This window comes from Cryptomeria japonica, chromosome 11 (assembly GCF_030272615.1).
Source record: "Cryptomeria japonica chromosome 11, Sugi_1.0, whole genome shotgun sequence".
NCBI classification, from domain to species: Eukaryota; Viridiplantae; Streptophyta; class Pinopsida; order Cupressales; family Cupressaceae; genus Cryptomeria; species Cryptomeria japonica.
In genome coordinates, this window is record NC_081415.1 from 532,655,194 (window position 1) to 532,727,282 (window position 72,089).

The window sequence follows — 72,089 nt, forward strand, 5'->3', positions numbered from 1 at the left end:
TCAATGGATGATGGACATTACTATCTCCTTCATTTATTCATTCCCTTATTCTCCTCTTCTCACTAATCTTAATATAAATGTATTTGTATGATTACATATGCTTACATATTATTTACATACATACCCTTCATAAATTTCTCACTTACTCATATATGCTCCATTATTCCCTCCTCCTTCAATGGTCTCTTTTCATATTTTATATTATTCTCCCTTTCAAATTTGCTTATAATATATTTTTATATTTATTGTTTGTACTTTACAAATTTTCTCTTAATATTCCTATTTTATCATATTTCATACTTGCAAATATCTCACATAAATTATGCTCAAATGATATCATTCGTCATTATTGATATGTCTTCATTTCTACACTAAATCTACTTCAATTCATATGATCTTTCACTTCGTGGCTTAGTAAACCTTCACATATGGTTCCTACTCTAAATTGAATTATATTGAATTTTGTTTATTACTATTCCTACCATATCTCATCTCATTTTATACCACATCATATACCTCTTCATAAGGGAGGTGACTTCATGAAGGGATACAATTTTTACCAAGGGAGGCATTTATTGGTTAACACTTGTTTTTATCTAAGGCACTACCTTTTGCTTTATGTTAGACCTAAACATAAATTCATCTCCTTTTATACCACATCATATACCTCTTCATAAGGGAGGTGACTTCATTAAGGGATACATTTTTCAGCAAGGGAGGTGTTTATTGGTTAAGACTTCTTTTTATCTTAGGCACTACCTATTACTTTATGTTAGACCTAAACATGAGTGCCAACATGAAACGAGTTGTCTTTTACTTTAAATAATTATCAATCACCCACATAAACTCAATTTTGCCATGATAACAAGTCGTCCAACAATATAGTATTTAGTTTTGCAATGCAAGGTGTCATATTATTTGTAAGTCGACCACCTTCACCAATGATATTGTTTAATCTTTAATTACCACCTTAAATATTTAATAATGTTTGCAAAGGTGTGTATGATTTTCTTTTCCTTTGAATCAACAATTTCTCCATCTTATCTAATATACAAAGTCTTGAATATGATCAATGTATTCTTGTTTCTCAACTTTATGATTTGTATTATCGTGGCAACATCCCTTTGATATCTTTCTTCCATTTCATTCCATACATCACAATCACTCTCACCATAACTATAAATCTGATCTCTTCTTTGACATCAATTCTCCTTTAACATCAACGAAATATTTTTAACAATCTCCCCTTTTGTTATTGATGTCGATATCACATAAAATAACTAGTGAACATAATACTACCTCTTTTTGCATTGCTCTCCCTTTCTATAATACTTCCTCTTGACATCAATCGCATCATTTTTTTATTTCATTTTTATAACTCTCCTTTCATATGAAATATGCATAATTGATTTATTTTTGAATCGTCTTCTCCATGAAACTAAAAGATAATGCAATTTTTAGCTCCCCCTGAATTCATACTTCTCCTCATATACTTAATGATTCCTCTTGTACATGAAATATAGCTTGCACAAGCATAGATTTTTCTTTCTTCTCATTACCTTGTTTTTGCTTCCTCCAAATTTTCATAGTTTTTATTTTATGTTGGAGTATAGTATCCTTCTTACTCTCTTTGGGTTCTACAAGAAATCTACAAAATCATGTTATATGATCACAGTTGTTGTATTTATAGCATATAACATTATAATCCACTAAATGAGCAATTGACTTATATTTTCTACTTATAAAACCCAAAAGAACTTATGTTTTTGTTTCAAACATAACTATATCTTGCACATGTCCTACAATATCTTACTTTATGACCAAAGTGGTTGCATGAAAAGCAATACCCAAAGAAACAATGTTGAAACCTAGTCATACGTGTCTATCTTAGGGGAAAGGACTCTCTAAATTCTCCCTTGTTAACTCTTGTAGAAGTGCTTGTTTTCAATGGAACTTGATTTTTCTTTTTGCTAGTTTCACTTTTGATAGGGATTTTCTAGGGTTTTAGTATAACTCCTTGGCTTTTATTCATTTACCTTCTTAGGTGGCTCTTTGGAATTTTCTTTGTTGTCCTTTTTACTTTCATGTCCAAGGCCAATATTTATGGATGGTGACCTCTTCTCATTTGTAATATAATTTAAGATCTCAACGCTTTTCTCAAATTTGAAACTTGTTTGATTTAGAGGTTGTTTTCTCTAGTTCTTCTCTTAAGGAAACAATTTCAGATTCCAACCTCTCATAATCTTCTTCCTTTTTTTTTCAATTGGTTGCTTACCTCTTTTATAATCCTTTTCCATTCTCCGATTTGAATTTTAAAATTGATGATCATATCCTCCAACTCTGAATGACTTTGTGACATTGCATCCTTAGATTCATAGTACTTTTAAAGCAATAATTTTTTCTTCAAAATATTCTTTATTTCATTTAGAGCACAAATAAGTTCCTCTTCCAAATTTACTTTACCTTCATTTTCATCATATTCTTCTTCTAAATGCATCACTTCTTTTCTTTCACTAACAAAGTTGTCTTCACTTTCCAATATACCACTCCTTTATATTGCCATGTGGGCTTGAGATCTACCTTCTGGTGGTTACACTATTCAAAGGAACCCACTCTTATATGAATTGATGAGCACACACTTATACTGAAAGGGGGTGAATCAATTTAAGACAATTCTTTACTTTTCCAAACTAACAACCACAATAATGTAAATTGTGTAATAATATCCACATAAGATCTAACATTTATTCAACACGAGAACAAATGATTTACATGGAAAACCTTATGGGAGAAAACCACAAAAAAATGTTGCTTATATAAAAAATCCCCTTCAAGTGTCATAGGCACTAACCTATAGGAGACACCAATCCCCACAATTCATAGGCACCAATTGTTAGATTTTGTGAGAAGTGAGAATTGAGATTGGATTTGATGTCGATCATAGATCACATTTAACTCCACTTGACAAATGATCCAAGATAAAAATAGCAGAATGAAGATAGAATCTAAAGAGAAAAAAAAAAATAGAGACAAATCAAGAGAAATTGCAGGTTACTCTTGATACTCTCATCGATCTATCACTAAAATTGTGAAGGTGAGAAGAGAGTGTTGTAATATAGCAAAATAAAGGCATATACATCCAAGAGGTACATTAACTCCTTCCCATAAAAAGGTGGAGTTTTTACCTACGTGGTAAATGTCAAAACATGTGGCATGATATCCTTAGATGGACATAAAAGGAGTTATGAAAGGTGGCACATAAAGCCAAAAAAAGGTGAGAAACTCAAACTACCTTATAACCTACTAAGGTAAGGACCACATAATGGTTAAGAGAGGTGGTACAACAAGCCAAAAGAGGGTGTGTAACTCAACTACCCATGTGTGGGGAAAAGTGACATATGGAGCTGAAGTATTTTGTCATGTGTCCTCATATTAACTACTCTTAATAACTTAAGAAATCTTAAATAATGTGTAGGAAAAAATAAATAACCCCTAACATAAGGAAAATAAAAAACTTACACTAACACCCCCCTTAAGAGTAGCTTGGATGGGTGTAAAGATGGGTCACAACAAATGAAGCCATGCTAGGTACCCATGTACAATGAGAACCCCCCTCCTCCCCTCCCCTCCCCTCCCCTCCCTCACAAAAGAAAAAAGAAAAGCCCTCCATAAGAGAAACAATCCCCCTAAATAGAGACATAAAATGCCCCCCAAGTAGAGAGAGGGAAATGAAGCAAAAGGACTAAGCGTTCTGCCACAATGTGTAGCCAATGGTAGATGCTCAAAATTGGATGTAGAAAATGGTCCATAATCGAACAACATTGCTCCCCTTAGGAAGAATCAAAACCAAAGGTGTATGCAAGATATCTTCTCAATTTTGAAAGGAATGTGTAGGAAGAAATATCAAAATGAATGATATAAACCTCATGAATTAGATATTCACTATTGAAGGTTAATAGAACCCTAGGGAACCTCGAAATGAGTCTAAAAAGTTGTAGCTTTCAAAGTCTTTTGCAACCATAATTACTAATTGAAAAATGACACCTAAATTAATCAAGCAACAAAGTGAAAAAAAGAATTGATTTCTATTAAAAAAATTGTAAAAATTGCCCTCCATAGAACCACCAAACTACAAAACAAAGCTACAATCATATTATGGAGTAAAGTATATTATATGCATTTGAAAAGTTTTTCAAAACTATGAATTAAATAGCAACTTTAAACATCTATTTCTCATCATTATTAATATAATTTATAAAAATGACATTGTATTTTTTTTTTTTAATTCTAATATACTATATATTAAATATATAAATTATTTAATGTACAAAATTGATAAATAAAACTAAGTTATTTTCTTTGCACAAATCAAATTGTACTCTCTTAAAACATGTATAATTTTCTATCCACCACCATTACACCTGTCAATCCAAGTGCTAATACTGATATCTCATAAGAGGGAAAATAATTCATGATGAAAACAAAATTCTTCAGGAAGAAAAAAGAAACCGGATTTTACACACATGTTAGCACTTAAATAACCCCATGGTGTTCAAAATAAATTATCATATCAATTGCCTTTTGAACAACCCATATTAAGCGATTTATACGCCTTGTACGGCACATTGAAAAACGAAAATTTGTTTGCAAGCTAATTTAATAGGTAGATCATAATATTCAGTTGAGCACGAAAGGGTGTAAATGGTTTGAACAGACGCCCTCCCCTTATTAATTTACAAGAATCCAAATAGTTTGAAAATGAATTTTCAAGAGCAGACGAAACCAGATCGTTTCAACATCGATTTTCTTTGAGAGCGGAGACAATCTAAAACCAGAAGAAAAAAACAGCAGAAGAAACCAGATCATTTGAACTTTCGATTTTCTTTGAAAGTGGAAACAATATAAAAAACAGAATAAAATGACCGATACAACATATGACAGGAAAGGAGGGAGAGGTAGAGGAAGAGGGGGTGCGAGAGGAAGAGGCTTCTCACACGCTGAAACTCAACATCACATAAGGGCTCCTATTGGCTGGAAAAATAAACGTGAGCATCGATCTAGTAGCAGTAACAGGAGAACAAGATGCCAATATAATAATAACTATAAGAAAAAAGTACCTCTTACTGCAGAAGAGTTAGATGCAGACCTTGCTAGGTATTTTAACCAATCTCCTGCAATAGAGGAAGGTGAAATAAAGCAAAGCCCCTCAAATGCAGCCGAAGTAACTAGTACTACAAAGAGCCACACAAATGAAAGCCAACAAAAGCAAAATCAAGAGCAAGGGCAAAAACGTGAAGGGAATGAATCATGTGATAAAGATCGACAAAATAGAACTCCTGACTGTGGATCTGACTTATCCGATGACAGCTTTTATGCTCAACTCCAAAATCCCTTTGGTAAAAAAAACTAATCAGAAGCAATAAAATTATATAATTCATCTACCCTTTCTTTATTTTTTGCAGATATAGCTCATTCTACATACTCTTCCAAAACCAAAATAAATTTGATTTGTTATAATATATCTACAATATTAATATTATGAGGAGACCATGAACTGGATTATTGCTAACCATGTCTATTCCTGCTACCCTGGGAAGATTCCGTTGTGTATCAAACCAGCATTCAGCAAAAAGTCTTCGTTTTTCAATCTTCGTATATCTTTAAAATCAGTGTTCTAAGGGGATGCGTCACATGGGTCTAGGTGACATCTGACATTCTGATGTCCCAATGACTTAAGGACTCGGAAGCCCTATCTCCTCTTCATTTGGTGCATAAAAATAATAGGATATCTGTTTTAGTGAAATAAGGAGGATTGTCATTTCAAATTCAGCATAAATATATCAACTTCTAAAATATTCAAGTGCTTTTCAGTTTGTTTAAATCATTTTAAATGTCACCCTCAGCCATCTTCAAAATTTAGAAAAAACAATTATCATCACCAAAACCATGTTTCCACATCCCCATCCTCAAACTTGGAGAAACACTGGTCCAATTATTTTAGATTTCGGTGCCTGCAATTGTGAATTGATTTACTCCTATTCCTATGTAGGTCAATAATTGCCTAATATTTTTTACATTCTTTCTAAGCCCATCTTTGAGAGGCCTAATGATGAAAGCATGCGTTCTCTATAGTAAAGGTCATATGATGGAGTGGGTTAGGGTTTTGTAATTGCTGAACAATCTATAAAAGCAAGCATTAGAGAGTCTTGTATGCCAAATCGCTGTCTTACTTGGATGTGACCTGAAAAAAGAACTTTTACTTTGACACTTGTGATAAATCCTCATTTCTGATAGCAATGTCACTTGTTTTATTAGATATATTACTAGCAAACATATCTTTAGATAGGTATGCTAGTATAGTTTTAGCTTTTTTTTTAAGAGTTCTAAAGTAAAATAAAATAACTCTTAAGTAAATGAAATAACTTAAGACTAATATCTCTCAACATATTTGTATTTATACTAGTAAAAAACATTAGTCAAACCTTACTTATATATTGGGAAGGCCATACTATTCAACTAAATAGAAATTATATATGTATTTTTGTATAATTTCAAATTTCAAATCTTTATTTGGACAGTAGATAATTTATGTGTATGTTTCTTTCTGGAATGAAAATGATTTGTGCTAGAATCCCAACAGACAGACAGCTTTAAATAGAAAATCTCCATTCCTGTCGCCATAGCCCACAACTTGATTCACATTATTTTGCTTTATTGCTTGTGGCTCTCCTCAAAAGGGTTCATGTTCCTGTGCAAGATGGATGGACCCAAGATAATGATGAAATTAATTACATGTTCATATTACAAAAGATGTATACTGAAGATGGCAGAGTCGGGATTACCTCAACGTTTAAGAATATCATGTTTGATCATGCTTCAATATTTGAACACCTCACTATCCAAAATCTTTAATTGTTCCAACTCCTCACCATGAGCAATACCAAGATCAACATAACATAACTGCGGGAAATTCTCTTTAGATTCTACAAGCAAATTAGAGAGACAAGCTTTACAGTTCAGATGATAATCAGAGGCTAACTGAGTGATGTAATAAGAGTATAACCTGGTACTCTGGTTTTCTCAGAGTATGCAGCCCTCTTTTGACAAGCTTTTGCCATCCACTGTTTCCTCTTAGTGCCCTGGCCAATTCTTCTGTGCGCTGCATACCAAAAAATGTAAGCAACTTTCAACATTAAAGACTAAATTCAGTTGTGCACATAGTTCAGATAGAATGCAATAAATGTCATAATTTTGTTGATGAGCTCTGCAAGAAACAAAAATCAAAATTTCTAACCAGCAATGCCAGTTGAAGTAGTTATGTTAATGTGAGTAAAATCACAATCATAAGAGCCATTCGCAATAGTGTGATGATTAGATAGTGGCATTGTTGTTGTAGCCACCAAGGTTCAAACCCCATTATGAATGTGGGTTTGAACCTTCACGTTGAAACTACTGGCATTCATGCCGTTGATTTCATGCCAGTGTTACCCAGAAACGCGTTTCCAGCCTTAAGCAACACATTCCGGAAACGGAAACCGTTTCGGGGACTTGGGGATGGCTGGAAACGTTTCCAAGCCGTCCCCGATCCTCGAAAATTTTCGGAAACCGTCCCGGACACTCAGAAACAGTCAACACTTTTTCCAGGGACCGTTGACCATCCCCGGGACAGCTGGGGACGCCCAAGCCGTCCCCTAACCATCCCTGGGATGGATAGCTGTTTCCGGCGGTAGGGACAATTAAAAAACAATTTTTTTTATAAAAGATATTTTTCAGTTTTCAGACGCTGCCATTAAAATTTTTTATTAAAGAAAGCAATTAATTTTTTTTTAAGAAAATCCCTGATCGCAGCGAATAATATAGCCATCCACTGTTCCGGGAAAAAAAAAAACATCCTGGAAACCCGTTTCCCCATCCCCCCGTCCTGGAAACTCGGGGTAACATAGCTTCATGCTCCAAACCCTCACTGGGTCAGTGCATTTGCTGGCTTTGTGCCCCTGCTGGGCTACTTAACTCACAGATTTGGACCATGTGTTAATATTGTGCATTCATGTCGGGGATGATGTCCCCTGTTTGTGACCTCGCCTGGCTCAGGCCAGGCCAAAAATTCTCATGTTACCAATCAAAACCAACCACAAAATCATAAGTAGTGAGCTTTCATATTTTTCAACTTGCGTATCTTCTGTTGCAATAATGTTTGTATGCATTCCTTTACAATCAATTACCAAATCAATCAACATTTCTTCCTGAGTACCCAGTTTTTTACGGAACATTTACATAGCTCAGTTGCATCTTTCCTCTGCTCAACAAAATCCATAAATGAAAGGAATCTAGGATTTCTTAGTTCGAGGAATACTTTACAGTCCTGTAATTTGTTCCATATTAAGGCCACGTTTGTTTTGCAATAATTGATTCTCATTTCTTAAAGGTCAATTTCCTTGCTAACTGGTGCAAATTTTTGGAAGAAGAAAACATATTCGCATCTTGGTGTTGATCACTAAGTGGTAATGTCTTTGCACTCATTAAAAATAATCTTCTTAGGAGATGTCTCTAATATTATGTAGGATAGATCACCTCGGATGATGATGATAGTACAAGATCTAGATTGATAGACACCACATCATTTCCATGTAAAGGTTGACTGAATAAAACTTCACCCAATTTTAGGTGCATTATGTCATAGAGCACTTCATACTGAAACAACTTGATTGCATGTGGGAGGTGGCATCATTACCTAACACATATATCTCTAATTTGAAAAACCAACAAATCATATATGGCTGAGGGTGAGAACTCATTGAAAAATTCAACCACATGCACAAAAAATTAGCTGCATCTTATACTAATACTCATAGCCATCATCCACAATGAAGTGCATTGAAATTTGCTTCACTGATTGTTCTAAGTGGAAGAGAGACCATACCTTCTCCAACTCTGAGGGACAAGGTTGTGTCATGGCAGTAACAGTGTACATATTGGCCTCAATGATTTTCTTGTACTTGTCCAGCATGGGGTTCCAATGTTGGGGTCAACATTAGATCCAGAATGTTGGGGTATGCACCTCAGCTGATAGTACCTATCTGAACACATTACTTCTGCAAGTGTCCCTAGCTTTTGTGACCTTTAACTATTTTTTTGTCCTGTTATGGACTCTTATTAGGGAAAACTTTCTTTAAAGGAGATTTTGACCAAAAATAATGGCCCTGATGCTTACCATCATACTTGATGCCATTATTGTCAGGAGTGCTTTCTTTCTTGCGTCTACATTTAAACTATTCTTTGACCTTAGCAGTTGACAGAAGGTTTCTCACAACGTCAAGACCTTCAAGAATTTAATTTCTTTTTAGATGTATAACTGCAAGTTGCTGTAGTATTTGAGGAATCTATTGTGTCTATATTGCATATAACAACTTTTGGTGACGTGGTATTAGTTAAATCATTAACTGCCTCTCCTCAACTCTGGCACAGTTGCTATAACTTCTAATATTGGTCATTATAATTCTTCATAAAGTAGTATTCTTACATCCTTTGGTCAAGCGTTGATTCCCTTCATTTTCCTGTTGGTTGTTTTGAAGAAAATTTGATAACCACCATTTTTGGGCATGGGAAGAGCCTTTTAAAAGTGCAAATGTAATATGTTCATTTTCAAAGAAAAAAAATATCTAAAGAATGTGATTCCAATTGGTTAAGCCTTCTGTCTACTTGTTTGCATCATTTTTATGTTCAAAAGAGATGGAAGCCAAGCAACACTTGCGAAAGGATATAAGAAATTTCTCCCATCATCTTCCCTGCTTTTCAAGGACTTTATCAAGAAACAATTTAGAAGGATCTCTTATTTCCTCTTTGCCTGGCATTAGAGAACATTTGAACCAAAAAAGGCTCATATCTCGAGACCATGCTTCCTATAGTCTGACCTCATTCAATGGGGCATACAAATAAGGAACAGACTGCTCTAATACTGCTGATCCGGCTTGCTTTGACAATACAAGGATTGACCTGCTAAATTGCAAAATCTTGTGTTGTGAAAGCAACAAACCTAAGCCAAGAAAATGAACCCAACAAAATAGATGGTGCTGCAGTGTTACTGAAAGTTTTAATGCAAATGAGAAATTATTAAGGCCATAGCAATCCCTTAAAAGAGATGTGAAGCCATAATACTATTATGATTTGTGTGATTAATTCAGATGAATTCCTTTATAGCTGATTTATTTACGATAAAAGCATACAAAGATCCAAACAAGGTACTAACTGCAAAAAAACTCAAGGAAGAGCAATTGAGCTTCTTCTCTTATGGGAAAGGAGCTCCTCCATTATTGATTGGAAACCAAATCAAATGGCTTCCATATTTTCCTATCATAATATCTCCACCTCTATCCTTCACCCTCTAGATTTCTTTGATTTCTCCCAAGAGGTGAATAGCTTCTCCAAACCCCCTAGGCCTTCCAAAACTTCAAGAGAGGGAAGATCATGTAGCCCCAAAAAACCCTTATCTAACCACTAAAATTCGTTCTCACTATATGGCCCAAATCATCCTTCAATTCTATACCACCCTCTCTAACCTTGTTTTCTCCAATCTCAAAAATTGAAGAAATAACCAAACCTTTCTCTCTATTCTGTTAGAGCAATTAGGTAGTTCTACTTTATTTCACTTAAGCTAATCTTAGAGTGCTTTTCATTGTAACATTATTTTTAATTCAATTGTTGCATAATTAATATGATTCATGTATCTGGATCAATCATCTTTTGGCCTCTATGGCTCTTTGCTTTCCTCTTGTTTTGTGATAGGTGTTTGATTGCAGCTGACCTTTGAGAGCTGTGGGGTTGAGGGGTCAATTCCAACATGGTGGTAAAGCATGGATTCAACAAACCCCTTCTCAATCTTTGAGGGTTTATTTTCTCAGAAGCATTACAAGATAACCAGATCTAGCCTTTTGGGTATTTTTTTTAATTTGGAAGTGGGTATTTTTTTTAGCACTTATAAATCAGCTCATCTTGGAGGAAAAGGCGTTCAAGGTTTTGTCCATTGATACTAAAAACCATCTAGGTATCCATTAGTTTGCCAAAATTTATTAAATATTGCGAGAAAATTAAAAAAACAAAAGAAAACAAGATTCAGACATAACTTTTTCTCTGAAATTTTTTTAGAAAAATATTTTTGGGTTTTGTTTGCAGCCTTGAAACACCATCTAGGTTTCTTTTAGATTTTGCATGCAGTGAGTAAATTTTGTAAAAATCGAATCAAAAGGGTTGTGTCTATTGTTTATCAGCTGAATAAATTTACTGTTTTTCTTTCTGCTATAACTTTTGCATATGGTGTCGAAATTGGGCAAACGAGATAACGTTGGAAAGATCATTCAAAGGGATATATAGTGATGTTGGTATTTACTATTTTTTAATAGATTTTGGTATTAGAGTTTTTTATTAGCCGTTGAAGTTTTATCTTCCTATTTGCACTCCAGGGCCATATGTTGCACATTTGGAGTCCATCTTTTGCAAACAAGATATTGTTAGAAAGTTGATTCAAAGCTTAATCTAATGGTTTTTTTATTTATTTGATATTTTTTTGGTGGTACATTTTCTTGCCTCTTGAAGTTATGTGTTGTTTTTGCTCCCAAGCTGGTATCTTTTTGCTGCTTTCTCCATTTTTGCTCCCAAGAGGATTTACCATTGGTGCTAATGCTTCTTTGGTTTCGCTTTGGAATGAGCTACGTATACAATGTGTTCCTATGTACTAAGAGGATGCAGCAGCTGATCACCCATGCATTTTGGTGAGATGGAGCATTTACTATATAGACACTCTTGCATTCCAAATTTTTGGAGGTGACCTTCCATCCCCAGCTAATCAATGTTCTTCAGACTATTGGCACTTGTATTTTTTACTTGCAGTTTACACTTGCATTGTTGAGTAGTGTTGTTTGGGTCACTCATGCAAATTCATGTGCCATCTGTATCGTCGATTGATAGATGTTTTGCCTCTGTTTGCCATCTAATCATTGTTCTAGTGTCGTTGGGGACACTCATGCCAGTTGTTGTCTTCTTGATTCGGATCATCATCTTGGTTTTAGAGGAGGTTCTTCATTCAGCACTATAGTAGTCTTTTTTTGACAATCGTTTGCAGCTTCTTCATGCTTTAGAGGAGGTTCTTCATGTTCCTATTCTTTTTGGGACATTGATTTGGAGGCTTCTTAGTCCTTAATTCTTCTTTCACTCTTTTAGAGAGGAGTTTTCTCCCACAAGGTTTTTCTCCTTCTCTTTGGTTGTGAGAGATTTTTTCATTTCTACATGGGTACCTCATCGGGCCTTAGTTGTCAGGACCCATTCTTTGCATTTGCATTTAGCATATTTAGCTACTTCTTAAGTTGTGCTTAAGGGGGGGAGTGTTAGAGTAGTTAGGTCTTCCTATATTTTATTTCACTTAAGCTAAACTTAGGGTGCTTTTTCTATTTGTAGGTTATGCTATATTTAGTATTTTTTTGCTTTATAAGGACTCATTGTAATATTATTGTTAATTAAATTGTTGCATAATCAATATGATTCATGTTTCTCGATAAATAATCTTTTGGCCTCCATAGCTCTTTGCTTTCCTCTTGTTTTGTGACAAGTGTTTGATTGCAGCTGATCTTTGGGAGCTGTGGGATTGAGGGATCAACTCCAACATATTCATCATAAAACAACCATGATTCCTCCAAACAAAAACTACATCAAGTGGGCCATTTTTTTAGCCTATTTCTGAAGGCAAAACCAAAGAGGGTTTAGATGAGTGACAATCAAAAATCTTGTGTCTGAACTTATTACATTGGAAGCACCTAAAAAGAAGACCTTCAAGGTTCACAAATCGAAGCCATGAACCTTGCCCAGAGACAACATAAATTATATGATTGAAGAGTTTCGATAAAGCTATAACACAAGGCCCTCACAAAATTGTGCTAAAAACCTTCTTGCTCAAAATCATATTTCACAAATTTGCCAATTTGTTCAACCAATAATTTAACCGAGACAAGATTTATTAGACCCAAAGGGAGCCTAAGAAAACATATCAAATGAGGGACCCAGGAAATGATTTCAGCTTTGGGGTCAAACCAGTATTTTGATCAAAGGAATATTTCTCAAACCTAAAGGGAGCCTATAAAAACAAATCAAAGGAGGGACCCAAGAAATGATTTCAGCTTCAAGGACAAAGAAGGGTTTCCATTATACACCCTTGTTTTGGCCATTAAACCATAGCCCCATAGACCACACAAAGGCACAATCTTCCTCCAACTAAATCTGAACTAAAAAGAAGCTCTTGGAAAGCAAAGTCAAAGATAGGCATTCAATAACACTCTAAACAAACTCCATCCAACTACGAATCTCAAAAATCAAAGATCTTTTGCCCAAAAATTTCAAAACTAAAGATTTGCATTCCTACTCCCTAGAAAATTGAACTACACAATCCTTAGTAATAATAAAATTTGCAAACTAAACACTTGAGACTTTTGTTTGCACAAGACTATCATACCTCCTTATCCCATTATGCCTTTCACTCTTTCTCGACCAAAATGTTAGAGGATCCTTTCCCCAAGTGCCCTTCACATGTCATACTTGACTTTTGATTCCTAATTCAATGTTTCTCACTAAGTATTCTATTGGAGTTAAAGTTGCGGCCTTCCTTGATTCCTACCATACTTGACTCTAAAACCCCCATCAATTCCTTTATATACTTTCTTAGTTTTGGACTTTTGCCCATCCCTTTTCCTCGATACTCTTCCTTGTGCATCTCCAAACTCTACTACCTAATAAATTCCCTTATACATCATGATAGAGTTAGAGATGTGGGCTTGCCTTCAAAGTAGTACCAAGTATGAGTCATCTTTGAACCTGAATCCCCAACATTTCGACACTCTCGTCTTATCAAGATAGTTTGTTTGGACTTGTCTCAATTTGCATCACTTCCTCATCACCCTCAATCCCTGACACTTCGACTTCCCAATTGACAAGTGGTATGAGGTATTCTCAACCTTTGGCCTCCAACGACCTAAAACTCACATTTTCTTTTACACAGTCCCACCTACCCCTCTACATGTCCAAATGGTAGTTTGTGACCAAATTTGACGCAACAAACACTTAAAAAGACTTTCTCCAGCCCAAAAAAAAATGTTCACAATTTGGGTACAAATTTGCAAGTAGTTTCCAGCAATAACAAAGAAAACTACAAAAGCTACCATTAATGAGCCAATATGGCCTCATATCTACCAGACCAGATCTGAATGTGCCTAGAACATTGTTTATACCAAAAGGCATGGATTCAAATAAGGAAATGACACATGTGGCCACGCCCTAATTTATTGCAGCAATTGAAGATTACAGAGCCCAATACATTCACACCATTCCCAAGCCACCTTTCAGTGGATTTTAAGAGCCCTTTTTCAGCTTTGTACATCTGGACCCACATGATGTCAATGCTCAAATTCATGGCAAATGAAATGACATTGATTTTTTTTACATTTCAAGTATTTCTACAAATCCTAAAGGGACAATTTTTGTATGCAACTAAAGCTTGGGTGATCTTAGTAATGCCATGCAACCACTTTCCTATCTCATTGTTCAAGTTCCTATGCTTCAGATCTACAAATAAATATTCTATCTTCATTCTAAGTGTTGGGTCATTCGCGGTTTCCCAGAAAACTAAAACGCAACATATTATAGGGTTTCAAAATTTGTTAGTTTATTCACCATTACAGATATTCTTGAAGTTGCAAAGAGGTAGCTAATGAATTAGATGCATGTAGCTATTGATTGTTTTTTCTGGAATTGACTGTGTAGATGTATATAATCATGTTTCCTTGGCCAAGTGTTGGCAGTTCTTGTAAAACTTTCTTCCACTACAATTGCTAGTGTGACTATAACATGGATTTGATTAGTATTGCAGCACTATAAATTATTGCATATCGTCATGTGTAGTAATCTCTTTCTCCAAAGGATCATTAAATAGTTGTGATTGTTATGCATCATACCGTTATTGCTATTTAATATTTTTTGCTTGTAAGGCACCAACCTTAAAGACCTTGATCCTCCACACACACTAAAATTAACAAAATCAAGTACCAATGGTAATAAGTGGTATTCGGAATTACACACCCATGTCTCAATGATACAACCAAGGAATATTACTAAGCAACTGTGAACTATTATATATTTATAGAGCCATGTTCAATGTGTTTATACTCTACCAATGTCAATAAAATATTGATTGAAAACATCTTAAGGGATTATACTACCATTATTACCTGTGGATACATAGAGTAATTTATCAGCTATATAAGAGGTATTTTTGTAGCTAATTAACCTTGACCATGTTACAAATTTAAGGATCAAGTGTGCATCTAGGTATAGCTATTCATTGTTCTATTTATTGTATTATTTAATTGATCTAAAAACCTATTAAGGATGCCTCTAGGGACACCCTCCTTAGTTTAAGATGAGCTCAAAATGTAGGAGAGGTTACCCACTTTCATTGGTTAGCCTTTAACCATCCCAAATCTATTGAAGAACCCATGTTTTACCTTCTTAAAAACAAACCCTAAGCCTTGAAGGTAGAAAAGAGTTCTAGAATTTAGGACCTACAATTTTGGAACCTAACAAGGATGTTATTTGCCATGATTCTTGGTGGATGGATTCAAACTATTTATACATTCAAAAGTGGATTTTGAACTTCAATACTCTAGATATGTGCATCTTTGAGGCTCCTATTTAGATCTAACTCTAGAATTTTTCCAAGGAATACTTGTCAAAGAATTGTCTACTGAAAATCAAGGGTTGCTTAGGTAAATTTATTTAGCTAGACAAAGTGATACTTGGAAGCGATTCAAGAATTTAGGCCCGAATTAATGTTATATCTTCAATGGATATTCCATAATCCATAACTCTTGACTAAACAACTGGAAGTTGGACTAAATTTGTGCAAGTAGAAGTATAAGCAATCCATTGCCAAAAATGCAAAGTTTTTTGCACGAGTCCAAGGACCACCCCAGGGGTAAAAAATGGGTCCCAGAACACTCAAAAAATTAAGTCTTTAAGGATTCACCCCAACCATGCTTTGGTCCAATGTTCAATCACTTTCTCTCTCATAAATTTTGTCCAATTTATTACAGCCCTAGTTGCTCTCACCTTGAGCCTGTGGCTACTTTGGACATAATTCCCTTTGAAGAAAAATTAATGAGGATTTTTTATTAGGCTATGGAACACAAACTAGTATGAGTCAAATTTTGCAAATAGTGGAGGCAAGGCTCCTCGACCAATTTATGTCAAATATTTTGAAACCTAATCTATTGTCAAGGAAGAAGATAGGTCATAAATTGAACAAGCAAAAAAGGGAGAAATTGGCCTTGTCTGGAGGGCATGCATCAATTAATCACTACCTAATAATATTTAAGAGAGGTTATTCCTCCCTTAGAAACTAAGAAAAGCAATGAAGATTGCTTTCTAGAACGTCAGGGGCTTAACTGCCCCTAACAAAAGGTGTTGCATCAAGCACGATTAGATAATTTGTTGATGTTGTCCTACTTCAAGAAACCAAACTTAGTCTAGATGATGATGCTTCTTTCTTTCTCATTATCGAGGGTGGGAAGGCTCCTTTGTTCAATTGTTTGGTGCTTCTAGTGCCATTACAATCATCTAGGTTTTTAATCGAGTAGCAGTAGAAGTTCTTTTTCAAAGGCCTATTGGATGGTGATTGGTGTGTGTGGTCCTCACTCTGACCTATACTTCACTTTGCTAAATATCTATATCAAATTTCAATTTTCATATCTCCTTTTCTAAAGAATTTTTTAATTCTTGGTGGGGACTTCATTGCTCTCCTCTCCTCTAAGGATAAGTGTAGGGGGCTTTCCTAAGCTAGCCAAGTCCAAATTGATTTTCAAAGTTTTATTGATTCCAATGGTCTCTTGGATGCTATTCCCAAAAATGGTGACTTCGCCTGGACAAACAAAAGAATTGGATTTATCAATATTGCAAAAAGGCTTGACAAATTCTTGCAATTTTCAAGATGACATCATTCCTCTCACTTAATTGAGGTTTCAATACTTCCTTTCTCTAGTTCAAACTGTTTTTTGTTCCTAAACTTGATCTTGGAAGCCTGCCCTTCAAAAAGGTGCTCTTTTGAATTCAAGTGGATGCAGTTTCATTGTGAGACACTTCTAGGCCTAATCAACAACTAGTGGATTAAAGCTCGCATTCAAAGTGGAACCAAAATGTTCCAAGTCACAAAGAAATTGATTCTATTACAAGAACCAACTCAAGGAATGGAGAAAGTCCTCATTTAAGAAAACTTCAAGGAAAAGGAAAGGATTGAGGAGTTGGGCCTCCTCAATCAAAATGCCTTAGCTCATAGAATGTTTCAAGAAGACTTTTTGAAAGAAAAAGATCTTTTGGGGCAATATGAAGATATGTTGGCTCAAGAGATTTTTTTGGAAATCCTAGAGAATTATGGTTGAAATAAGGAGATCTTAATACTAAATAATTTCACAATGCTACCAAAATCAATGGAACAAAAAATCAGATTGACTCCATTAAGAAGCCATTACGCATCAGCAATCTCTTGGCCAACTCAAAGCCCTCAGACCACCAAGCCTTTTGGAGAGTGGTGGATTGAAGAAAATCCTAGAAAATTCTAAAAGATATCAATACCACCATTTTTTTGGTTCCAAAAAAGCATGCGCCTAAATAAGTCTCTAACTTTTGGCTGATTTCGCTCTATAACAGTTTTTGTAAGGCCATCTCCAAGGGTATCACCAATAGACTCGAGGTCATCCTTCCAACTATAGTTTTTGAGGAGCAAAGCACATTCATGCTCGATCAACATCTTGAACGAAATAATCATTGCTCATGAGGTAATTCATTATATTGTCCCAGATGAGTGATTGGACTGAACTGCTGTAGTATGCATAAAGACTTCCAGGCTGCAGGGAGAGATATCTGAAGCTTTAAACAGAAAACCTGCAAACCAACATACAAAGCCTTTCCCTGCATATGGAGAATATTTTCACTTAAAGATTAAAGCCACGAGGATTGTTGTTATCCTCCCACCAGTGTAGAGAAATTCCTTCTGCTGCAGATTTTGAGAGCTCGTCTGCTTCTGTATTAGCCTCCCTATAGACATGTTCTGAAACAAAATTCTCTAACTTGGTCAAATTCTCTAAAATGCTATCAAGTATTGCATGTAGTCTCCAGTTTGGAATTCTCCTTGTTTTAGTTGCATTAATTGCTATTGCTGAATCTCCCTCAACTATAAGATTTCTGAACCCATGCTGTGACAGTCTATTAAGCCTAGGTGCAAGGCTTTGAATTCTGCTATATTGTTAGTATCCATTGGCATTGGAATGGCCATCTTGCCAACTACTGTCCCTTTGTGATCCCTTATCACATATCCTATGCCAGAGACACCTGGATTTCCTTTCGAGGCTCCATCAAAGTTTAACTTGAGCCATAATTTAATTAAAATTTAAGTTTTTATTATTTAAAAGGTACCTAAATTTTCAAAATCTAAGCCATTGCATATTTGTATATGACAGTTTTTTTAATCAAATAGCTACCCTGATGAATGGGGTAATTCCATGCCTTACAAAAAAACAACAAAACTATTCCAAAAAATATAAACAAGTCACTAAAAGTAGTGAGGGGGTGGGTGTTCTAGCTGCAATATTCTTCCAAGGTCACTTGTTCAAGTCTCTATTTCAGAAGTCCAATGCAATCCTCTAGGGGGTAGGGTATGTAAACCTCGTTTGTTACACAGCTAGGTGCCTCCTACATGGAGTCTGGAGTAGTCCCATATAATATAAGCCATTTGCAGACCCAAAAACAGATAGCCTAGTATCGTGGACTATAAAAGGATCCATTTCCATCATTTTGTTGAGTGGCACACTATTCACTTGGAAATATGAGCAAGCAATTAGATGTTGCATCTCGTGATGGTGTTGACGAGAAGAAAAAAATGAGGAAAAAGGGCGGCAATGAAGAAGGATGAAACCATACCTTCCGGAATCTACTGCTCAGTCTACACATTTTTACATGAAATTAAACACACGTTGACCCTTTTTCGAATGAGTTTTTGTGCGAAATAAAAAGATAACAAAAGAAAAATGTGCATTTCAGATGATTTTTGCATACATGATTTTATTGTGATTTAAATGTGATTAATCAGCAAATGAACGGTCAAAATTGTTGGCCAAGATTTCAGAAAATTTGGTGATTTTAGGAGGGAAAAAAACATGAACAACGGCAGTCTGCGATTTCTATGGTTAATCACAATCTTTTCTTCTATGAATTATTGATTCCCACAACATAGCATTTTTCTGTTATTTCATGCATATCTACAGCAAAGGCATTGCCACCTTAATTTTATCTGGTTTACCTTTTGCAAGAAGAACAATTAATCAAGTAAACCCTAATGTAGACTTTGATAAACAATCGATTCTCGCATTCAAAACAAGCAAGTTGAATGAAATATTCAGTTTTAGAAAAAGCAACACAATTCAATTCTTTCAATTCTCAATGGAATATTTTCATTTTAATTTTTTTTATATTCTGCTAAAAACTGGAAGACAGATTCCAATATTAATGTAACAGAAATTCCTAGTTCAATAATACTGAAAAGGAAAAAGCATTGAACAAGAAAAACAAACCATGTTACAAGATGAAAGAGGAAGTAGATATTTTGCTATACCAGGGAGGCCACCCTAAGAGTAACCTATCAAGCGCCAGTATCAAAACAGGTACAAGCAGGACCACTAAATAGCATGAATTTTTGGTCTCCTCCCAATCTTCCATTGTGGAAGAAAAGAGTTTAAAAATTGCACTTGCAATAAAAAGGGGAATATTCGATTTCCAAAGATTAAGTAGCCATTTGACTTCATTTACAACTATTTCATCCCAAACCTCATGCTGTTTAGATGTGTTCAACTCAACCATTTCTCAAATCAACTAGAACCTGTGTACTTAGACTATACCTTACTGATTATATATATGTAACATAGACCTTTCCATTAAACCAAGTGTCAGGTATAGTCAGATATCAAAAATACATGTTATATTTCAAACATGTTTCTACGACCTATGGATTAAATGAACAAACTTATTTTCCACTTGCTTGGCATAAATAATAACCATTAACCTATACAGTCTCTCTTTCAAAATAGACCCTTTTCAGCCCCATAAAATAGCATACAAACCAAGATGATATAAGTTATTGTAAAGGATGTATATATTTTCACAAAGATTGATCACAGTTAAATCAATAGTCTTTTTATGTTATAAAATTGAAGCTTCAATCAGGTACAGTCAGATACCAAAAAATGCGTGTTATATTTCAAACATGCTCCTACAACCTATAGGCTAAATGAACAAACTTGTTTTCCGCTTGCTTGACCCAGATAATATTCATTAATATATACAATCTCTCTTTCAAAATTGACCCTTTTCAGCCCCATAAAAATAGCATACAAACCAAGATGAACAATATAAGTTGATTGTCAAGGATGTAAACAGGAAGTGTCAATCCTACAAACTATTAACGGGCTATAAAATCAAAAGAGATAGATATATTCTCACAAAAATTGATCACAGTTTGATAAAATTGTCTTTATGTTGTAAATGCAGCTTCCATAGATAACACTAGTTATGACAGTGTAACAAAATTGAAACCTGCAAAGTGATTAAAACCAACTTTATTTTTTCTAATTGTAAACCCATTATTTTCACAATCCTATTTTTGGGGGGTCAAGATTATAGTAGAAATTTTTCTCGCTCAGAAGGACAATTTCTCTTTGCTGAAAAAAAGAAACAAAGATGATATGTTCATAGAACCTGAGCAGGATCCAGAACAAGAAGAATCACTTCTTCATCACGCCTATTTAGTGACTTGTATCGTCGTTGAATTCCAACAATTGTTCTTGAATGCCCATTATGCTGGAAATACAATGGCCTGATTGCATAACGATAAATCAAATCTAACGGTCGATATTTCAACTCATAGACTTTATGTTCATCTATAAGTTTTTTGTACAACAATCAGATTTAGACTTTAAAATGAAGATTAAATTCTAAAATCATAAATTTCAGCCATTTAGGTGTACATTAAATATAAATAACATATTTCAACAGAAAGTAATCTATCCACCAGTTTAATAGATGCCTCAATTCAATGAGATATAGGTACTTACGTCCGTTGGCTGGTGATAATGCGTTCCCGAAGCTGATACAGAGGTACTTTTGAATGCATGTTTTTGTCCTCCACAAAATAGTTCCAGACCCAATCAACCAACACCTGATGATTTTCAGGTTTGCCTTTATAGAATTCTTTACCATTGTTGGTAATAGTACTACTACATGCTGTGTCAGTTTCCAGAAACTCAGAAAATAAATATTTTCCTTTGTCCATACAAGCAGAACAAACATGAAAATTCTCTCTCTCTCTACTTGTAAATACAGACCCTCTAATTGGGTGAGTTTTGCAGCCATCACACTGATACTCAAAATGAAGAAATTTATTTAGTGGTCCATTTGTATGATTAGTATGTAGCATCTCTCTACTTCTCCCTTGAACTGCCTGGTTCAACTTCGGAGTATCAGCCAAAGAGTTCCTGCTCTTAACTGCTTCACATCCGAAGTCTACAATACGTGCTCGAAGGCCAAAAGAACGTAAGAGAGCAGCACATTCAGTTGTCCCAATCCACTTTTTACTTCCATATATCCCAAAATTAAATGATTGGGCACCCATCATATCAAAACCCCTCTGCCACGCAATCTCTAACCACCTTTGGAGTGATGGAATATCTGGAATAAATCCTGAGCCTCCAAATAACATTTCTCTTGCACCAGAGACTTGCATCAGGAGGTGAGAGCTTAACATTTGGATGTTTCGCCATCCACAGCCCCATCCCAAGTCTTCTGATCTTGTGCTCTGGAAATGATCAATATGGCCTGAAATAGCACAGCATATAAGGCCGTGTTCAGCTTCTAAACACTTCCTCAATAAATTCATCAAGCCTTCTTCAATCCTGTAAAAATTACTTTTAGTTTGGCAACTAATTAAGCAAGATACTTGATTATAAATATGATCCCCATCCAATATATTGAAAAGGTCTTTCTTTTCTGATGCAGTCTCAGACGAACAACACTCTGCAAGCTTCATATCACCCCCCTGCAATTAGCACCCCAAAATAGGCCTAAATTATGCAATTATAAACCCTGAATTCACAATTAACTTGTAATACAAAAGATGACAAACTTATAATTGTAACCAATTTAAACTCTTTTGCAAAAGAGGATAAGAAGGGGAAGAGCTAATACATTTTTTTATTTCATCACAGTGCAAGTATACTTAGCGCAATCTGAATAGCATAGGGGGGCAAGTGAGCACATTCAAAAAATCTAGGGAGAATCTTCCATGTGCAGTCACACCATCGCCATCAGTTTTAGCAATTACTATAAAAGGAGTTGTGATAATCTATAACTCCAACGTATAGTAGCCATCTTTTACCACTAAAAAGTAAAATGCATCCCCTCACATAATGTCTTGATGTTAACTCTTGAAAGATAAGTGAAAAAAGAACACAATTAGTCCAAATGCGGATTTCAAAATAACTTATTTTACAGCAGAAAACCCACAGGAACCTATTATAGTTCTCCTTGCCCTTGCCAATTAGATGAAACAACAACCAAGTTGTAAATCAACACATAGGAGAACATATATAATGCAATTTGTTGCAAGAAGCATAAACAAATAAGGGTTTAAAAGTTAAAACCCCTCACATGTTCAGAAAATTGCCAAACAGTCCTATTTGTGACCATCCCTCCATCAACAACTTGATTTTTTAGCAAATGTCCTTATTTTGTTTAAGTTCTCAGTGCCCTATACCTCAGAAACAGAAGTCTTTATTGTATCAATTTAGTGGTGAATTTTTTCTCTTATTTGCACTCAAATTACTAGTATTTCGATGCAATTTATTGTTCATTTAATACCAATTCAATGATGAATAAAAGTTGTAATGAATTGCAAGTAAATTAACTTCATAGAAACATATTACTAATTTACTACATTTCATTTTGGTATCAAAGCAAAGTTCTTATTAAAATTTAGTAGTTTAGGAAGTGTGTGATACTCACTCTGAAATCCAAAGCACAAGGACAAGGAAATTTTGGAGGAATTCAAAAGCAAAACAGATTTGGGACAAGACAGCTAATTTGGGACAATTTGTAAATGGTTGAAAATAAGTGACCCTAGACTTTTTTACTGTTAATAAGCTGTAGGCTGGTTTTCTTGACAAAACACTGAAATTTCTCCTAGTTTGTAAGAATTTTGCCCGAAGTTGCAAATTACAGAATGTATAGGAGCTTAAAACCTAAGATGCAACTAGCACAATTGCTTCACCTTCTGAATGCTACAGGTCACTAACCCACTATATTATTGTATGAATTATTTTGGATCTACCAAATATGCTTGAATTTGTCCACTAATAGGGTTTAAGCAGGAAATTTCTAGGCTAGGGGGTGCCTAAACAATAGGCTCTCTGACATACTTTTCTTGTTCATGAATAGTGAACTAGGCCAGTATTTTAGAGCTTTACCTACAAAGGATTCTGTTGTCTTACAGCTGCACTACCCTATCTCCAAGATACGAACAAAGTAACTTCCCAACACTAACTGCCAACCAACACAATATAGATTTCAAAAAATCAATGGCATCCTATGGTAAAGTTTCTCCTAATCCTAGAGGGTCTTCCAATGTATGTGGATGCTCGGGGTTGTAAATAACTGTTGAGACCTAGGTATTGGTGGAACAAATTCCAGCTCACTTCACACCGTCTTAGGATATTTCAAAACCACTATCACAGGATTTTTAACCTAGATAATCTCAAGGGAAACACATTGGGCCAAAAATGGCTAAAATCCCATTACTTGTACCACTTTTTTATCACCAAAATCCCATACTTAGACAAAGTTAGAGTATATGGTGGATAGTTGTAGCATGCCACTAAATTGTTGTCACTATAGAATGCAGCCCTAGAAAGAACTTTGATACCACTTGTTAGGATCTTACTTACAAATATTATCAAACAAAAACAATAACATGCCAAAAAGAACATGGTGCTTGGAAATAGCTGTAGATATGTTTACATTGATGAATCTGGAACAATTAAGGCCTCAGAATGAGAGATTTATGAGGTAGAACCAATGTGGGATGAATCCACACCCTTAATATTCACTTATTATATTATTACAGCCTCATGTGACACGTGGGATAAATCCACAATGTAATATTGACTAAATAGCTATACCATGATTATAATAATGCTCAAAATAATAAAATGTCAGATGAAATGGCACAAAATGTAAAGCATGGAGCGAAGTATTACTCATGTAATAGGTTATTAGTTCAATAAGTTGAATCATCTCCAAGGAAGCAATCCCTAACAATGTTGCAGAAAAAACGTCTCTTCTTGGGGAAACATAGAACAAAGAAAGCTAAGCAGCAGCATCGATAAAGAGAAAGCAAGAGAGGAAACTTGCACTACAAACCATTCAAGCTGAAAGCCAAGGTAGATAATGAATCATGCAAAGGTTAGATCATTGCAAAAGATTTGGATAGTTGGCTCAAGATATTGGATGTTTTCTTTGATATGAACAAGTTCAGTGATGAGCAAATAATTACTCATAATGGTAGGCTTTTTAGGATTCTCCAAAAGTTGAATATTTTCTTAAGGAGGTTTTTCCTCATTTTTATCAGATGTTTCAATTCTCATGAGAGAGGACCTCAATGGCTTCCCTCAATTATCTATCCAAAAAACATATAAGAATGTTTATTATGATCTCATATTCTCGTACATTTCCAGGCAACTAACTGAAGAACAGGAAAATAAACAAAATTCACAATAGAATACAGATTACCTACTGAGCCCATTTGAATGTCAAATAATAATGTATAAAATTTATTGAATAAGCTAGCTTTCTAAGGTCATCCATGTCTGGAGAGATTATATGGTACAGTACCTTTACAATTACATATTTTTGCAGCATCATAAAAAAGGTAAGAAACAGTCATCAATCAAGTTATGTATTCCGCATCTTTGCATTGGTGGAAACTTGATATACCTCACACAACATTCCTTATTATGGTTAAGAGAAAGTTACTAAGACAATAGCTCCAAGCTACCTTAACCAGATTTTGCTCATACATGCATATCTTCTTTCATATCATTCCTCCACAACTATCAAAGGTTTCTCAGATAGAACCATTATTTTCATCAGCCTTACACATTTAGGTCAGTCAATTAGCACCACACATTCTGAAATAAGATAGAGACCATCGTTTGTAGAGGAGGTTCAGCACTAGATGCCAACTGGACAGCAAGCTCTCTATCCCTGGAAAATTCATCCTCGTCAAGGTGACTGTTCACGTGCCTGTACCAAGCTATTCAGTATTAGCTTCTAGATCTAAAACATGTACTTTTAGAAAGCAATTTGAAAGATTAAATACTGTCACAATGCATAAAGGGTCTTTGAAAACCATGTACCGCTAATATGCATGAAAAATGGAACACAAGAGAGAATGAAATAAAAAAAATTATAATGATCTTGTTCGAAGGAGATTAAAAACTAAACTGAATGTATGCAAATTTTTAAATTGCAGCCCGACAAATAAAACTAATAGCAAGAGAGGATTTAAATTTATAAAATGAAAAATACCACTCGATTTCTGATAATGGAAATTGGATTTCGCAAAAGGGGCAAGTTGCAGCTGCCATGAAGTGAAAATATATATTTGGAACACAATCCTGCAAAGCATAGCAATATTTATGGATAAATATCACAGAGCCTTCAAATGTAAAGAGCAATACAAAATATGAAATAATATATCTTTTTCCAAGAAACAAAAATGCAGAAAATATTGCTTAGATAACGCAGAGCTAAAAAACATAGTCTACATTTCTTCCATTCCCACTTATTTTTCTTCGTAAAATATTTTAACTATCATAACTTGAGGCATCAAATGTATGGTAGTCAACATCTACCAACATTGACTACAAGAAAGCAGATTGGCAGGTTTGAGTTTACTACTGAGCTTGGTCATGAGGTCAAAATGCAAGAGCACAAAATTTGAATACACTATATAAGGTAAATGGAAAACAAATTCTTTGCAGGCTTCCAAAGGGGGATCTCTCATATCAGATTGTTGTCTCCCTGGAAGTGACCTAAAAAATACCTTTAACTTTGTCTTTACCTTTGTACCTTTCTCTATTGGGTTTGTAATAAATCTGCCATTGTGATATTACATCTTTTACACCTGGATCTAGTAAATTTTCTAGTGGGTTGTATATCATCTTATAATGTCATGTAAACAACATGTTTATTTACAATGACTATTTGGACATGAGTTTGTTGGAGTCATAAGAACTAGTTCTAAATTTCTAATACAAGAAGAGCTGTAAACATCAAGTGATGCCTACGTGTGGATGGATTTGGCATTCAATCTTGTTCCATACTAATCCTTCAAGATTTGGTGGGAGATCCTATATTTTTCCCCTTTTGGCCAGCACATCTAGACTAGTATTTGTCATCTCCACTACGTTTGTTGGAAGTACAGGAAAAGTAGTTCATCATAGTCTAAATAAACCCTGTTTATCTAGCCTTTGTTCCTTGATATTGACAATATTCCAAATTGTTCTCGCTTTTAAAAAAAATTGATGTTAGATTTCTAAGCTGCGTACTTCTTTCCAAGATCACAGAATCTGCCTCCAAAATGCCAGAATTGGATCCCATTCAGAATTGTGGAATCACAAAACCCCCCAGGAATCATCCGTTTTTGGTGTCTAGAATTTCTTGCTTCTTGAAAACATTTTCAGATTACCAAAATATCTGATAGGAATTTCTAACATCCAGAAATATTTCAAATGTCAAAAAAGAAAGAACAAATAAAGAATAACAAAAACAAAATAAACAAGATTTTTGAGCATCAACTTAGTGTTTGAAAATTATAAAATATGAGGTATGTTTGAATAATAACTTTAAAATTTATTTGTATTTTACTATTTTTAATTCATTGTACTACAAAAATTAAAAATTAAATATCTGTTATTTTGAAAAATATATTGCCAAGTCTCTGAGAATTCGTAAGATTGGCTAGGGTGCAGTTCCAACTTTGTAACTGCCTGCAAGTTTTAACTTTGTAACTCCCTGCAAGTTTTGATCAATCCATCAATATGGCACTTTGATTAATCCCTGCTGCCGCAAAAAAGTTCCATCCAGGAAAAGCTTGGTTGCATATTGAAAATATCAAAATTAATGATATGGTTTAAACAAGGCACATCCAACATACCTAAGAGATATTTGCAAAACAATTATCTTCCCTTGCTCTTCACTAGACCATGATTTGGCAATTGAGGTAAAGGGATACTTATTGGGAAGAAGAGAAACAGTTGCCTATATTGTTTGTGTATATTAGCCACAGGCACACTCTCCTAAAACTAGTCATCTTTGAGCCCTAAAATTTAACTTCCTAGCCTTACCGGTGAATTGCAGTCATTTAAATGATTCTGGAGATACATAAATAAGTAAATAAATCATGATGTGAGACATAAGATTTGCAAGATCTGATGTAATATTGAAAGCATAATAATAGCATCACACTCAGGATTTTCCAACAGAAATGAACAACAAAATGGTTATTGTCAAAACTTGAAAGAGAGACAACAATTGTTGCTATATGCTCCTGCATAAATAAAGATTTCTTAGCCAATTGATGGAAGTTTTACACATCGTGTGGCCTCAAGTTTGCATGTCAGATAGGCTATTGCAAGTACTTTGGTTCTCTTCCAAACCTGATTGTGAAATTTCAAATTAGAGTCTTGATAAATTGACCAACCCTCACATGAGACTGAGTTAACAGAACATTTCAATTCTTATGGCACTTTGGCCTCCTGTAATTCTGCCTCAATCAAATAAAGATTTTCTAGGATTTATCAACGGTTCTCTTTTTACCATGGGATCTTACTTTCATGCTATTCATCTATATCACATCGCTTTATATCACATTAGCAGCAAATTTGGAATCGGGAACAAGGAACCCATCCATGTTACCAATTCCTGTATTTCTTTGCAAAAATATTCAAATGTAATATATCCAAACCTTTAATCATATACTCTCATAACCCCATTTCGAAATGGCATCCTCTATGCCCACAGTATACATTGCCAGCTAACCATTTTCTGTGTATACTCTTTTGTCTAAGGTATATACCTGCTTTGGTTTTCTTGGTTCCACCTCTTATTTAACTTCTATTATTTCCTTAAAATATATATTTTAGTTTTAAATGTTGGAGTCACCTTGAAATTCCTAATTAGCTATTGAAACTTAATACTGAATCCCATTTACCTGCTGTGGTCACCATTAGTGGACATTCACATCATTTATTTTTATTTTAGATGGTAAGGTCAGCTCTATGTGGGATATACTGGTTTGTATCAATCTCACTCTATCGTTTAGTTTTACTCGATTAAGGTTACAAATAGAGCAAGAGCTATGAATAATCAAAAAAATCATGTCTTGCAGAAGCATTGAGGAACGCTGGTATATTTATGTAATTGCTCATTCAGCTAATGTATAACAATTATCTTTCTGATGACTGTTTAAGGACATTCAACTAGAGGAGAATACAGGTTCATTTAAACATACGCCCCCACATAAACACAACGCATGGACCGGAAACATAAACCAACATAGAAAGAAAGAAAGGAAGATTAAACTATTATGCAGTGATCAGCAAAATAACTTTATAAGACTAGAAAGTAGCAGGAGTCAAATGAAACTGTAAAAAGAGGCTATAATTTAAAATAAAACCAAACTAAAAGCACAACAATATAGGAGAATTAGATTGCCCCATTCGCACCACGAGCAGGAGAGAGAATCAAATCTTTCTATCCTCAAAAGTAAGTAGCATATGCACTAAGCCTAAGTTATAAGGAAAAACATAGGATTTCAAAAGATTACTCGTAAGTTTTCACAAATCAATTAACTTCACGCAGATTTTATATTACAAATTTGGCAAATATTTTTCAATTTCTCCTTGTTAGGCGAATTAATTCTTGATTTTTTGGTCAAAACATTTCCGATCAGTAAGAAGAAGCCCACCAAGATAAATAAAATGATCGGAAGCTATTATTATCATCCGTATGACGAAAACATCCAGATGCCTCCTTTACCATTATGGCATTCCATCGCTCTGGGGTTTTCAAGTTTTCAAATAAAATATAACTATTGATAGTAAAATTTCAATGAGCGTTGAAACTGAAAATGCAAACTGAGTTGCGCCTATGAATTGACAAAACATGTCTGAATACAAAAACTGCTCTCAAAAGGACATCAAAAGCCATTAAAAGCATCAGACCTGCAATTCTATAGTCTATTTCAATACAAGAAAATTAAGGTCTGTTTTCAGTAATTATTATGTTAAAAGGGGTCGAATTTTGAAAAAACAGCTAGAAATCTTTTAGTACCTGTGTGTGCAGAGGATTGAATGAATGAAAAGCGTTCCACAGAAGAAAGTCTTTTGCCGCCTTTCTTATTACTTAGAAATGAGAACTAGAATTTCAAGTTTTAGCCTACTGTTGCGTGAGCGTTTCTTATATACGAATTAATTACGTGGAACTTTTAAAATTACTGTTTGGTTCTATGGAGACGAATCCCTTCGTAAGAAAACTAACCACCTACACAAAATATCTAAGCCAAATAAATAAATAACGCAAGAAATAAATTATCAATTGTAGCCTGGTGTGCAATGGGCATGTTGTAAAAGGTAAATTAGGAAAATAATTGGTCTATTAGTCGTATAAGTTTGTGTAATACATGAGGTCAATTAGTAAGTCAATTAGCAATTGATATTGTTTGTGCAACAAAGGTGTTAATATAGAAATGATAACTTTAAATCAACTATGCATTCAATTACAAGGATCCAAACATGGTTGAAATAAAGCCTTTAACTCGGGAAGATAATCAAGCTCCATTACCAACTGGTTCATGTTATGTTTGCAATAGGGAGAGAGGGAGAGATATAGGGGAATGAGTGACAGAGCTCTAGGTAAGGAGATGGAGATATGGATATAGATAGAGAGGAAGATAGAGATGGAGAGGGAGAGGGAGATAGAGGGGGATATGCAGAAGAGAGGGGGGGATAAAGAGAGAGGAGATGGCTATATAGAGATGGAAGAGAGAGGGATAGAGATATAGGGATAGAGAGGGATGGAAAGATAACAAGACAGAGATAGGTGGAGAAATGAAAAAAGAAATATGAAGAGACAGAGTTAGAGAGAAAAAGAGATATAGATATAAAAGTCTATGAAGAGGGAGATGAATCTAGAGATAGAGGGGTAGAGGAAAATGGAGGTAGAGATGAAGATAGAGGAAGAAGGGAAGAGGGAGATAAATAGATAGAAAGATAGAGGGAGAGGGAGAGATAAAGATAGAGGGGGAGAGGGATAGAGAGACAAAGAGACACAAAGTAATAGGCAAATATAGATAAGTGGACAGAAAAATAGAGAGGGGGAGATAAATAAGGGAGGATAGATAGAGGGATAGATAATAGATTGTGAATAGAAATGGAGAGAGAGGTTGATATAGAGAGAGGGGGTATAGAGAAAGGTGGAGAGAGAGAGATAAGAGAGGAGGGGGGGGAGAGGGAGGGATAGCTCAGTTTATGGAGAGGGAGAGGGAGGGGGAGGGGAATAAAAGAGGAGAAAGGTGAAGCAAAAAGAGAGAGAGAGAGAGAGAGAGAGAGAGAGAGAGAGAGAGAGAGAGAACAAGGTGAAACTACATTTGCAAATCTTAAAATTATATCAACCAAGTGAGATGTATAGGATCACACATTCAACATTAAGATATAAATTAGCAAGCCAAATGAGACACCATATTTACATGGAGAAACCCTTTCAGGAAAAAACTCCACACAAGAAAGACGACGGGTGAACTCACAATACTGGTTCCCACTTTTTGACCAACTTTGACACTTATATGAATATTTTGAAAAAAACCTTCACTTTCCGACACCTATAACTTCTAAATCGTTAAGAATTTGAAGATGATATAAACTAGTGATTTTTAACATCTTGTTTGTAGATTCTAAATATATTTGTTTCAAATTTGTTTGAATAAAATTTTGTTGATTTTTCCATCTCCCTCAAAAAGTAGTTTTTACAGCAAACAACATTTTTTAAGAGTGATGTGTATCCTGAAACGCATAATTTTTTTTGTATAAATGATAAAAACTTAATTCTTTTGAATTTTGGTTTGTAACATCAATAACCAGGGCATGCAGTTGGTTTGATAGTGATATGTTGAATATTTATCATTTTATTAAGTTTTGAAGTTTGACTAATTATAATTTAGATATAGGTGTACGTTTGAACACATAACTTGTTCTATATATATCAAAATTCAATTTTCTTTTTTTTGGTTGGAAAGAAAACATCAATACCTAGTGCATAGATATTTTTCAGATTTTTTTTGAATTAGTTTACTATTTTTCCCAATGCATTGAACAAAGAAGTTCACGTTCGGTGAAAAACCTACATTCATAAGAAATAAAATAAAAATATAATAATGAAATTAAATATATTAATTGTTATACTATTTGTAAATCTTATAATAAGGACTAAATACTTTTTAAAAAAAAACTTTTAAATGAATTAATTTGACCCCCCAGAAGCTAATGTAAAATTGGTTGTTTATCAGCATTTGATAGATGCAAAAGAGACTCCATTGCAAGTATGATTTAGAAGTAGAGAGGTTCCATCCAAGAAATTTTGATCTAAGAGCCTTTGATTTAACTCTCTTCAATTAATTACTTAAAATGGGACCTCTTAAAGCTTAAATCATTATATTTTTAAAAAAATGTATGATTTCAGCAAAAATCAGGACATACCAAAAAGTGGGAACCAGCTTTGTGAGTTCACCCCGACAAGTATATTATTAATCTTCAACCACCAAGACTTGTACAATTATACACTTCTCTAATTAATTTGGTAGCACCTAGATACTTGCAACTGAATCATATAAAACTACTATGCCATAACTCCAATTTATAGAAAATTGCAGGAGGGAGGACCAATATCATAACCCAAAATAAGAGACAAAAACTACTTGCAAATATCCATGTCTAGGATAATGAATAGCCAATAGACAAAACAAATATCAATTATCTTCATGTGTGGCTTATTATGTGGATGCCTAGCTCATAGCTAATAAGAAAAGTAACTCTTAGATGGCACATGAATAGACAACCAAACACCTCTATTAGTAGGAGATCAACTAGAGCCAAAACAATCGCAAAGATCCCACCACAAACCATTACAAAGAGGTTGTGAAGCTTCTATCTGAAAAGACACCCTCTAAGATATTATTAAGATGTAAAGGATACATCCCACCAAGTAGATATTTGTATAAGGAAAGATACAATGTACCAAAGAGAAGGATGGATACGGAGATAGAGATGTATAGAAATACAGAAGAGAATAATAGAAGAATAGGGATTATAAGAAGGGTGAATCCCATATCATTGGTACATGGTGAACATATATACCATGAGTTATATCTATTATGTGTTATGATGTATGGCAATTAGTTTTTATTTACTGATTCTATTAACTATTTAATACATACTTCAAACTAATTCATTATCCCTCTCGTACTACTAAGTGTGGGGTATAAATACAACACATAGAAAGTACTTGGGGCTTAGTGCTTCGATCTATGTTCCCCCATTTTCTTGTTAACATTGGTTTCGTTGTTGGGACCTTGGTTAAGTTGTACAAAGGAAATTAATGAGAAATTTAATTTCAATATGAACAATAGGAATAAAGGGAGAAATTATATTTTTCTCATAAATTGTGACGCTCTCTCTTTGGTATCGATCTCGTGAGAGAGAGTTAGGCATCAAGAGGATTGAGAATAGAAGAGGAGATCTCTGAAAGGAATCCCTTGAAGGATGTGACCTATAAAAAGAAGTTATAAAATAACTACCATGGGATAAGATAAAGGAGTAATGTAACACCAAACCAAAAACACCCATGGAAAAAAAGGAGACAAGAAGAAATAAAGAGAGATTAAAGAGAAAAATGAGTTGAAAAAAAGAGGGTGTGGCAAACCCAAAGAGAATGGGAGAATATGAATTCACATTAGAAAAGAGAATCAATTAACAGATTTGGATAAGAGCATAGAGGAACATGGGTAGCCTAAGAAGTTAAGAGTAGAGAACTATAGAATCATCGAGGCTCCAGCCATACTACATCTCTTTAAAAAATCAATAATTGGATCAGATCTATCAAACCTTACAAATAAATTGAACGCTATATTTATTGAATTCTTGAAAACTACGAAGATAATAAATCCATCAAAGAAAAATATTTGATTAATTAGTCAATCAAAAGTGTAAAGAAGTTAAGGAGAGAAGAGATAGAAGAAGATAGCAATGTCATGTTTAACTTAGAGAAAGAGTTATCAACATTAAGTAATGAAATGTGATTAATAATAAGAAAACATCACATAATATGAAAAGGTGTTATGAAGAATCACAATCCCTAGACCAAGACCCATCCCCTGCGTCTTATAAAATAAGAAGGATATTAGTGGAAAGAGATACCACATAAAGAAAAAAAGGTCTACAAGAGCAAGATATGGAACACTACGAATAATTTTCGAGGAAGAGTATTTTGAAATCAAGTTAACAAGAGATAAGGGCAAATAAAACAAAATTGGCACATTAAGAAGTATAGAGAAGGAGAAGAAAGAAACTCCACCAATCCGTTAACCTAGACAAGAGAAAGAGAAGTAGAAAATAGGACCATCAATCAAGCCTAGAATTGGTATTTGGAAATGACACTACAAAAGCCATGGAGCATAAATTCTTCCTATAATTACTATGGTAGAGAAAGGTTATTAAGAAATATGAAATCAAACTACTAGACTTTTTGGCATCTTTGAGGAAGGATACATTGGATTGGTACAAAATGACCTATCTAAAACATGATAAGGATTGGGAAGAAGTGAAGAAAGACTTTTCTAGCAAACTTTGATGCTCCGAAAATACCATTTGAGAGTGTAAGAAAAATGTGAGAGTTGGTATAGAGAAAAGGAGAATCAGTGAAAGATTATGATAAGAGGTTTAAGGAGGTATCACACAAACTAGAAGAACCATTAATAGAAAAATAAAAGGTAGAATGGTTCAGATGTTGTAACCTAAAAATAATTGTAATGGCTCTTCTTGCCCTTTCGAGCAACAAATCTCTCTCTCTCTCTCTCTCTCTCTCTCTCTCTCTCTCTCTCTCTCTCTCTCCTCTCTCTCTCTCTCTCTCTCTCTCTCTCTCTCTCTCTCTCTCTCTCTCTCTCTCTCTCTCTCTCTCTCTCTCTCTCTCTCTCTCTCTCTCTCTCTCTCTCTCTCTCTCAAGATATAAGATATTCTATTAAAACTCTCCCAAGAAAGTTCTCATCTATTGCAAGCTTTATCATATTAAGTGCACTGATAGCAATCTCAACTCCTCCATTAGGTCTCAAAGTCAAATATATGAAAACGGGAGGAGGCCTAGAATGTAGTAACACTTTGTTGTTATTTGTATCTATTTACATTTATGTCTATTCAAGTCTATTTATACATATGTCCATTTACATTTGGGTCTTTTGTTTTAGTTATCTTTATCCAATCAAATCTGGATGTTCGTAGAGGTTGAAAGGCCAAAATGAGGGTTTGACTAAGGCAAGCCCCTAAATAGCATCCAACATGCTTATTTTATCTTTATGCATAGGTTAGGACACTGTGGAATCTGGAAAAGTGCACATTGGGAACCTTCTGACTAGTTTGATCGGGATGACAATGAAGGCGCATTGTAGTCTATGCGACATGCTAGCATCTGAGGTCAAGAGTGTCTCTAACTAGTGTCAGGTTACTCTTTGTTTGCTCTTTTCATTTCTGTAACTTTTAAATTTTATCTTAATAAATTTTATTGATTTAGACCTTTCCTATTATGTACTTATTTAAGCTTACTTACAAAGTTACCTTTTTAGTATATATATTATCATATTTACTTTTTGGTTGCTTTAGATTTAATTAGCAATTAAATTCATATCACTAGATGTATTAGAAGGTATTTTTTGTTTGAGGACATATTTCCTTAAAGGTAGAAAATTGCTTCTCTTAAATTATGGAATATATAGAGAATGGGATGAACACGAGACATATAATTGTCCATCAAAAGCCTTCCACTTGAGAAATGCAAAAGATCATCCAAACCCTATATGTTTGCTACACCAAGGGCATGACAAAGATGTAGATTGAAACATGGTATAGTTCATAGGACTTGCAAAGCGATCCTTGTATGCACATGATGTGAGATACAAACGACCACCATGAAGGAAAAACATTAATTCCAACACATTGAAGAATCCCCATCCATAAAATTATTAGGAGGATAGTAAAAATTTCAATCATAGAGGAGATCAAGGATGAAAAAGGGGAAACTACAAAAGAGATGTTGTAACTTGTTACAAATGTAATAAAATCAATCACTACACCAAAGATTGTTCGTCAAAGAAAATGAAGAGTTGTGCATTATGCAGTAATGAAATCATGATTTTTACAACTACGAGAGTGAACATAAATGCTTTTAGAATGCTCCACCCAAATCTAAGAGTGGCGAGCTTCAAGGACCAAATAGAGGAGATAGGGTTATCTGGAAAATCCCTCTGCAAGGTGCTAGAGGATGTCAATGTTGGAAATTGACACTCATTTGGTTTCTTATGTTGTCATTGATGGCAACATATTCTGGTTCACAATAACATCCGACAAACACTTCATCGACATCAAGGATTTCAAAGGTAATCGGCAAACTAGGTACCGGTATGGGAAGTCGACATCACTTGGAGATCCGGCAAAGGGTAGTATCTAGAAAATCATTTTATAATTCATATGTATTTGTAATGAGCCTACATGTATTATCATCTTGTATGTAAGACGACATATGGTATAAATATGTGTAAGGGTATATAAGTTAGTTTATTAGGTCATTTTCATAATAACATTCGTGATAAGATTTGAAATGCGAAGTTTATGTATGCGAGATCATTTGTATGTGAAAGCAATATTTTGTAATGATCTGTAGATGATTTCTAAGGTACTCACAAGGTGTATGTTATTCCGACAAGGGTTTAGGGTTTAAGAACCAGAACAGTCAAAGCCTTAACTGGAACTCAATCAGGCATAATAGACACATTATATGAGTTCAGTTTTGCATTTTTGTATTGGAAAGTGATTGTAGTTAGTTAGACTCTTGGTGATGAGCAGTTTGCTCTAGACAATGTGCCTTCCTACATGTGCAAGCCCCTATTATGTGTAATATCTCTTCATATGGCCAGTGAATTGATATTGTGGGTCATAAATCCCACCATGGTTTTTCCTCATTGAGGTTTTCCATGTATAAATTCTTTGTGTTATGGTGTTCATTTATGTGATTGTCGTATTTGTTTTAGTTATATGTAGTTATGTTTACCGGTTGATGAATGAATGCTTTGATAAGGCTAAAATCTTATATTTTGGTAGAACACTGATTCACCCCCCCCTTCTCAGTGTTCTTGGATTCCAACAATTGGTATTAGATCCTTGTGCCTCGGAGGAAGCCTAATAGCTTGAGGGAAATCCTGAATCCAGAATCCATGGAGATGTGTTTGAGGCAACAACTTGAAGTTGCTCTTGAAGATTATGAAGCTAAAAAATTTAAGAACATAAAGTTGGAAGATGAACTTAGATCTGCAAAAGAATTCACTATCACTCTGCAAGAAAAGCTATCTAATGCTCAAGCCAAAAGGAAGGAAATGTAGGAAAGATTGCAAGATCAAAATGATGAAGAAAAGGATACTCTGAAGAACCTATGCCAGAAGTTGAATCAAGAGAATGAAGTTATGAAGAATGAAACACAAGACCTAACTATGAGGATGGTAAAAAAAATTGAAGACAAAAAGAAAAAGGAGGAAGACCTTGCTAGATCACTAAAGGACAGATCTGAAGAATGCATCGGGTTGGCTCATGAAAATGACGTGTTGAGAACAAAATTAGTGCAATTCCAAAACAATGAACAAGAACTTGAAAGACAGATGATAATCCTAAGAGATGATTTGACTATTGCAAATGAGTATAAGGACAAATTTAAGGCTAGTTCAGCACAACTTAATGAATTATTGGAGAGCCAAAGGCAGTTTAAAGACTCCAGAGGACTTGGATTTGAACAAGGTCAGAGCTCCAGTACTGCATATGAAGATCAGACATCTGGTATGCAGAATGAACAGAACAACCAGAACTAGAGGACACCGGTAAGGCAGCTCAATGCTCACAAATTTAATGGTAGATGTTTTGTTTGTAATAAATTTGGTCATATGGCTAGACAATATAAAAATAGAGTGAATTAGAATTATAACTTTGTCCCCGATCAATGTTCCAAATGCCATAAGTATGGTCATAGGATAGAAGATTGCAGAACGAATGTAAAATGTCATGCATGTGGAAAGTTTCGACATATGGCTAATCAGTGAAGGTCAAGCGATTATCCCAAATATAGCAAAGCAATTCAAATGCACAATGTTACATGTTATACTTGCAACAAGATTGGACACAGCCAAGTTTTGTGGAAGCAAAAATCCATCAGTTAGCAATAATGGATCAAATGATAAAGGAAAGCAAAAGATCAATGAGATCCGGCATGATCATACCAAGAGATGGGTCAGGAAGTCAGATGATCAATCGGGAGATGAAACTGGTCCGATTACTCAACCGATAGAGCAGAATGTTCCTGCACCGACAGGAAGCTCATCTGACAATTGAGGCAGATGCCTTAGGGGTAGGAAAATTTCATGAAAATCATCCATATTCCTTAGGAAAGAGATCTGGAAGGAAGTTTCAAACATCTGAAAAGGTTTATTCGGCATATATGTTGACTCAAGATCTGGTATGTTTCACCAGAAGGCATTTATGTCGATGGTGAATTAAGGTTTTTTTTCAAAGGATAAAGGAAGAATTCACTTCAGTATGATCACTTTGCATTCAGAGTGATACAGAGCGAGTCAATGGCGATTCAGAGTGATTAGAAGCAACCATCAACAATTTTAATTGCATTCAAAGGAGATATCTAAGGTTTGTCATTGATGACTATTTCCAAGTATTTTTCATAATTCAATCATTCGAAATGGAGGCTGGTTCTTCTTTTGTCCCCTCTTTCATTGCAAATCCCAATGTAGTAGAGGTTAAGGATCGTCTAAGACCAATATTCAAGAGATGCCCTCATATTGCAACTCTGAATGATTCAGTCGGTGATTATTTGAGGGTTCCCGAAGGCATTGTTTATGTTGAGGATGTCAAAGCTTACATCCACTACAATCTAGAGGACTTGGGAACAACTGAAATCAAATCAATGTACATATCTGAACTCTTGAAGGGTCTAGAATCATCAAGCCTGAATTCAAACATATTGCAGATCTAATCTTGGATATTCCTGAGTTTGAGGATGAAATAATCTGGTACATGCTAGGCAGAGTTCATGGTGAATTTATCTGGTTGGATAGACCCCACAAGATCACCAAGGAAGAAATCAAGGCTATCACCAGCTTACCTCAGATAGGTCAGAAACTAAAGAAGAAGATATCAAATGATCAAATCAACAGGCTCACAGGTGCAACCTTGGATAGTCGGGCAATGAGAGTCAATACCATTACTGACAAGGATTTCAAATTCATCAGCATGATTATAGGTTACGAGGTAATCCAATCTAACTAACTTAACTTAGTTTCTAGCTCTTGCATTTTCGTTGCTTATCAAATGTTGAAGAAGGATGAAAAGTATGATTTGTGTGAATGGATGAAAGAAGAGTTGATTATGAACTTAGGCAAGATCAAGGGAGAAAAGAAAGGAGTTTTCCAGTATGTAAATTTGATAGTGTGCCTAATGCTTTTCTTTTTGAATGAGATACAGGGTTTGGGCAAAAGGCAACGGGCCTTCGATATACCAGTAGGCAGGTAGATTAAGGGTGCTATCACTGGTGAGGGGAACCAAAGAGATGAAAAAGTTTGGGGATACTTCGAATCATTTCAGAAAGCCATGAAGTTAAGGGAAAGAATTCCAAAGCACATAGTTGAGAAATACTCAATTGAAATCTATTTCACGGTGAAAAAGGATGAAGCTCTTATGGAAGCTGTGATACCCTGGAAGATATGAATTGAAGAAATGGGTTATGAGGTAGATGCAAACATTTTGGATGGATATTATAAGATACTTATAAATGCACCAACATATGAATCTAAAAAATCATTTGGAATTGCCAAGCAAAAAGAACTTGAAGTTAAAACAAAATTTAATCAAAAGAAGAGAGAGAGAGAGGCAACAGAAAAAAGTAAGTCACTTTATTGAAAAAGTCTCAAATGATATTAAGACTATAATTGAAGCCTCGTCAGCCAAAGAAGTCAAGAAGAGGAAACAAATTGAAGCTCTCATTGCACCAATTAATTTAGATATTGAGACTGAGGATGAAATTCCTCTATCTTTCAAGAGGGTGCAGAGAAAGAAGGTAGAAGATCCAAAGGAGAAAGCTGAGAAGACAAGGAAGCAGTCAGCAAGGAAGGTAACCTTTAAGATACTCGCAAGTAAGTCAGCTGAAAGGAAGCCTACTCGAAAGAAAAGGCCAGTAAAAGAAACTCCTACATCATCCGACAAGAAGAAGAAGAAGGGAGACGTAGATGAAGCTATTGAAATTGGTAATGTAACTATTATTCCACCTATGTCTTGTGATGAGTTAATAGATGAGATAACAAAGAATGGTATTTTAAAAAATAATCAACATTATTATGAACATTTGGATATAAGCAAAAAGAAATTGAGGAAGTAGTTTTTTTACACTTAGATATATATAAGAAGGCTTTATTAGAGATTGAAAAGCAAATACCGACACAATTATATAATAATCTAAATGCTAGAAGATTATCCGTTGTAGAGGAATATTGACACATAAAGATTCAAGGATTATGAACTATTTGTGGTTCAATTACCCCGGAGGAGATGAATATGTTCTTGAAACTGTTAATAAAAGAATTTTCCAAAGTAGGCACAAGACAGTTAGCCTTATGGCAGGTAGAGTTAAAGAAATAATCAGTGAAACCCACAAGGCATGGGTTAAATTATTTATTGACCACCCTGATTTCTTTACATATCCTAAGTCTGACATTATAGACATATCGGTTGATGTCAAAGACAAAGGTGTAGTGGGTAGCCCATTCACAATTTTGAAAGATGCGAAGGAATTAAATGCAAAATCTCTGGCATAGGCAAATGTACAGGATAAAGAGGAGATACCAGCAGAAAAAGCTAGTGTACATAATGAACAGGTTATATATGTTGAGGACAATAGTCCTCTAGATCAAAATGAATAGGTTGTGGATACAACAAATGAGGTATCAACAGTAGTAGATGTTGCACCAAGTGTCAAAGCCACTGGTGCAAAAGAAGATGATATTGAAGAAAATAAACTGGAGGAGAAGAATAAAGAGAAAAATCAAGAAGGAGAGAAGGAAAAGGAAGATCAAATTGAAATAAGTGTTTCTGCACAATCATTAGAGAAAAAGGGAGAGGAATTTGACAAAGAACCGACAACCAGAAATTCATTGTTTGCAATTAACACTGCAAATGTTGAGCAGAAGAGCATAACAGAGATGAGTTCAACCGAACTCATGATGATTGCAGCTCAGAAAATGATCAAGGAAGGGACTGAGGAAAAGCAAACAATTGATCATTTTATTCCAATTTTGCACCAATTAGTCCCAGAATGCCAAATTGATAAGGGAGAAAGCCCATTTGGCAAGCTCAAAATGTTGATAGAGCATATGTCAAAGGAATTTCAATCAGTGCAACAGATCTCTAACCGATACGCTCTGGACCGGTTTTCTTAGGCTAAAAGGGCCACTTTAGATCAGTTGATTGAATCGACAAAGTATAGATAGCAGATAGATTGAAAATAATAGATGATGCTTTGAGGCAATGCACAAATATTTACCGGGTATGCTGCAATTCAAGTTTACTTATAGCAGGTATAGACAAAAGTATCAAAGATATTCAAAATACAATTGCAGGCATTGTAAATAACTTTGATGGAGTAAATTCTTTAACCACATATGTAGATGGTCAAATTTTGTAGTTAGAAGTCCATATTTCAGCTCTTGAAAGAGACAGGGATAAAATCATATGGAGAGTTAAAGAGCTCAAAGAGTTAGTGAGTTCCTCGGTTGGACACATTGTATGTACGTAAGAAGGAGTGTATAGATATGACGAGAAAGCCCACACCAACATAACTCAAGGAAAAAGAATCTCATGCATATGTCCTAAATGGCCTTGTGTCAATTTCAGGGACATTCAAATCTAGTTGGGACACATATTTAGAGTTACTGAAGAATGCTTACCTGAAAATCTTCAAGCTCATTCAACTCCAGTAAGTATTTTGAGAGACATTCCCCTGTACAAAATTTCATTGATTTATTCATTCTTTGTACTGGTTTTTGGCATTGATGTCAAAGGGGGAGTGATGCATGTGAAAAATAAAAAGGAGAAATATGTATGGATCAAATTTCAGATGGTATATATAGCTCAGGGGGAGCAGAATTACATTCCAAGATCAGCAGGGTAGATTGAAACCATTTTTCACATGAGTGTTGCCATCAATGTCAAAGGGGGAGATTGTTGGAAATTGACACTCATTTGGTTTCTTATGTTGTGTGGGGGAAAAAGTGACACTAAGCAAACATGCCCTAATCTCACTTTCAACCACACACTTGTGGAATACGAAAGAGCCTAGAGTATCACACAATTGGCTACTTCTTCTTGTGGAAGAGAGAGGCACGGGCTACCTATTAGGATTTCTATTCCTTTGTTGTAATAGAAAGATGAAATGATGCAAGTTCAATTCCTAACCCCAAAGTGCAAGTATGAACTAATAACAAGATTGCAAAATTGAACTTAAACAATGGAAAGTTGTAAACACAAGGACAAGACAAGAATGTAAATGCGTACCTGGTGTAAAAATCTGAGTGAAAATGTTCGGGACGGGGGCGTGGGCGCCACTGTCCTGATTCTGCCCCTGAAACTGCTCCGGAAATTGCTGTTTTGCACTCTGGAAAAGCTGTAAAAAATGCTGAAAATGTTGTCTGTCAGGAGGACCAGGGCGCCCAGCGCCCCTGTCCTGGCAAGACCAGGGCGCCCCACGCCCCTGTCCTGGTCTTTTGCTCTGAAATTTGGTGCGGAGTGCTGTCTCGACCTGCTATTCCCGGATCTGCAACCTGCTGCGTTGTCCGAGTCCCGAAATCTGCACTTATATCTGAAAAGGTGTTTTGGGCGGCTATATAGGGTTTTGCCTTAGTCAAACCCCCGCTTCGGTGATTTCCACCTCCACGAATAGCCAAGTTGTATTGTAAAATGTATTGTGTGTGCAGACCTAGTGTGTGTGCAAGGTCCTTAAATGCAAGAAAGCAAACTAGAGCAACCTAGAAAGTAAACCCTAATTGCTTGTAAATGATAATGTAAATGCTCTAAATCAAGATGCAAAGTGATCTAAAGCATGAATAAAGTATATATTGAAGCTTATGCAAAGACATGAAAACAACATGAAATCATACCAAACCCTCAAGGGAGGAGTACAAGCCAATCTTCAGTCGATAATCTCCTATTGTTCTTCAATGTCTCCCAAGCCCTAAATGAATGAAATTGATGAATGCTTGATGGATGGATGTTGAATGTTATTGAAGTCTTCAAAGATCTTCTCTTTCGCTGCATATGAGGTTCCTCAAAACGAAAATCGGATCCCTTCCAATGAAGAAAGAGAGCTCTTATATATGAAACCCTAGGTCTTAATTTCGACTTTTGGCCGACCTAGAGATTGAATCTCCCGCCAATTTCTTGGGGTTAAGCTTTATTTTATGATTGGATCGCGCTCCTAAAATTTTAGGAAAAATGTTCGAGACCATGTGCACGTCGGGCGCCATGGTCCCGACAACTTTTCACCAAATTTTTAGGGCCGTCGGATATGATGATTTTAGAGCGAATCCCAAAGTTACAGCTGATTTCGAGATGTTTTGACCCCCGAAATCAAGCCCCCAAGTTCAAAATAGGACCCAATTAGGGTTTTTGATTAAATGATGTATTAGAAGAATAAAATGAAAGGGGCACACTTTAATGAAAGGGCCCAACTTTATGATATGGGATATGATAAAATAGAACCCTAGACCTAATTAATTTAATTAATTAAGTGCTAAAGGGGAAATGCAATGCAAAATGCAAAATGCGCCAAGGTGGGTGCTAAACTAGGTGTGAAATTGTACCACCCTAGCAAGTGCGTACAATTTACAACACTACATATGTTATCATTGATGGCAACATACTTTGGTTCACATTAACATCTGACAGACACTTCACCGACATCAAGGATTTCAAAGGTAACCGACAAACTAGGTACCGGTATGGGAAGCCGACATCACTTGGAGATCCGACAAAGGGTAGTATCCGGCAAATGATTTTATAATTAATATATATTTGTAATGAGCTGAATGTATTATCATCTTGTATGTAAGCTGACATATGGCATAAATGTTTGTAAGGGTATATAAGTCAGTCTACTAGGTCATTTTCATAATAACATTCGTGATAAGATCTAAAATGCGAAGTTTATGTATGCGAGATCATTTGTATGTGAAAGCAATATTGTGTAATGATATATAGATGATTTATAAGGTGCTCATAAGGTGTATGTTATTTTGGCAAGGGTTTAGGGTTTAAGAACAAGAACAATCAGAGCCTTAACCGGAACTCAATCAGGCATAGCAGATGCATTATATGAGTTTAGTTTTGCATTTTTCTATTAGAAAGTGATTGTAGTTAGTGAGACTCTTGGTGATGAACAGTGTGCTCTAGGAAGTGTGCCTTCTTGCATGTGCAAGCCCCTATTATGTGTAATATCTCTTCATATGGACACTGAATTGATATTGTGGGTCACAAATCCCACCGTGGTTTTTCCTCATTGAGGTTTTCCACGTATAAATTCTTTGTGTTATGGTATTCATTTATGTGATTGCCTTATTTTTTTTAGTTATATGTATTTATGTTTACCGGTTGAAGAATGAATACTTTGATAAGGCTAAAATCTTATATTTTGGTAGAACATTGATTCACTCCCCCCCTCCCGGTGTTCTTGGATTCCAACAGTCAAAGGGTTGATAACTGGTCATCAAATACATCAGACAATGAGGAATTTATTTGAGAAGAATACCAACATTATATATGTATGCGAGAAAAGCGGGTCGATAGAACTCAATATGTGGAAAACGGAGTCTAAGGAGCCTTGCTCACACACCCATAGGACTATGCGATCCCTTGATAGGAGTTCTTGGATTTGGACTATGCGCCTCTTCCATCAGTACTAGCAAATTTTATAGGTGGATTCTTATGTCCCGACCGTAGGTCGAAGGGATTTTCTGTAGGATGGGGATTGGTGTTAGAGGAGATGGTGACACAGGGCCGCAGGTTTGCATGGGGATCGGCTATGCTAGCCCATTTGTACAGGGACTTACATGAGGTGGTATACCTGGGTTACGATAGTTTGTTAGCTAGTGTGACACTCCTATAGGTATGGTGTTGGGAGCACATTCCAGCAGCTAGGCCACTGGTGGATAGAGACAGGCCTGTTGGGCGGGCATATGCATATGGATATAGGGCGTTAGTTGTCCAGTGGAAGCTAGGAAAACTTGAGCACTAGAGGAGGGTATTGGATGACATCGATACGGTCGTTTGGCAACCGTATACAGATTGTGAGGTATGGGTCGAGGATGGGCTGGAGATGCCATATGTTTTTATGAGTAAGTTTTTGATAGGGCGGATGCCCTTTGTGATCGAGAGATTTCAGGTTGCCAGAGTTTTGCGGCAGTATGGTCGACAGTAGGGGATACCACAGGGGACTTGTTTGTATGCACGTCAGAGGCAGGATATATCGGATTGGGGTCCGACTATTGATAGTGGAGCGGTTGTAGAGGAGTTTGTCAGCTTAGCGGGCCAGATATGGGACTACGCTCCTGAGATATTAGATGCTGGGATGACACATGAGTTTGCTGGTTTATTCGCAGCTCATGTCGTGGCTAGGATATCAGATCCTGAGGAGATGCGGCCTGCTTTCAATGATGATGAGGATGAGGCAGGGGGAGATGGTGATGAGGGAGATGATGGAGGTGGAGGAGGACAACAAGGGAGAGGATATCAGGGGAGGAGAGGAGATAGAGGTAGAGATGGGGGTGATAGGGGAGTGCGGGTGGAGAGAGCAATTCGACGAGCTGTGATGGATAGAGGGAGAGGAGGTTTGGTGATTGGAGCAGGGGAGGAGGGGAGAGTGGGAGAGGTGATAGTAGCAGTGGGAGGGATTGATGAGTGGAGACAGCCAGTGCAGAGGAGGAGGAAAGATGAGTTACCTCCACTAACATCGAGGACAGGTAGAGGGACAGGGGGTGCCCCTTCACAGGTGCCCCTACAGGTCTGGATCTTGACGCATATGGAGGACGCCCAGATTAGGACCCTACAGTTGACAGTACAACAGCTGCAGGCATAGCTATTGATGCAGCAACGTCAGATTACCCAGCTGACCCTAGAGCGTGATACTGAGATAGAGTGGCGGGGTCGAGCGGAGGAGCTGGCAGGGAACTTGTAGAGAGCGGCAGCAGGTGGCCTTTTGAGAGATATTACGAGAGAGTTGTCCTTGAGAGTCAAGGAGGTACAGTACTATCGATGCCACTATGAGGATGCGGTGCCTAGGGAGTGCAGAGTGCAGAGCTTTACACAGTCGAGATCGAATCGATCTCGAGAGATTGGGTCGCGATCAGAGAGCAGAGGTGTGATGGGACCTTCGAGACAAGATCCTCCTGGAGATCTAGGGGCTGGGACATCAGCGGTGAGACCATCCCCCTCAAGAGATAGTCATACTTGAGAGACGATGTCTCTATTGTATTTTGGATCATTGTTTTTATTGTACAGGGCACAAACATGACATATATTGTACATTTTGATCAGTTTTGATATATATATATATACGACACCATTGTTTTTTATTATGAGATGTGTTATGGATGATGCTTTCTATATGCTTGTGTTTATTTTATGACGATGCAACGCTTAGATAGATGTATGTGAAGTGAAATGTAATGATGTAAATGTATGATGTTTATGAGATGTGAGATGTATCTTGAAAATGAGATGTATGATTTTATATGCAACTAATTTTAAAATGATATGCAACTACTTGTAAAATGATATGCAACTACTTGTTTTTGGAGCATCCTCATTCTGCATTTGTCATCTCGATATAACCATATGTTATTTGCTTTTGATATAGGTATCATCATTGAGCATGGATTGATCTTCAGATATGTTGAAAATTTATACAAGCATAATGGTATAATTGAACCATGATAACCTGAGAAAAATTTACATGATGTTTGATTTTGCAAGATAGCACAAACGTCAAGGTGTAATTGAACCAGGATGACCAGAGTGCGGATTGTGTATAAACAGACAAGATTAAACCATGTGTATGCGTAAAGTGGAATCATGTCTTCAGTGATATGTTGTGAATCGTGTCTTGAGACAAGTATTTACACAGTACAAGTGATCGCCTCCCAGACAGAAAACTAAGAAAATATTGGAGTTTCCCGATGATCTCTAGCTTGGAAGCATTGTTGAGAAAATGTAGAGAATCCAATAATTTAAAAAGTTCAAATGCAAAAATAGTCAAGACTTTATGCAAAATGTAACATTTGGTACTTTAGAAAATCATCCATCATATTGTTTTTGTGATCCTTGTTTTAGCGATTCAATATTTCACTTTGTGGTTGAGTAAGTTTTTGGTTGCTAGATGTGGTGTTCTGAATTTTGCAAATAGTCTGGATGGTTTGAACATGCTGCAAGTTTTGATGATTATTGCCCCTAGTTAAGTGTGTCTCTCGATGTGGATATGTACAGTGATTACCAAGCCATGTTGAAATGCAGGGAAAGGATACATGGATAAATCAGGATAGTGACTACACTAAGTATGTCCTGAATGGATATTCGTGATATAGTGTTGGGCGATGGCCGATAGTGTTGGACTGCAAAGATATGGATATGGAGATAGATAGAGGAGCTGCCCTTTCACAATAGCGCCTGTTACCAGGTTTTCACCAGTTGCTTTTATTGTACCTTTTTATTTGCTTTTTCTTGATTTTTTTGATTTTTTGATTGTTTTGACTTTTTCCATGCATTAGACTACTCAAGTGTAGTATTTCTTCAGATGAATGTTGTTAGTTGGTTCATCGAGCACATCTCCTTCTGAAGTTGTTAGCTGATAAGCACCTAATCCATAGATTGATACGATGACATAGGGACCTAACCAATTAGGTTCAAATTTCCCTTTCTTTTCTCGATCTTGCTAATTTCTTGGATTTTCTTTGAGGACTAGGTCACCAATTTTAAATTTTCTGGGAATGACCTTGTGATTGTAGCTTCGGCACATGCGTTGCTGATATGCTTTGAGATGAGTATAAGCATGTTGACTTCTCTCATCTAATAGTTCCAGTTCTTGCAATCTGTTGACTCGATACTCTTCATCTGGGATTAAGCCTTTTAGAGAGACTCTGAGAGATGGAATTTCTACCTCTAGGGGTAAAATAGCTTATGATCCATATACCAATGAGAATGGTGTCGCTCCTGTAGGTGTACGAATGCTAGTTCTGTATGCCCAAAGTGCTAGATTGAGTTGGATTTGCCAATCTTTGCCTACATCATTCACTGTTTTCTTTAGGATTTTCAATATTGTTTTGTCGGACGCTTCCGCTTGACCATTCCCCTGTGGGTAATATGGAGTAGAGAAACAATGTTGTATTTTGAATTGTTCACATAGTTCTCGGACATCTTGGTTTTTGAAAGGTCATCCATTATCGGTGATGATGGAGGTTGGAATACCATATCTGTAGATCAGATAGTTTAGGATAAAAGAGACAATTTGTTTTCCAGTCATTGTGGTCAAGGGGACTGCTTCTATCCACTTGGTAAAGTATTATGTTGCAGTTATAATGAACTTGCGTCCATTTGAAGACGAAGGATGAATTTTGCCGACCAATTCTAGTCCCCACTGACAAAAGAGCCAAGATATTGTAAATGGCTGCAGTTCCTGTGCTGGTGCATGTATCAGATTGCCATGGATCTGAAATTTAGGACACTTTTTGGCAAAATGATAAGAATCTTTTTCCATTGTCAGCCAATAATATCCCATTCTGCGAAGCTTTTTAGCTAGAGTTGTACCACTTGAATGTGTACCACAAATACCTTCGTGAAGCTCATGTAAAGCGGAGTCAGATTCATTACGATCAAGGCAACGAAGAAGAGTACCATCTAGACCTCGACAGTACAAAGTATTAGCAGTGAGAGTATAACGGGCGGCTTGTCAGATAAATTTACGTTTTTGGTTACGGGATTGGTCAATGGGGAGGATATTGTTCTTTAGATAATCATATATTGGTCCATATAAAGGAGAATCCGAACCAATCAAGGCATAGATAACATGGGATTCAGAGTGGTCATAGGCTGGGGAGAACAATTGCTCTATGAGGAACTCGTAACGACTCTATTGCTTTGGAATTTGTAGTAATGAAGCGATAGTAGCCATTGCATCGGCTGCTTTGTTGTTCAACCTTGGTACTTGCTCGAAGGTGATGTGTACAAAATATTGTTTGAAATCATCCACCATTCGTTTGTAGGGTAGTAGCTTGTCATCCTTTGTCTGATAGTCATCATTGATTTGATTGACAACTAGTTGCGAATCTCTGTAGACCTTTAACTCTGTGATTTTCCATTCTACGACCATTTTGATGCCTATAACCAATGCCTCACATTCAGCCACATTATTTGTGCATGGAAACATAAGCCTATACGATCTTGATATAGTATGCCCTTCAGGAGTGATGAATAGAATGCCAACACCTGAACCATGTTGTGTGTAGGATCCATCAAAGTATAGGGTCCATTGTTTGGTAGAAATAGTAAGAACGTCCCTGTCTAGAAATTCAATCTCCATGGTTTGTTTTCCTGGTAGCGGTGCTTCAGCTAGTGATAGGGAGGAAGGGCAAGGGGGTTGCCCAATTAGGCTTGTATTTTTACTAAGTGATAGGTCCTTTGCTAGTTTCAAGGTGTAGTCACCAAAATCAAAGTGCAAAAAGCTAATAGGCAACCTAGCAACTCTCCTTGATCCACCTCCCTAAGTCAAACACTCCCTGGTTACTCGAGGGCTTCAACTCCATTGTTTTAGGCTTTGTAGTCTAACACCTTACCCTCTCAACTGGAGTTCATTTTCTCTATCCCTGACCTTTTCTCTAACTGCACAAGGCCTCCTCTTGATGAATTACAAGTTTGTGTCAAGTTCTACCCCCATGGGTGTCTTTGGTCTTCTATGGTTTGGAGCGTAGTAATCCTTCACAAGTGCTACAAACTGACTTATCGAGTCTATCTTACCAAATGTGTTAAATGCATGCAAGATTAACTTGTTTCAACTTGATTTGATGGGTTTTATGCTTTACAACCTTCCTTTGTGTACCCGATTTGACAAAAAACCATATTTTAGGCCTAAAACAGGCTACAAGGAATTAGCCCTCTTTTTGGGGTTTTGTGCTCATCCTGCTCCAACGATGGACTTCCAGACAAAAAGAACCTTATATTCTGATACCCTTTTGAAATTTCTTGAGGATTTTCTAAGTCTTAGGATTCATTTGGCCTCCTCCATGACTGTCCCAAAAATGGGTGCAAAAAGAAGGGTTTGCTAGGGTTTTGATGACAATAATCAACTTACATGCTAGAAACCTTCAATGTGAATCATGCAACCTTAGTTCTACCATGACACATACTAATTAGGCCAAAATAAAGTAGTTTCACACCTTCAAAGGTTAGAGAAAAAGGTTTTACAAAAGATGCTCATAAGGAGTGTGCAACATTTACAACTTTTCCCTTTCTTGCATTCCACAAACATATCATTGCATGAGTACCAATTACATTCAAAACATGTAAACATGTCTAACATTAGTGACAAGGAGAACCAAATTAGCCCTGCACAAAAAGGCATTAGGCAATTACAAGCCAATGAATCATTCACTATCAAAGCTTGTTATCACTGCACTTTGCCTCTTTCATTGCATTTTCACTTTAACCTACATTTACCACTATCAAAACTCTTTTTCAAAGGTCTGTCTGGTGCTTTTGATCAATGCTCTATCTTTGAATGTTTGTTGACCTTTATACCTGCTATTTGGAAGAGGAAGATTGCATAAACAACTCAACTAAAATGCAAAAATCAGTCATAATTGACTGTTATAGCCAGCTGGGCGTTACAACATTGCCTAAAGGATCATTAATTGATCTTGGCAATCTCAAAACCCATGGGCAGGGTCAAAGACCACTCCTTGTTCTTGCTTGCAAACAAATAAAAGGAGATACAAGGTTTTACAAACACCAATATATGGTGGAGAGTAAGCAAATGAGTGGAAACTGTATGTGGGAAAAGCGGGTCGATAGAACTCAATATTTGAAAAATGGAGCTCTATGGAGCCTTGCTCACACACCCACAAGACTTCTTGGTGCAAGCTATGGAGTAATGAAGTATCACTCAGCTTCCCAAGGTGGGTCCCATGGTTCTCTATCTTACAAGGTCCCTCAAACCAATGTTTTTGCTCTCAGATCACTGATCAAAATGGTTTAGGGATGGCAAATGCAAGAACGAGGGATGCCTTTTGTTGATTTAATATGAGATGCATCCTAAACTATGCATGATTCTAGAAATACAATAAACTAATTATAAGATAACAAGGTTAGTAAACAAACTATCCTAGTATGATATATTAGTCTATGATTGAGCTAAATGATAAAGAAAGTATTCTAAACATGCATATTTAGACTAATTTCTATCTAAAAGAGAGGCTAAAATGATGAGCATAAAATGATATGAAAGCTTGAATGTATTTGAGCATAAGTATGATAATACAAACTTGGATCATTAAAATGGAGGATGGAGAGCTCTATTTATAGCAAAAATAGGGCAATGGATGGTCAAGATTGAAAGAGTTAATCAAGGGTTGAGTTTGAAAGTTGGGAATCCATGTTTACAATTTGCACCAATGAAATGGTGACAAATGTCAACATAGGGTTGGGTTGAGAGAAGGGGTTGGAGGCATTAAATGCCTGAGAAGACCTTATGGTTATCTAGAGGGTAAGGGTTAAGCTTAAGTTAGGCTTACCCATTGGATTAAGAGTTAATCCAAGGATAAACTCTTGTGCAAATGATTAAGGGATAATCATGGTCAAGGAATTAAAGGCTTGATGAGACCCTTGGGTTGGATGAAGGTTAAGTTAGGCAAAAAGTCTCTAACCATGTAAGAGGGTTGAATTAACCATTAATGGTTTGGGAGACTTTGGGGATATTAAGTGGTTGAAGATTTGAAGCCTTTAATGGCTATCAAATACTTTAAGGTTTTGAGAAGTGACCTCCCATTGCTTAGGGATGTGACAAAGTTTAGAAGATGGGTTAGGCTAATTAGAAGCGATTAGAAGAGTCTAGAAGAAATTAGGAAGGGGTTTAGGAAGGCAAGTGGGAAATGTAGGAGAATGCAAGTGGATGGAGGGATAATAGGATTTAATTGAAATAAAGTTAATTTAATTCAATTTGGTTGCAATTTGGAGAAATTAAATAAATTAGATTTATTTAATTTAGGATAACTATTTAATTAAATTTGAATTTAACTAAAAGTGGATAGGGGGGATTTAATTGAATAAAATGATTTATTCATTAAATGGGTATAGTGAATTTAATTGAGTAATTTTACTTAATTAAATAGAGGAATGTGGGTAATTTAATTAAATTGGATTTAATTAAATAGAGAAATAAACATAAAATATTCATTTAGGAATATGGCCATTTTTATACATCTACATTTTGCCTCTCTTTGAAGTGACGTGTGTGCACATGTTGATTCAAAGAAAATAATGTGTTATCGTGATTTATGAAATTTTTGTGTTGCTCTCATGATTTGCAAGTCGTGCCCCAGATTTGATTTGATGCGTGATGCCCCCTCGGGAGATGAATCAATATTTTGAAAATTTTGATTTGATTTGATGAATTGTGTGTGGTGTGTATGATTTTGTTTATGTGAAATGTGGAAATTGATTCATCTCCCGATAATGTACATTGTGTAGGGTATAGGGGAGACCGCGACCACATTACATGTCCGGTTGGCTAACCCTAATTTCATTTTCCTCCTATAAAAGGGGAAAAGTGTTTTAATTTGATTCATTTGTGCATTGTTGACTTTGGAGAAAGAGAATTTGGTCTGAAGTCAAAATGCCTATTCCGTATTCCAGGCATCGTTTTGAGCGCGTTCGGAGGTACCGGAGACCTATCGAATATGGACCACTGGTAAGTCAACACTTTTGACCCTTTTTTGATTTTTGATTTGGTCATTTTTGGCCATTTTTTTATTTTTGAAATTCGGTTTTAGCATTTTAGCACATCAAAGTCGCAAAGTAGCACATACGAAAATTTAGGTAACGCATGAAGCTGAATTTTAGGGCTGCGTCTGAAATAAAATAGCGTAGCGCATAGAGAGTCTAGGTTAGCACAAGGCATGAAAATAGCACATGTCAAACGTAGGGTAGCATGTAGGGTAGACCTAGCACATGGGGATCGCAGGGGTTTGCATGGGTAAGGGGTTTTAGTGCGTAGGGTAGACCTAGCGCATAGGGTCGAACAGGTAGCATCAGCGAGGTATAGGTTAGCGCATAGATAGTTTTTAGCGCATAGGGCAGGTTGGGTGGCGCATGGGGGAAAAGATTAGCACGTAGAGTCAGTCTAGCGCATAGGGTGAATAGATTAGCGCGTAGGAAAAATAGCCTAGCGCGTGGGTGGATTTTAGCGCAGCGAGAATCTGTTTTAGTGCATGCGAAAAATTTTGCGAGATGAGTTGATTTGTGAAATTGTTGTGTTTTGCTGTCTTGGTTTTTATTGATTCGTCCAATATGAGTGTCGATATAACTTGTTTTGATTTGCGATATGTCAAGTTATGCAGAGATATCAATGTGTTGTGTTAATCAAAATATGATTTGTTTTTACACTCTATTTCAAGTTCAATGTGTGAAGCCTAATTTGTGTTACAAGCTGATATGGGTTGGAAACTTGAGTTGTTTTACAAGTTGATATGGGTGGGAAACTTGAGTTGTTTTACAAGTTTATGTGGTTTTGGAGACTTGAGTTGTGTTACAAGTTTTGATATGGTTTTTGATAACTTGAGTTGTTTTACAAGTTGATATGAAATGATAGAATTTTGAACTTGATGCAGATGAGCAAATTGTTTCATGTTGTTGATGTGAGTTTGATTTTGATATCTTTGTCTTGATGTGGAAACTGATATTGGATTTGTTTTGCTTGTTGACAGGAGCGATTGGGTGTGGTTCAATCGCGGGAGCGATTTTCGAGGCCGTGGACATTGATATCATGGTTGACTCAGGCCGACCTGGATATCATTGAGAGATGTGGGTTGACGTCCCTGTTGGATATGCCTCGATTCACTGTGAACCGGGGGCTACTTAAAACACTTGCAGAGAGGTGGCACAGCGACACGAACACCTTTCATTTTGCCACAGGTGAGATGACAGTCACACCAGAGGACTGTTACAGGATCCTGCGCATACCAATAGTAGGTGCACTACTACCATATGAGCAGTCAAAGGAGGGTGGTATAGAGGCACTTCGCCACATTTTTCACGATGAGACAGTCTACGGATATGAGATCCCGTGGCAGGAGTTCTTAGACCTGGATTATGCACCACTTCCATCAGTACTGGCAGGGTTTATTGGTGGATTCCTTTGTCCTGATCGCAGGTCAAAGGGATTCTCGGTGGGATGGGGGCTGGTTTTAGAGGAGATGGTTACACAAGGCCGTAGGTTCGCATGGGGATCGACCATGCTAGCCCATCTATACAGGGACCTGCATGAGGTGGTATACCTCAGTTACGGTAGTTTATCAGCTGGCGTGACGCTGTTACAGGTATGGTGCTGGGAGCACATTCCAGCTGCTAGGCCATTAGCAGACAGAGATAGGCCTGTGGGATGTGCATATGCTTATGGATATAGGGGTCTAGTTGTCCAGCGGAAGCTGGGAAAACTAGAGCATTGGAGGAGAGTGCTGGATGACATCGATACGGTCACATGGTGACCGTATACAGGGTGTGAGGTGTGGGCGGAGGACGGGCTGGAGATGCCCTACATTTTTATGACAAGATTCATGATTGGGAGGACCCCATTTGTGATTGAGAGGTTTGTGGTGACCAGAGTTTTGAGACAGTTTGGTTGACAGCAGGGTATACCTTAGGGGGCTTGCTTATATGCACGACGGAGGTAGGACGTATCAGATTGGGGCCCGACCATTGATAGCGCGATGGCGGTGGAGGAGTTTGTTGGTTTGGCGGGTCAGATATGGGATTATGCCCCTGAGATTTTGGACGCGGGCATGACAGATGAGTTTGCGAGATTGTTTGCTGCAAAGGCGGTAGCCAAGGTATCTGATCCCGAGGAGATGCGACCGACATTCGATGATGATGATGAGGAGGGAGAGGGAGATGATGAGGATGATGAAGATGATGGAGGAGGACGACGAGGGAGAGGAGTTAGAGGGTGGCGGGGAGATAGAGGGAGGAGAGGAGAGAGAGGTGTGGAGAGAGCAGTTAGACAGGCGGTGATAGACATGGGGAGAGGCGGTTTAGCTATTGGAGCCGGTGGAGAGGGGAGGGTGGGGGAGGTGCTAGCTGCAGTGGGGAGTACTGATGAGGTGAGGCGACCAGCGCAGAGGAGGAGGATGGATGTGCTCCCACCTCCAGCACTGAGGATAGGTAGAGTTAGAGGGGATGCCCCTGCACAGGTACCGCTACGGGTTCGGGTCCCTACTCATATTGAGGATGCTCAGATTCGGACCCTACAGGTGACTGTACAACAGCTGCAGGCACAAGTTTTGACATATCAGTGGCAGATTGCACAGTTGACCACTGAGCGGGACACAAAGATAGAGTGGAGGGGTCGAGCGGAGGAGCTTGCAGCCAGTGTGCAGAGAGCAGCGATGGGTGGTCTGATGAGAGACACCCTGAGAGAGCTATCATTGAGAGCTCAAGAGGAGGAGTACTACCGACGACATTATGAGGCTACGGTACCTAGGGATCGCCGAGTAGAGAGCTTTACACAGTCGAGATCTAGTTGATCTCAAGATATTGGGTTGCGGTCCGAGAGCCGAGGTGTGACAGGGCCACTGAGACAGGACCCCCCTGGAGATCTAGGGGTGGGGACATCTGGAGCCAGACTATCCCCGTCAGGGGATAGCCATACTTGAGAGACGTGGTCTCTGTTGTATTTTTTATCATTGTATTCTTTATACTGGACACAGTGATGATATATTTTGTACATTTTGATCATTTTTTTGGAGATATATATATATATGACATCATTATCTTTGATCCTGTGGTGTGTTTATATGGATGGATGTGTTTATGTGTTCTTTTCATTTATGTGATGATGATGTAATGCTTAAATATATGATATAATGTATGATGTAGGATGTATGCTTTTAATATGTTTATGAGATGCATCTTGAAAATGAGATGTATGATTTTATATGCTGTGAAATGTATCTTGTGAGATGTATGATAATGATACGTAACTAAATGAAAAAATGATATGCCACTAATTGGAAAATGATATGCAACTATTTTAAAATGATATGCAACTAGTTGTAACTAATTGTAAAATGATATGCAACTATGTTTTTGGAGCATCCTCATTCTGCATTTGTCATCCCGATACAACCATATGTTGTTTGCTTTCTTTGTAGGTATCATCATTGAGCATTGATTTGTTTAGAATATGTTGAAAATTTATACAAGCATAATCGTATAATTAAACCATAATGACCTGAGAAAAATTTACATGATGTTTGATTTTGCAAGATAGCACAAGCGTCAAGGTATAATTGAACCAGGATGACTTGAGTGCGTATTGCGTATAAACAGACAAGATTAAATCATTTGTATGCATGAAATGGAATCATGCCGTCAGTGATATTCGATGTATCACGTCTCGAGGCAAGTATTCACACAGTACAAGTGATCGCCTCCCAGACATAAGACTAAGAAAATATTGGAGGTTCCCCATGATCTCTAGCTTTGAAGCATTTGGTGAGAAAAGGAAGAGAATCCAATAATTTAAAAAGTTCAAAATGCAAAAATAGTCAAGATTTTTATGTGATAATGCAACATTCAATACTTCAGAAAATTATCCATCCTTGGTATTTCTGTGATGATTGTTTTTGTTTTGTTTTGCGATGAAGCTTAGTTTTGGTTGTTGGATGCCATGCTTTTGTGTCTTTGCTTCTAGTTTTGACATCTTGAATGTGTAAAGCGGAAAAATCGAACCCTAGTTGCTCTCCCCTCTTCCAACTCCAAGGAGAGAGAAGGGAGGTTACTAGGCTTGACGGTTTTCACTTAGGGGAGACTTTACATTCAAAAGAGGGGTTGAAACCCACAAGGTCCAATCCCACACAATGCAAGATTGGATTCTAAATGAGTTTCAAGGGTTAAGACAGCAAGGCTACCCTCTTTTGTAAAGAATATGAATAGGAGGATTAAGCTAGGAATGCATGAAAAGTGAGAAAGATTCACTTATAAACTGAGATAGGGATATAGGATGAAGCTGCGGACCTGGAATTAGCAGTAAAATGTCGAGACAACACTGTCTTGCAAATTTGAGCGAAAGTTGACGGGACAATGGCGCCCGGAGTGCACACGATCCTCCGAAAAATCCGCGAAATGAAGGGGGATCTGTTCGTCTCTGTACAAGGATTCCAGATCTTCAATTTCAGTCGCGTACCTGCAACCTACACACAGAAAAGCAAAGACGATTGGGGGGTTAGGGATTAGGGGTTTGCCCTTAGGTCAAACCCCGATTTTGGAATTAACCAAGAAATGAGAAATGCTGTAAATGTAAATGTTTGTAATGTAAAACAAGTACTAGTACCTTGTTGTAAGGATGTTTGTATCCTTATATGCGAAGGTATAGATGTTGTTGTATGTTGTATGTTGTATGTAGTATGTGATCTTCTCTTCAATGGTTGAATCCTTGTCTTGAATGCAACAGTTAGCCTTGAATGGAGACTTAGAATGATCAATTGCTTGAAGGAATGCTTGAATGCTTGAATGCTTGAATGTTTGAATGTTTGAATGTTTGAATGTTTGAATATTGTTTCCGCCTTTTTTTTCATCTATCTTTTTTTTTTCCAAATGGGAGAGGAAAATGTAGTTTATATACTTGTCAATTAGGGTTGATAGACTGATTTTCCCGACCTTAGGCCGACCAGGAAATGTTATTTTCCAATTTGCAAACAAAAAGACCCAAAGCCTCATAGGAGACTGGGCCCAAAATAGGGCCAGGGACCAGGGCGCTGGGCGCCATGGTCCTGGGGGACCAGGGCGCTGGGCGCTCTGGTCCCACCTCCCGGGACAACAGGGTGCAAGGAGGATCAGGCCAGGGTGCTGGAAAAATGCAGTTTTTGATATTGTGGACAAGTTTCGGGGTCTCCATTCAGGTTCCATGTTGCATCGCCATCGTGAAGACCCAAATGCGATCGAAATTGCAAGTGTCACAATTTTAGGATGCTACATTTAGCCCCCACTTTAGCGGGAGTATAGGCGTACGCTCATACTTCCGGTAAAGTACAAGGAAACAACATTGAAAGACTTTCACCACATCAAGGAGGCAAGACACACCAAGCCCCCAGTGGACTAAGGATCTTACGACTTCGATTGACAAAGTAAAAGGGAAGATCACGAGGGAGAACCATGACTGTCAGTAGTAAGGTTCCCTCACTATGAGTCATGCAAGAAAAATACCAAAAAATTTTCAAGGCAAAGCTAAGTTCGCCAAGAAATTTTCAAGTATCCTGAAGGGATAGACAGGGTGTATGCCCCCCTACGTTAAAGCGATCGTACATGCCTCAACGAGGGTGATTGCTTTAAGGTAGTGATACACATAAGAAATGAGAAGGGAAAGGAGCACGTTATCACAAAGATTTAGCCCCCAAGTGTGAGATAAACCCAAGGATAATAGATACAAAACATGAATCACGAGGTGACTTCGCTTTCCTCGGGGTCAGTATGCTGTATGATAATTCATGTATATCATATGTATGTATGCATAATTGTTCTTCATTCCCCAATCAAGGAAGGTCACCTAGAAGAAGGGAACACATGTGTCTTTTGAGTCAACATGAGAGAGACCAAAAGAGATCTCAATGCTTTGCATCATCCTCAAGTAGACAACACTAAGGACAACAAATAGAAGAATGAGAATAACACATAGAAGAAGTAACGAAAGAGAGAAGGAGAGAATCTGCTATGCTAATGTAACTAGTCTAGCACGTCATCTACCCCCCGATCTTGCTGATCAATGTTTCGGGAAGGCAGGGAACATGCTAGAGGAGGAACATCCAACACAGCAGATGGAGCTATCACAAGATCCAAACAAGGGCTATGTTCATGTTCCAAGCCACGTTGTTCTTGTCTAGGAGCTAGGATAAGTGCTTTAGAAAATTCATTAGATAGATGGTTATCAACATCAACAAGTTCATATTCACTATCAGAAGCAAGAGAAGTAACATTTTCATCTGTATCATCATCAAGATTTATAAAAATAGGATCTTTAACTCACACAAGATCAAGACCATCATGCATCTTATGTTTAGGAGATTTTGGCTCAATTTCTGGTTGAGGAGAAAATGGAATAATGCTTGTTGAAGGTGTTTTTGGAGATTGCAAAGTTTGAGAAGCAGCTGCTTGAGCTCTAAGATGACGCTTTCGTCGACGTTCACGTGCAGAATGATTTCATCTAGTCTTAGTAGGGAGTTGAGAAGATTGAGGAGGAGGGATGTTCTCATCCTTATCACTTGGGTGTTTAGGTTGTGGTCTCTTAGGCTGGATAATAGGAGAAGAGGAAGGTCTCTTCTCTCTATAAAAGGACGGAGGAGGAACTGCTCCATATAAAGGAGGAATATTTGGTTTAGGAAGAAGACCAAGTCCATCATGACAAGGAGGTATAGGTCTACTTTTAGAAAGTTTATTCGGCATAGACATAGTTACATCCATAGGAATGGGTTGGGAATCTTCTTGAGGAAAGACATTAGTTTTATCTTTCAAAGGAAGAACTTCCTTCTCAAGAACGATAGGAATATCAAGTTTGGGTGTTCTAGATTCACTTAGAGATAAGATCATATCTGTTTTCCACTTTTGATAAGATTTGAAAAGATGATCACTTCGCGGAGGAAGAGATTGGAATTGTTTAGGCCAAAAATAATCAATAGGAACGCTAGAAGTTCTTTCAGCTGGTTTAAAGAGACTATGATTGACAGTAACAACTTCACCATTATGGGGAAATTTCAGACACTTGTGAATAGGAGAAGCAATAGCTTTCATGGAAGATAGCCAAGGATAGCCAAGCTTCACACGAAATTGTTCGGATGAAGGAATAATAGCAAAGTTCACATCAAGAGATTTGTTATGGACCTCAATAGGTAATGTAATAGAACCAATTGCAGGAGAAGAAAATGCATCAAATAATTTCACAATCACATCTGTTTTGTCATAAATCACTTGATTCAATTGCAAAGTAAAAAGAAATTCTTCAGTAATAACATTAACCATGCACGAAGGATCAATAAGCACTCCACGGCAAGGTGTATTCTTGACTTTTGCAACTATGTATAAAGGACCATCAGGTGCCCTGATAGTTTCAGTAGAATCAAATGTGATGGAAGGTTCTTTAAGGTTTTCTTGCTGCTCTACAAAGTTAATCACATTCGGAGTCATAGACACAAGACCATCAGATGAGAAAGAGGAATCATTAGTCTCAATCGCATTAGAGGTATGAGAAGGTAATGGATCAGTAAAAATCTGAAGATTTTGGTTAGGAGGAGGTATAGATGTGTTGCCTTTATCATTCACTCCGGAAACAGAGATAGTATTATTATCAATCAAATCTTGAATTTTACCCTTTAAAGCAAAACATTTTTCGGTATCATGCCCAGGTTGACGATGAAATTGACAAAAAGATTTGTTATCAAAATAGGGTGAATTAATCTTTGCAGGATCAATTTGCCTTATAGGAGGGAGAGTAAGCACATTTTGTTCCAATAAATTATTCATAATACTATGCAATGATTCATTCAAAGGAGTAAACTTTCTTTCTTTCTTGAAAAACTTAGAAATAGGAGGCACACCTGATGCTGTATTCACATTGTTGTTGATGATGTTTTCATTGAATTTAATGGACTCTCTGTTCGGTTTAAACTTCCCAAATGGTTGTTGACTACTATCACCCTTATCACTCGGAGCCATAGGATTTGCTTGTTCCATTTGACTCACAGTCAGTTGATAATTGTGAAGAGTTGCACACAACTGTTGGAAAGAAGTAAACTCAGAAAACAGAAGTTTGTCTCGCATATCTTTTTGTAAATTAGAAATAAAGATTCTTTGAATATCATTGTCAGGCACTGGAAAAGAAATTTGAGCATACAAATGCTTATATCTACCAATGAAATCAGTCACTTTTTCTTTAACACCTTGTTTAAAATGCATTAAATCAATCAAAGTAACTTTAGGACTTATATTGTTTTGAAATTGTTGAATAAAAGCATTTGCAAGTTGTTCGAAAGAAGTAATAGAATAAGAAGGCAGCGAGCAATACCATTGTAGGGCTTTGTCTCTTAATGTTCTAGTAAACAATTTTGCAAGCAACCTTTGGTCATAAGCAAAATTGGTGCATATTGTTTGAAAAGTCTTAACATGTGTTAGAGGATCACCTTTACCATTATAAAGTTCCAAATGCGGGATTTCAACATGTTTAGGAGGGATAGCTCGAACAATGTCAAGAGAAAGTGGGCTCGCAACATCAAATGTGGGCACACTAAACTTAGATTGATTCATAGAGGCAATTTGTTGCTGTAAAGAAGAGACAGTTTGTGCAAGATTGTTAATGGTCGCTTCAGTCGAAGAGTTCATATTAGACGTGTTAGATTGTGATGGAGGTGTTATGTTATTGAAAGAAGGTAAAGAGTAAGGTGGCGGAACACTATGATAGTTAGTCATAGGAGATGATTGGAAAGGAGGAACACTACAAGGAGGAGTGGAATGGTTAAATGAATTGCCCCCTTGCGTCATGTTCATTTGTGGAGATGTAATAGGGACACTCATTGAAGGAATGAATGAAGAAGTCGGATTAAATGAAGGCAGAAGATTAATTGAAGAAGAAGGATTGCCCCCATGACTAGTGATCATAGGGGGAATGTCTTGTATAGAAGTAGTCATTATGTTTGATGTAAAAGTAGGTATGCTAGCAATAGAAGTTGTCAAAGGAATAGAATGATTGACTTGAGTGGGAGGTTGTGTATAACCTAAAGTTTCGGCACAACTCTTCATAGGCATCACATTCGAATCCACAATGTGCGCAAAACCACACAAAATATCAATTCCATTCTTATCACTTTGAAGCATATGTTTTAGACCCTCATTTAAAGGAAGAGCTTGACTATCGGGGTATTCTTGAGACATCCATTGTCGAAAATCGTCAAATTGGTTATCCAATTTTGCAAGTTGTTCTACAGAAACCTCATGGAGAGCTTCTTCGTCATTAGGAGGATTAGAGGAATTACCCATGTCCTCGTTAAAAAGGCTATTCAAATTAGGTTCCATCTCCTCGGTAATTAAACCTCGGAAAGACTTAATTCTACGGCTTCGTCTAACGGGAATAGTGTAAGTAGGGCTTATTGTTGTAAAACTCATGCACTAGAGAGGGAGAGAAGATTTTGAATTTAGAGGTAGCAAATTTTAGTAAAATCAGCCAATCTCCTAGATTTAGGTTGTTAAATGCAATCATAACAATCTCCCAAAATTTCAGAAAAAATGTCCAGGACCGTGGCGCTCGGAGTGCACACGGTCCTTGCAACTTGTTTCGAAATTTGCAGGGATGAAAGTTATGATGATTTTAGAGCTAATCTAAAAAAATTGAGTGATTTTATGATATGTAGATAGGCCAAATTAAAGTTGCAATCTCAAAATTGAACCCTACCAAGATTGTTGAAAAATGCAAAATTTGAATTTTGAAAAAGAGAGGGAAACTGAAATTTCAAATTTTAAGATTTTAGAGGGAATACCAAAAGCAATGCAAGTTTTGAAATTTAAAAGTTGACTCAATTTCACGCAAAATTCAATTTTGAAAGCGGAAATCAAAGTTGTTGTAATTAAGCACTTAATTTCAAAAGTCACAAATTGCAAGAATTTGAATAAAGCACTGAAATTTCGAATGAACGCCAAAACACTTTTCAGATCTAGGACAGTAAGAATACAATTTCGACACAAAATTTCAATTTCAACGATTTTTGAATGATTAGGAGCCTTAATCCAAGCAATCACAAGACCAACTTTGACTTTAATTTTGAAAGTGTTAGAATTGATAAAATCAGCTAAAATTCTGGATTTTAGCAGAAAAATACAGTAAGATCTAGCTCCCGAAATTTCGGAAAAAATGTCAGGGACGATGGCGCTCGGAGTGCACACGATCCTCGCAACTTTTTTCCAAATTTTCAGGGATGAAAGATATTGTGATTTTATTGTGGAATCTAAAGTTACAGCTGATTTGGAGATGCTTTGATTAGTGAAATTGTCGGACAAAGGTTGAATCAAGAGGGTTTCAAAAATTAGGGTTATGACACTTAACCACTTAATTTTCAGAATTAAAGCACAAAAATGAATTGATAATTTGTAATAGAAGGGTAGATCTGAAACAAGCATTAACAATTAAACATTTCGCAAGCTCAATTACTAAAAAGAAAATTTTAGGGTTTTTATGCAATCAACCTCTAAAATTTGCAAAAGATCAAACATGGAAATGTAATCAAGGAATCCAATTTTCAGATCTAGCCATGAATAATCAGAAAGGATGTTCACGTCGGGTTCACCAAAATGTAAAGCGGAAAAATCGAACCCTAGTTGCTCTCCCCTCTTCCAACTCCAAGGAGAGAGAAGGGAGGTTACTAGGCTTGACGGTTTTCACTTAGGGGAGACTTTACATTCAAAAGAGGGGTTGAAACCCACAAGGTCCAATCCCACACAATGCAAGATTGGATTCTAAATGAGTTTCAAGGGTTAAGACAGCAAGGCTACCCTCTTTTGTAAAGAATATGAATAGGAGGATTAAGCTAGGAATGCATGAAAAGTGAGAAAGATTCACTTATAAACTGAGATAGGGATATAGGATGAAGCTGCGGACCTGGAATTAGCAGTAAAATGTCGAGACGGTGCTGTCCTGAAAATTTGAGCGAAAGTTGACGGGATGATGGTGCCCGGAGTGCACATGGTCCTCCGAAAAATCCGCGAAACGAAGGGGGATCTGTTCGTCTCTGTACAAGGATTCCAGATCTTCAATTTCAACCGCGTACCTGCAACCTACACACAAAAAAGCGAAGACGATTGGGGGGTTAGGGATTAGGGGTTTGCCCTTAGGTCAAACCCCGGTTTTGGAATTAACCAAGAAATGAGAAATGCTGTAAATGTAAATGTTTGTAATGTAAAACAAGTACTAGTACCTTGTTGTAAGGATGTTTGTATCCTTATATGCGAAGGTATAGATGTTGTTGTATGTTGTATGTTGTATGTAGTATGTGATCTCCTCTTCAATGGTTGAATCCTTGTCTTGAATGCAACACTTAGCCTTGAATGGAGACTTAGAATGATCAATTGCTTGAAGGAATGCTTGAATGCTTGAATGCTTGAATGTTTGAATGTTTGAATATCGCTTCCGCCTTTTTTTTCATCTATCTTTTTTTTTTCCAAATGGGAGAGGAAAATGTAGTTTATATACTTGTCAATTAGGGTTGATAGACTGATTTTCCCGACCTTAGGGCGACCAGGAAATGTTATTTTCCAATTTGCAAACAAAAAGACCCGAAGCCTCATAGGAGACCGGGCCCAAAATAGGGCCAGGGACCAGGGCACTGGGCGCCATGGTCCTGGGGGACCAGGGCGCTGGGCGCCCTAGTCCTGAAGGACCAGGGCGCTGGGTGCTCTGGTCCCACCTCCCGGGACAGCAGGGTGCAAGGAAGATCAGGCCAGGGTGCTGGAAAAATGCAGTTTTTGATATTGTGGACAAGTTTCGGGGTCTCCATTCAGGTTTCGTGTTGCATCGCCATCGTGAAGACCCAAATGCGGTCGAAATTGCAAGTGTCGCAATTTTAGGACGCTACAGAATGTTTGCAAGTTTTGACGATTTTAATGCCCCTAGCTGAGGGTGTCTCTTGATGTGAATATGTACAGTGATTTCCAAGCCATGGTTGAATGTGGTAAGAGGATATGTATATGGATAAACCAGGATAGTGATTACGCTAAGTATGTCCTGAATGGATATGTGCTAAGTGTCAGGTGATGGCCGATAGTGTTGTTAAGGATAAAATGGTATGGAGATAGATAGAGGAGCCGTTCTTTCACAAGAGTGCCTATTTACCAGGTTTTCACCATTTGTTTTTATTGTACTTTGTGTTTTTGCTTTTTCTGAATTTTTTAAATTTTTTTGCTTGTTTTGGCTTTTTCCATGCATTGGGCTACTTAAGTGTAGTACTTCTTCAGATGGATGCTGTTAGTTGGTTCGTCGAGCACATCTCCTTCGGAAGTTGTTAGTTGATAAGCACCTGATCCATAGACTGATATGATGACATAGGAACCCAACCAGTTAGGTTCAAATTTCCCTTTCTTTTCTCGATCTTGTTGATTTCTTGGATTTTCTTTGAGGACTAGGTCACCAACTTTGAAGTTGCGAGGGATGACCTTGTGATTGTAGCTCCTGCACATGCGTTGTTGATATGCTTTAAGATGAGTGTAAGCATGTTGACGTCTTTCATCTAATAGTTCAAGTTCTTGCAGACGGTTAACTTGATACTTTTCATCTGGGATTAAACCTTTCAAAGAGACTCTGAGAGATGGGATTTCTACTTCCAATGGTAAAATGGCTTCTGATCCATATACCAATGAATACGGTGTTGCTCCTGTAGGTGTGCGAATGCTGGTTCTGTATGCCCAAAGTGCTGGATTGAGTTGGACGTGCCAATCTTTGCTGGCATCATTCACTATTTTCTTTAGGATTTTCAGTATTGTCTTGTTAGATGCTTCTGCTTGACCATTTCCCTGTGGGTAGTATGGTGTAGAGAACCGATGTTGGATTTTGATTTTTTCACATAGTTCTTGTACGTCTTGGTTTTTGAAAGGTCGTCCATTATCTATGATGATTGAACTTGGAATACCATATCTGTAGATCAGATAATTTAGGATAAAAGAGGCAATTTGTTTCCCAGTCACTGTGGTCATGGGAACTGCTTCGATCCATTTGGTAAAGTATTTTGTTGCTGTTATAATAAAATTGTGTCCATTTGAAGATGAAGGATGAATTTTTCCGACTAAGTCTAGTCCCCACTGACAAAAGGGCCAGGATGTTGTAAATGGCTGCAGTTTCTATGCTGGTGCATGTATCAGATTGCCATGGATCTGGCATTTAGGACATTTCTTGGCGAAGTGGTATGAATCTTTCTCCATTGTAGGCCAGTAGTATCCCATCCTTAGAAGCTTTTTAGCGAGAGTAGTACCACTTGAATGTGTTCCACAAATACCTTCGTGAAGCTCGTGTAAAGCGGAATCAGAATCATTAAGATCAAGACAATGAAGAAGAGTACCATCTAGACCTCGACGATACAAGGTATCAGCAGTAAGGGTGTAACAGGTAGCTTGTCGGATAAAGTTACGTTTTTGGTTACGGGATTGGTCAATTGGTAAGATATTGTTCTTGAGGTAGTTGTATATTGGTCCATATAATGGAGAATCTGAACCAATCAAGGCATAGATAACATGGGATTTAGAGTGGTCATAGGCTGGGGAGAACAGTTGCTCTACCAAGAATTCGTAACAACTCTGTTGCTCTAGAATTTGTAGTAATGAAGCAATTGTAGCCATTGCATTGGCTGCTTTGTTGTTCAACCTTGGTATTTGCTCGAAGGTGATGTGCACAAAATACTATTTGAAGTCATCCACCATTCGCTTGTAGGGTAGTAGCTTGTCATCCTTTGTCTAATAGTCATTGTTGATTTGATGGATGACTAGTTGTGAGTCTCCATAGACCTTTAACTCTGTGATTTTCCATTCTACGACCATTTTGATGCCTATAACCAATTCCTCATATTCAGCCACATTATTTGTGCATAGAAACATAAGCCTATGTGATCTTGGTATAGTGTGTCCTTCAGGAGTGATGAATAGAATGCTAGCACCTGAACCATGTTGTGTGTAGGATCCGTCAAAGTACAGGGTCCATTGTTTGGTAGAAAGAGCAAGAACGTCCCTGCCTGGAAATTCAATCTCCATGGTTTGTTTTCCTGGTAGCGGTGCTTCAGCCGGTTGATCTGCAATCACTTGTCCTTTGATGGCTCGTCTTTCTGTGTATTGAATGTCGAATTCACTAAGAATCATGACCCATTTAGCCAATCGACCTGTAAGAGTTGCCTTGCTGAGTAGATATTTGAGAGGATCAATTTTTGCGACTAGCTTAATGGTGTGTGCTAGCATATAATGTCGGAACTTATGAGATGCGAAGACCACTGTTAAGCAAGCCTTTTCAATGAATGTATAGTTGAGTTCATAGCCTTTCAATGCCCTATTGATGTAGTATATGGCTTGTTCTTTCCCTTGTTGATCTTCTTGTGCCAATAGTGCCCCCAGCGATATATCTGTTGTTGAGATATATAGGATAAGTGGCTTTCCGGTGACTAGTGGTACTAGAACTGGCGGATACATTAGGTACTGTTTGATTTGATAAAAAGATTATGCACACTTGGTCTCCCATCTGAATGGTACATTTTTGTGTAGTAAATGGTTAAATGGTAGACTTTTATCTGCTAGCTAAGCGATGAACCACCTGATTGATTGAAGTCATCCTTTTAGAGATCTGAGTTGATTGATATTCTTTGGTGGGGGCATGTCCATAATGGCTTGTACCTTTGCTGGATCCACTTCGATACCTTTAGCTGAGACTATGTAGCCTAGTAACTTGCCCGATGTAACCCCGAAGACACACTTCTTTGGGTTGAGCCTGACTTGGAATTTTTCCAATCGATCAAATATCTTTGTTAGGATGCTGAGATGTTCTGCTCTGGTGAAGGATTTAGCTAGTAAATCATCCACATAGTCTTCCATAAAGGTGTGCATCATGTCATGAAAGATTGTTGTCATTTCTCTTTGATAAGTGGCCCCTGTATTCTTTAAGCCAAAAGACATAACATTCCAACAGTACGTTCCCCAAGGATAGGTGAACATGGTTTTATCTTGATCTTCTGGGGCTATTTTAATTTGATTATAGCCTGAGAAATCATCCATTAGTGAGAGCATTGCATGTCCTGTGGTGAGATCTACAATTATGTCGATACTGGGCAGAGGAAAGTTGTCTTTTGGACAAGCTTTGTTGACGTCTCTGAAGTTAGTGCATATTCTGATACTACCATCTGGTTTTGATACTGGAACGATGTTAGAAATCCATTCTGCATAGTCAATGGGTCGGATGAATCCGACATCTAATAGTTTCTTTAGTTCAGTTTTGACCATGAGTGTCACCTGTGGATTCATCTTTCATAGTTTTTGCTTGACTGGTTTAACTCCTGAAGAGATGGACAAGTGATGCATGATCAAGTGTGGATCGACTCTGGGCATATCAGCATATGACCAAGCAAAGTTGATTTTTTGTTCTTTAAAGAAAACGATGAATGCTGATCTTTCTTCCTCTATCAGAGATTCTGCAAGGTGTAGGTTTCTGACTACTTCTGTGGTACCAATGTTGATTGATTGAGTGGGCTCAATCAATATGGGTGATCGCTCATGAAAGTGTTCAGGAAGAGTGTCAATTCTCCCATCGTTAGGTGCCTTAAAAAGGTTTTCACCCTCAGATGCGTCCTTTATTTTTACTTTTTTGTGATCTAGAGCTACCATTGTTTGGTTTTCAGCATTAAATCTTTTACTTGGTTCATTTTTGCGATTGAGAGACTTGGCACTCCCTGGTTTGCAGACATCGTTACTTTGTTCATTGGTAGAGCCTGTTTCCGGATTTACGGTACATAGGTAATGGATAATAGATTCATCATCTGGGAAAATTGGTATATCATGGATTTCAGGTTCATCCCAGTCGATGAGGTCAGGAAAGACAAGTGGTAAGGAATCGTTAGGTGGATCAAGTTCTGCTACTGTAAGTGTTAGGACAAAGTTTTCATTGTGATTGTTCTTGGTTTTAAAGAAGTCCAGGATTTCGTCGAGGTCTTCGATGGTATTATCTTCCATATAGACTTATTCATAATGTTTTTGTTCACTTTCCTTGGCGTCATAGATATTTTGTGGTCCAAATTCAAGAGGTCTATCTTCTACGTTATGTTCTTCTTGAGAAAGGGATATGAAATCAGTATCATCAGGGATATCTGTAGTAGCATTGGAGTAGGTACCCCATTCATATTCATTGGAGTCTGTCTCAAAGGCCTCATCCCAGATTCTATTAGTGTTGTAAACTGGTATGTTTTATGGTGAAAATAAATCTTTGATGATGGATACCATTTTGATAGTTTTTGTTGATTCTGTGTCAAATCCGGCTTCTACTTTCTGGATTTGTTCATAGATTGTGCCTTCTTGGAGAGAAATAAAGGTATCTGGAGATGATTTTATTGGTTCTTGAAATAGTGGATTCTAAACATGAGCTACTGCTGCAGATATGGCCCTTTTGTGGCTTACAAGCTTTTCCTGATGTAACTTCTGATCTTGATGTTCCCGTGCCTTGCGGATTGTTTCTGCTGATTCAAAGAGTGCTTCCTGCCAGGATTCTTCTTTGTACTTCTTCTTTACTTTCCATTGAGGTTTTGTAGTTATGTTGGGCGACCTTTTTAATAGGAAAGTGAGCTCACAATCCAATCCTGCTTTGTTTCTACTGGGTTGTGAAGGAAGATCTATGGGTTCAGTGACTCCTTCTTTGCGTTTCCCAATAGGTCCTTTATCGTCATATCCCATTTGCTGCATGATCAAGTATCCTTTTCCATATAGGTGTGTTGGTAGAACAATGTCTAGAGCAGCTGCTCTCTTACCTTCTTCCTCATCTTTGTATAACCAGCTAAAAACATCCTTGTCTTCTGATTCATGTGCTAAAGTGCCCAATTGGATGAAGGTACCATCAAATTTGGTGATTGGCTGAGTGACCAGATGTGTTGATGTAGTAGGCAATCCATGAGATCTAGGTGATGTTGGCAATTTGGCCAAACATAAGGGCTCCAAAGAGTATTCTCCCATGCCTTGGTCTTTGATTTGCATTTTCTATTTGAAATCTCCAGATAAGGAGTTGGGCTTTGCTGTTTGTCGATCTGATGTTGAAGATCGCTACTTTTCTCTATTATGAGGAACCAAACTATCTTGGGCTACCCCCATTGTGTTGCAATGTTGAAATGGATTGTGATCAGCAGATATGGAGATTTCTTGTCCGTCATAAGGAAATTTGACACACTGGTGATACGTAGAAGGTACTGCTTGCATTTCATGTATCCAGGGTCGCCCTAACAAAATATTGTAGGTGAGATCTATGTCTAAGACCTGACACATAGTATCCTTTTGCACTGGTCCTACTTGAATGGGTAACATCACAGTTCCTTTAGAGGACCTTTCCTCATCATCATATGCCTTTATGGTAATCTTCTTACAAGGATCAATAAACTCTTCTGAAAAAGCCTAATGCACGGATAAGCTTTAAAGTGCATATATTAAGTCCGACTCCTCCATCTATTAAGACTCGTTTTACTCGGTGTTTGCAAACAATGACTTCGATATGGAGAGGAGTATTATGCGGATGGCTCAAAGAAGTATTGTCATGTTCTGAGAAGATGAGGTTATGAGGTCCAGTCATATGGGTGACCATGGCCTGAAATCTGTCTGTATCCAGATTTTGAGGTACATTGGTTTCCAATAGTGCTTGTTCTAATATGTCTTTGTGTTTTGGTGATAGTTTCAGTAATTCTAGTATAGATATCTGAGCTAGAGTTTTGCGTAGTTGGCTAACCAAGTCATATTGGATGTTTGGTGTAGTAGTTGCAGGTGACGTATGTCATTTTAAGACATATTTCTGAGTTCGGGTTGTTACATTGATAAATTCGTGATTACGCTGATCTCGGATGGTGATGACTTTTACTTGATGATCGTTAACTGATATGTAATTTATGGTGTTGTTGTAGATATGGTTGATATGAGCTCCGCGTGTATCATCCAAGGTTGAAGCTCCATCTTTGTTATAATTTGGAAGAGGATTTTTAAAGGCTCCATGATCACTATTTGTTTTGAGACCATCTACCGTTAAGTCGCCTCGATCAATCATATCTTGCACTATGTGTTTCAATCTCATGCAATCATTCGTCCGATGACCCTTGTTATGATGGTAATCACAATAGTGTGAATCATTCCACCAAGGTGGTTTGATTTGGGGTTCATAGTTGCTGATTGGAGGCAAAGAAAGAATCTTGTTTGCAAAAAGTTCTCTGAATGCTGATTCTAGTGATTGTCCCAGTGGTGTGAAGATACACTTTTGGAAATTGTTCGTGTTGTCTCGGGAATTGTTGTTAGGCCCTGTATTCATGTTTTTGCTTTGAGTATCATTGGTGTTGTTTGTGTTGAGTTGTCCTTGATCGGTGTTAGGTGCATATGTGTTAGTATTTGGATTAGTACTTTTAGGATTTTTCGTAGCCTGAGAATTTCTGGATAATGTGAGCACTGGTTGCTTAGATTTCGGATCATGCATTTCATTGTTGCCTTCATTTTTGTTTCGAGTCCAGAATCAAGACTTGTCGAAGTTGTTGTTGTTCTGGTTATTGTAGTTTGATGAGTTTGTTCCTTGTAGAATTTGAGTGTTCCCTTTTTGACACATGCTTCCTCTACTTGAATGCCATTTTCAATCAATTTAGTGAAAGACGGTATGTATTGAAGTTTTAGCCTGTAACTCATTTCACCATTCAAGTTTTTGATGAAGATTTCCATTTTTTCCGTTTCGGGAATATCTCGAGGATATCGTGATACCATATGTCGCCAACGTTGAAGGAATATCATAAATGTTTCGTTGTTCTTTTGTTTGGTGTTGCAGACATCTAGCATGGTTATGGCATGTTGGATGTTATAGGAATATTGGGTTATGAATTTCCTAACTAATTCATCAAATGATCTGACAGGTGGTGCAATTTTGGATAACCATTCCATTGTTTGCCCTCCTAGGCTTATGGGGAATAACCTCATCAGATAGGTGTCATCATGAGCAAATTCAAGACTCATTGTGCAAAATTCTCGAACATGATCTCGGGGATCACTTTTCCCATCATATTTATCAAATTTGGGAATGTCTGAGTTTGGAGGAAAAAGCACCATGTTCAATCTTCTATCAAATGGATAAGGACAAATTTTGTTTAGAGAGTACCGCACTGTTGTCCCTTGTTGCATGTCATGTATTTGTCGTTGTAACATTTGCATTTGTTGAGTAAGAGCAGCTAAAGGTATATTGTCTTGTCGAAGGAAGAGTTCTTCCCTTGTATTAGTTCTTAGTTGAAAAGGTGTGTTAAATGGTATATTTTGCTGTGGAGTTTCTAGCTTGGGTATACGCATTTCTGGTATACGTTGTTCTGGAATGTGTTGCTCAGGTATGTGTTGTTCAAGGTTACGAGTGTCTTCTTCTCTTTGTTGTTCTTGATATGCATATTGTTGAGATCCGATTCTAAAGATGTTTGTGTCTAAATATTCGAGAAGTTTAACACCTTTACTTGTGAGCATGAG

The 72,089-nt window shown here is 37.0% G+C and overlaps 1 protein-coding gene across 6 annotated transcripts; it reads right to left on the reverse strand.

Annotated features, from left to right (window-relative positions):
• Positions 1–6,436: 6,436 nt before the first annotated feature.
• LOC131066466 (uncharacterized) lies at positions 6,437–29,689 on the reverse strand. Of its 6 annotated transcripts, XM_058001222.2 has the most exons (8): positions 29,524–29,681; positions 25,717–25,805; positions 25,335–25,431; positions 21,192–22,171; positions 20,836–20,953; positions 7,064–7,159; positions 6,843–6,960; positions 6,437–6,748 (listed from the first exon to the last, which is right to left on the reverse strand). In XM_058001222.2, the coding sequence occupies exons 2-7, from the start codon at positions 25,773–25,775 to the stop codon at positions 6,877–6,879; spliced, it is 1,434 nt and encodes a 477-aa protein (XP_057857205.2). In that variant the 5' UTR covers positions 25,776–25,805; positions 29,524–29,681; the 3' UTR covers positions 6,437–6,748; positions 6,843–6,876. The 6 variants fall into 6 exon arrangements, 5 of the variants coding, with proteins under 5 accessions (XP_057857205.2, XP_057857211.2, XP_057857208.2 ...); XM_058001228.2 differs by lacking the exon at positions 29,524–29,681 and having other exon boundaries at positions 25,285–25,431; positions 25,717–25,768; XM_058001225.2 differs by lacking the exon at positions 29,524–29,681 and having other exon boundaries at positions 25,184–25,431; positions 25,717–25,768.
• Positions 29,690–72,089: the final 42,400 nt, after the last annotated feature.

Excerpts from the sequence above, each read along its gene's own strand:
- LOC131066466 (XM_058001222.2), bottom strand. The coding sequence starts at position 25,775 with ATGGCAGCTGCAACTTGCCCCTTTTGCGAAATCCAATTTCCATTATCA. Across the intron at positions 25,432-25,716 it reads CCATTATCAGAAATCGAGTG|GCACGTGAACAGTCACCTTG; the intron begins GTATTTTTCATT and ends AGCTTGGTACAG. Across the intron at positions 20,954-21,191 it reads ATTATCACCAGCCAACGGAC|GCCATTGTATTTCCAGCATA; the intron begins GTAAGTACCTAT and ends TTATGCAATCAG.